The 68,568-nt window shown below is 54.9% G+C and overlaps 7 pseudogenes; all 7 read right to left on the bottom strand.

Moving 5' to 3' along the window:
- Positions 1-1,064: 1,064 nt before the first annotated feature.
- Positions 1,065-3,322, bottom strand: LOC133053571 (testis-specific Y-encoded protein 1-like; annotated as a pseudogene).
- A 4,764-nt stretch (positions 3,323-8,086) lies between these two features.
- LOC133053630 (testis-specific Y-encoded protein 1-like) lies at positions 8,087-12,597 on the bottom strand (annotated as a pseudogene).
- Positions 12,598-15,191: 2,594 nt separating this feature from the next.
- On the bottom strand, positions 15,192-17,449 carry LOC133053631 (testis-specific Y-encoded protein 1-like; annotated as a pseudogene).
- Positions 17,450-23,837: 6,388 nt separating this feature from the next.
- LOC133053632 (testis-specific Y-encoded protein 1-like) lies at positions 23,838-24,473 on the bottom strand (annotated as a pseudogene).
- Positions 24,474-28,642: 4,169 nt separating this feature from the next.
- On the bottom strand, positions 28,643-31,501 carry LOC133053634 (testis-specific Y-encoded protein 1-like; annotated as a pseudogene).
- A 929-nt stretch (positions 31,502-32,430) lies between these two features.
- On the bottom strand, positions 32,431-38,361 carry LOC133053635 (testis-specific Y-encoded protein 1-like; annotated as a pseudogene).
- A 1,091-nt stretch (positions 38,362-39,452) lies between these two features.
- LOC133053636 (testis-specific Y-encoded protein 1-like) lies at positions 39,453-51,151 on the bottom strand (annotated as a pseudogene).
- Between the last annotated feature and the right edge of the window lie 17,417 nt (positions 51,152-68,568).

Raw genomic sequence — 68,568 nt, forward strand, 5'->3', positions numbered from 1 at the left:
CACGCCACCTGATTTGCCCTGGGCGAATGCTCTGATCACCAAAACCACCACCTGGTCCAAATACACAAAATAACACGGTAGAAAATGTGAACGTGTATTCCTTTTTTGTCTAGTTGCACACATGGGAGTCATGCTCTGAATTACCACTAGCCATCCTTTCCTCTTTCCCACCCTGGACAGGATTACTGCAGAGACAGGTCGACCAATGACCCTCAGTCTGGTAACGCCTCGTGCCTCCTCTTCCCGTCGCTTGGCAGTTCCTCTCTGACACCTTCATCTGTTCATCTGCCCTGAAGCCAGAAACACACACACACACACACACACACACACACAGACCCACATTAACACAGGTGAAACAAGACCACGAGTGTATATACACACACATGCTCAGCATGGGGATACAAACACAAACAGAGAACACAGCTCTCTTAGTAGACGAAGACGCCTGTGCACAGCAAAGTGGTAAATGGCATCACTAGGCACCATGTCATTCCATTCGGGCCCCCTGTCCACCTGGTCCCACAGCTCTTACGTATTTTCCCAAGCCGGCCTGAGGCGGTCCCAGCGTGGCCTGCGTGTTGGCAGTGAGACGGTGAGTGGTGGATGTGGAAATTCACAGACGACCCCAAAGTCAGCACCTATGTGCACTGGCAGCCCATGGAGCATGCCATTCCAGTCATAGGCTATCCCAGGAGCAGTGGTGGGAGGGTAGGACCCAGACAATCTCAAACTTTCTGAGCAGCAGAAGGCCGGGGTTAGCGCAACTGACCAAGGATGATTCTGAAAAACAGACGTCATTCACCCTGCCTCGAGCAGAATCACTGAGGATTCTGGCATTGCAACCACAGATGCTTGGAGGGAGACTTCCTTCACTCACGGCCACGCCGAGTCGCCAAGCCTCCAATGTCAGCACATCACCTACCACGTGCATCAGCCAAACCCAGGCTCCCCAGCCAGCTTGCATGAGCCGGAAGATTTCATTCTGGGAAAGGACAGTGCCCCAGCCTCTAAATGGATGTCCCCTCAGGGCCCCACTGTGGACCCCCTAACCACCTGTGTTTCTGTCAGCTCACCCTCGTGGCAGAAATTTCCTCCCTGGGGTAGTACTTCAGGGGATCGTCCCCCACGTCCTGGTCAATGATCTGATGGCAATAAGAGCAAGGTCTGCCCAGGGCTGACCAGGCCCCTAACCCTCCCGTGAGAAGCCAAGAGCTCCAACATCAATCGCCAACTGTGCGCAGGCCCAAACCAAACGCACCTCAGCAATCCTGTCCGATGCTGGGCAGTTGTGGCCTGACAGCCAATTGAGAAAGTTCAGGCTACTGGTGTCCAGCCTGTGGCTGGGTGCTCCCCGTTCAAAGTCCCAGGCTGTAAACTGGGGTGGAACGACATGCCCTATACCCTGTAGAAAGAGAGGGGAGACAGGGGCGGATGCGGCAGCTGAAGCATCCACCCACAACCCCACCCCGGCTCCTTTGCGTGCCCATACTCACCACCCTGGTAGCCCCGTTTACCAGTAATGTCAAGGTAATATTCCTTAACAATCATCGTGTTCCAGAAATACAGGTTGTCCGGAAAGGAGAAGATCAGCTTGCAGCGGGACCGTGGTTGGCTCCGCACCTGCATCTGCCAGCACAGGGAGGAGGAGAAAGGTGAAAGCATCGAGGGGTCTCTGCTTGTCTCCCAGGAGGGCCTTAACAGCCTCCATGATGCCTCTGTAAAGTCTCACAGTACAGGCCCATGGATAACACCATCCCTAACCTCCTTGTCAAGTGCCATACCCACCCATCCTCAGCCTCCCTCACTGACCTTGAAGTCAATCATATACCTAAGAAAATCTTCATCCTGGGCGCTGATTATGATTGACACTTGAGGGTGGTTCATAATCTGCTTTGGGTCACGGAGACATTCAGGCCACATGCCGGGCCAAGAAGAGCCAGGGGCAACAGCCCTAGTCTGGCCTGGAGTAGGACACTGGAAGAGGCATCTGCAAGGATGCTGGGCACTCGCGCTTGCCCGGTCATGACTCACATTTTCAGGCCCTGCCATACCATCAGACCTGCTCGTGGCTCTGGGTTCCCTGTGCTGTTCTGCATCTCAGGTGGTCTGCAACCCAAAAGTAGGGGCTATTTCTCACCTCTCCTGCCCGCCTTCTGCCCCGTGTTTGCTGGATAGTAGCTTGTCACTGGTAACATGGTTAGGACTTGTAGTTTTTTTGACTACCGTATCTGAAAGAAACTGCGGTGTGTGGGTGTTTCTATGTGTGTTTGAATATGTGTGTATCTATGGGTGTGTATGTTTGTGTGTGTGTGTGTGTGCGAGTGTGCGAGACTGCCATGTCTCAGCTATTTCCAGGGATCATCCACATTTAGAAAACTAAATGTCTGCAGTTGCTGCTCTAGTGTACTCTCTCTGGTCATCCTGACCTAGGGGCCCTGGGTACTGATCCTCCTCAGATGCAGGCCTGAAGGGGAAACCCCGAGTCATGGCTGTGACACTTCCAGGTGTGGCTCTGACCAGATACTTCTCGGTTGTGCCTTTGAAACCTGCCAATGCCCAGGACCACACTTTTGTCAGCGGCCTGCCACACCCTACCTCTGCAATCGCCACACACCCGCACCCCACCAATCCTGCACATGCTCCTGCTTCTGCTCCACCTCCTCCTCCTCTTCCCGACAGGCAAAGACCTAGGAGCTGCAGGAAGGAAACAACTTTGGCCCAGAAGCCAGGGATGCCCTGGAGGATGGCGCTACTCCGAGCCAAGTGACGCTTCCTTCTCAGATCGTTCATGAGCATGAAGCGAACAGAGGCTTGGCGGTTTTCCTCATGCAGTGAGCTCACTTCCAACTGCAGGGCAGTCAGTGCCTGTAGCGCATTTGGTGCCGGCCGCTCACTCGGGCTTCCAGGTCTTTGCAGGCCCTGCTCCTGCAGCGTCTTCTCCTCCAGCTCCTGGGAGGACCCCTGATCCCACTCCTCAACTGCCACAACCTCCACCTCCTCAATGACATCTTCCGCCAGCAGCTGGCACACCTGCCAGATACCCACCTCGTCTCCGTCCACCAGGGTCCCCCCGCTGTCCTCCACCGCCTCCACCACGTGGAGGGTGACCTCTTCGCCTGCTGTTCCACCTGGTGGGCAAAGTCCCAGCCGTGCACGGCATCACAAAGGCAGACACCCTGGCCACTTCCCCCTGAGCACCCGGACTCCCACCTAAGAATGTCCGGAGTCGCAGGACACTCCTGCCTTCTTCCGGCTTCCTCTCACGCTCCTCTGGAACATGGCTGTGACCCCTAACTGGGGTAGATGCGAAGGGACCGGACATAATAGCACAGAAAGTGGTGCGCAATGGCGGCCCGGCTGAGGTAAACGGGTGTGGCTCGCTAGCTCTTTGGGGCGGGGTGAGAGCAGAATGGTCAGGAAGTGGAGCCTGGTGTGTGGCTGGTGGCCTGACCATGAAAAAAGGGGTTCTGGAGAGGCCACGACAGGGTGCACAGGGATGAGCCCAACACGCGGGATCCCTGGGCTGTGAGCTAGGCTCAGGCTGCTGAGTCAAATCGAGACCAATCGCAGAGACGGTAGTGGGCGGCACCCTGAGGGAAACTCCCCTGGACCAGAGGGTGGCTTCCCTGCTTTCTGGGCTCCAGCGCCTCCACGGGGTGCCATTCGGCTTCAGGGAGGGCATGGCTATTGCATCTGGCCTTACTGCAGGTGCTGGCATTGAATTGGCCTCAGGAATTTCAAGCCCTGTGTTCTCGCACTGCAATCCAAAGAGCACACTGCTGTGTCCCTTGGGACCACCCATCCTTGGGAGCTCTCCTTGAGAATCTAAAGGATAGGCAGGTGCACAAAGTGGCTGGATATTTCCTTCCTGGGACAGGATTCTGCTACTCTCTGAATGGTAGGGGAGTGTGTTCAAACCCCAACCCTTACAACACTTGACCTCCACTCTTCAGGGGAACCAGATCCATAGAGCAGAGATCTCTCTCTTTGTCTCTGCTTCTCGCCTATCACTAATTCTGGTGATCCTGCAGTTTGTGCACCAGGGAATGCTGCCTGTGTGTCTCCGACTCTCTAAGTGGTGCTGTGGTCCTCTACCATTCTCCGGACACCAGCGCTCAGAAGAGACGCTTCACCTTGGAGTGAAGGCAAGCCCTTCTCCTGCTCAGTGAGCCACACCCATGGCAGATGAGACTGTTCTGTGCCACAGGGTCGGAGAGTGCTCTCAAACTGGAAAGCCCATGGTGGGTGGTCACTGCTGAAGCACAGAAGGGGACGGGCGACCCTCCGTCCCTCGCTGGGCTGACAAGAACGCTGCACAGGATTCTGGCCGCATGGACACACCTTGCGCTGAGGGAGAAACTGGTCACGGTCTGCTGGCATGATGGTACTCCCTGAACCTTGCTGGAATGCCTACCAGTGAGAGGCTAAGGACGCCAGTGCATTGAGTTCCACGACACACCAGTGCCGGAGGCCTGCACGATGGCCCGTTTACCCTATCGAGGCCCTTTCAAAGAGGTTCTGTTCTCCAGGTGAGAACATATCCCAGCCTACCCAGTGGTCAAACCTGTGGGTCTGGTACCAGCAAGACGATCAACCTAAGCCATCCTTCCTATAGTCCTCATAGGCGGTATCTGTGTTCTGCAAAGTGTACAAAGAGAGTTGTCTCACACTTGATGATTCCGCAGGTAGGAGGTGCTTATGCTCCAGTGCCACTGTATCTCTGAAACCTTACACAAAAGGCAAGGGGTGCTCATGCTCTTGGACAGGACATGGGAAGAATGCCCAGCACTTAAGAAGGATGCCAAGGCCCTCATAGCTGTTTGTCCAAAGGGCTGTTGGCTCACCCACCGCAGCTTCTGTGCCTGGGACTACAGCCCAATCTGTGTCTCGGCTCCTCTGCACTCAACGATCATGCCCAGGTGATTTCCTCCTGCCTCTCCTTTCTGCCAGAGGTCGGGGCTGCAGGCCTCTGTTTCCATGTAGAACTTGCTAACTCAGTGAGATCATAGGGCATGATTCCCTGGCTTCACTGCTTCTGCTGGCAAGAGTCTATGTTCCCTTCATATTTCCGCTGTCCTTTCTTGCGTCACCTAGCTAGGTGTCTTCGGTCTGTTCACCCACACAGGTGCCCTGCTAGGCACTTCTCCGCACGAATATGAACACATGTCCACATATCCACACTCACATCCCTGAGAGGACACTTACACATGTGCGGAAGTACAGGCTTTTATGTCCAGGAACATGGATTTCGGTAAGCACCCGAAATTCTTTGTCCATGTTATTTTCCTTCACTTGCTCGTTGATCCTGTCAGCTTGCACTTCTATCTCTGTGACTTGTGCTCAATGTTAACAAGATCATGGCATTGTTCATGACAGCGACGGACCTGCAGAGCATCTGGCAAGCCTGGAAGTGCTCGATGTGGACAGTTAAGAGACTTGTGCCTGTGTTCCACATTCTCCCATAACCTTGGGCAGGTTCACAGTACCAGTCATGTTGGCATGATTCCTTTACCTGTGCTTTCCTTCAGGGAACCAGAAAACAAGGGCCTTTGGGCTTAGATGACTTGGAGAACTGTTGTCTCGATGTGCACCTCTCTACATCATGCCTTGTCAAGTCTGTGTCCCATTGCATGCTTATATCCCTTAGGGCCCACAGCATTCTGGCTGAGGGCCCCTGTCCTCCCTATCTCTGGAGCTTTCTGTATGCACCTGTCTACCTGTGCCCCCAGTGCTCCCTCCCTGTAGCTGGAAAACGCCAATGAGATGCCCAAGGCTCCAACAGCCCCAAGAGACCGTGGCAGGTCTGGGACAGATACAATGTCGTGAAGAAGGTGCACATGCATATACAGGGTCTCTTCCAGTACAAGGCATGGGATTTGAGACCAGAAACTGAAGGTTGCATCCCTAAAACTAGTCCCTTCAGTTTACTACTACCCAGACCCACGAAGTCCCTGAACGGATGATGCCCTGGGAAACTGGCCTTTTTAGGCCCACGGCTCATGCCCTTCTTGGGCAGAAAGTACCATTTCCATCTCAAGTGCACACAGATGGCTTGATCTCACCCAAGGCCTCAATCATTTGATAAATGCCAGGCCTTTATTTCAGTTGCTCTTACTTGGCCCAGGTAGGATTCTGGAGAGACATACATCTCTGCTTGCCTACCTTGCCCATGCGCCAAGGAAGGCAGTCCCCTGTTGTGCCCAGGGACATGGAAAACGGTCACCTGGAAAGTAGGGTCTCTCTGAGTGTCGCCTGGCACAGATCCCCTAAGACCAAATCGGAGATTCTGCTCCAGTGAGAATGCCAGAATCCACCTTCAAGATCAAACTCTCACCTTTGCCACTCTGGCCTTACAGCCAGGGGAAAGACCCCAGGGGAGGGAAGGGATTCACGTCAGGGGGTCAGCACGAAGCATGATGCACCTTTTGGCAGGACCAAGGAAAACAGGCAGGCTCTGTGCGGACCCCAGGGCCCTCCTTGTCTCCCACTGTCCCAGGGTCCCTTGGGGCAAGCAGCCAGCCCACCATCCTTGCGTCCTCCCACTTCCCTGCCTCAGAGGCACCCGCCGGCAGAAGAACACACATGTACACACCACACATGTGCTCTCTTCGCCTTTCTGCACTGCCAGGGAGGTTGCAAGTGCCTGGTGGCATGCCACGCTCACACCCTGTGCCTTCTAGGATGCCTGGGGTTTCGCACGGACAGCCTACGTCAGCACAGCTGACATGTAGTGTTTGATCGTGCCAGTGTGTGCTCCTTCGGGAGGGACAGTGCTGCCTGACGGGCTGATCCTGAGCAGTACGGGGCCAGGATTTCTCTATTGCATCCTTCTCACGTGTGTGGAAAAAGTCTCCAGGGCAGCAGGCTCTCTGTGCCTCCTCCTCCTTTGGGTCTCTGCCCTTCTCTACAGGTCCTTAGGCTCCTCACCACCCTGGGTCCTGCCATAGCCATGCCCAACATTTCTATCAGCTGGCCCACTCTGCCACAGACTCAGGGGTCCACAGGCAGTGGTTTCAAAGCCCCACGCCACCTGATTTGCCCTGGGCGAATGCTCTGATCACCAAAACCACCACCTGGTCCAAATACACAAAATAACACGGTAGAAAATGTGAACGTGTATTCCTTTTTTGTCTAGTTGCACACATGGGAGTCATGCTCTGAATTACCACTAGCCATCCTTTCCTCTTTCCCACCCTGGACAGGATTACTGCAGAGACAGGTCGACCAATGACCCTCAGTCTGGTAACGCCTCGTGCCTCCTCTTCCCGTCGCTTGGCAGTTCCTCTCTGACACCTTCATCTGTTCATCTGCCCTGAAGCCAGAAACACACACACACACACACACACACACACACAGACCCACATTAACACAGGTGAAACAAGACCACGAGTGTATATACACACACATGCTCAGCATGGGGATACAAACACAAACAGAGAACACAGCTCTCTTAGTAGACGAAGACGCCTGTGCACAGCAAAGTGGTAAATGGCATCACTAGGCACCATGTCATTCCATTCGGGCCCCCTGTCCACCTGGTCCCACAGCTCTTACGTATTTTCCCAAGCCGGCCTGAGGCGGTCCCAGCGTGGCCTGCGTGGTGGCAGTGAGACGGTGAGTGGTGGATGTGGAAATTCACAGACGACCCCAAAGTCAGCACCTATGTGCACTGGCAGCCCATGGAGCATGCCATTCCAGTCATAGGCTATCCCAGGAGCAGTGGTGGGAGGGTAGGACCCAGACAATCTCAAACTTTCTGAGCAGCAGAAGGCCGGGGTTAGCGCAACTGACCAAGGATGATTCTGAAAAACAGACGTCATTCACCCTGCCTCGAGCAGAATCACTGAGGATTCTGGCATTGCAACCACAGATGCTTGGAGGGAGACTTCCTTCACTCACGGCCACGCCGAGTCGCCAAGCCTCTAATGTCAGCACATCACCTACCACGTGCATCAGCCAAACCCAGGCTCCCCAGCCAGCTTGCATGAGCCGGAAGATTTCATTCTGGGAAAGGACAGTGCCCCAGCCTCTAAATGGATGTCCCCTCAGGGCCCCACTGTGGACCCCCTAACCACCTGTGTTTCTGTCAGCTCACCCTCGTGGCAGGAATTTCCTCCCTGGGGTAGTACTTCAGGGGATCGTCCCCCACGTCCTGGTCAATGATCTGATGGCAATAAGAGCAAGGTCTGCCCAGGGCTGACCAGGCCCCTAACCCTCCCGTGAGAAGCCAAGAGCTCCAACATCAATCGCAAACTGTGCGCAGGCCCAAACCAAACGCACCTCAGCAATCCTGTCCGATGCTGGGCAGTTGTGGCCTGACAGCCAATTGAGAAAGTTCAGGCTACTGGTGTCCAGCCTGTGGCTGGGTGCTCCCCGTTCAAAGTCCCAGGCTGTAAACTGGGGTGGAACGACATGCCCTATACCCTGTAGAAAGAGAGGGGAGACAGGGGCGGATGCGGCAGCTGAAGCATCCACCCACAACCCCACCCCGGCTCCTTTGCGTGCCCATACTCACCACCCTGGTAGCCCCGTTTACCAGTAATGTCAAGGTAATATTCCTTAACAACCATCGTGTTCCAGAAATACAGGTTGTCCGGAAAGGAGAAGATCAGCTTGCAGCGGGACCGTGGTTGGCTCCGCACCTGCATCTGCCAGCACAGGGAGGAGGAGAAAGGTGAAAGCATCGAGGGGTCTCTGCTTGTCTCCCAGGAGGGCCTTAACAGCCTCCATGATGCCTCTGTAAAGTCTCACAGTACAGGCCCATGGATAACACCATCCCCAACCTCCTTGTCAAGTGCCATACCCACCCATCCTCAGCCTCCCTCACTGACCTTGAAGTCAATCATATACCTAAGAAAATCTTCATCCTGGGCACTGATTATGATTGACACTTGAGGGTGGTTCATAATCTGCTTTGGGTCACGGAGACATTCAGGCCACATGCCGGGCCAAGAAGAGCCAGGGGCAACAGCCCTAGTCTGGCCTGGAGTAGGACACTGGAAGAGGCATCTGCAAGGATGCTGGGCACTCGCGCTTGCCCGGTCATGACTCACATTTTCAGGCCCTGCCATACCATCAGACCTGCTCGTGGCTCTGGGTTCCCTGTGCTGTTCTGCATCTCAGGTGGTCTGCAACCCAAAAGTAGGGGCTATTTCTCACCTCTCCTGCCCGCCTTCTGCCCCGTGTTTGCTGGATAGTAGCTTGTCACTGGTAACATGGTTAGGACTTGTAGTTTTTTTGACTACCGTATCTGAAAGAAACTGCGGTGTGTGGGTGTTTCTATGTGTGTTTGAATATGTGTGTATCTATGGGTGTGTATGTTTGTGTGTGTGTGTGTGTGCGAGTGTGCGAGACTGCCATGTTTCAGCTATTTCCAGGGATCATCCACATTTAGAAAACTAAATGTCTGCAGTTGCTGCTCTAGTGTACTCTCTCTGGTCATCCTGACCTAGGGGCCCTGGGTACTGATCCTCCTCAGATGCAGGCCTGAAGGGGAAACCCCGAGTCATGGCTGTGACACTTCCAGGTGTGGCTCTGACCAGATACTTCTCGGTTGTGCCTTTGAAACCTGCCAATGCCCAGGACCACACTTTTGTCAGCGGCCTGCCGCACCCTACCTCTGCAATCGCCACACACCCGCACCCCACCAATCCTGCACATGCTCCTGCTTCTGCTCCACCTCCTCCTCCTCTTCCCGACAGGCAAAGACCTAGGAGCTGCAGGAAGGAAACAACTTTGGCCCAGAAGCCAGGGATGCCCTGGAGGATGGCGCTACTCCGAGCCAAGTGACGCTTCCTTCTCAGATCGTTCATGAGCATGAAGCGAACAGAGGCTTGGCGGTTTTCCTCATGCAGTGAGCTCACTTCCAACTGCAGGGCAGTCAGTGCCTGTAGCGCATTTGGTGCCGGCCGCTCACTCGGGCTTCCAGGTCTTTGCAGGCCCTGCTCCTGCAGCGTCTTCTCCTCCAGCTCCTGGGAGGACCCCTGATCCCACTCCTCAACTGCCACAACCTCCACCTCCTCAATGACATCTTCCGCCAGCAGCTGGCACACCTGCCAGATACCCACCTCGTCTCCGTCCACCAGGGTCCCCCCGCTGTCCTCCACCGCCTCCACCACGTGGAGGGTGACCTCTTCGCCTGCTGTTCCACCTGGTGGGCAAAGTCCCAGCCGTGCACGGCATCACAAAGGCAGACACCCTGGCCACTTCCCCCTGAGCACCCGGACTCCCACCTAAGAATGTCCGGAGTCGCAGGACACTCCTGCCTTCTTCCGGCTTCCTCTCACGCTCCTCTGGAACATGGCTGTGACCCCTAACTGGGGTAGATGCGAAGGGACCGGACATAATAGCACAGAAAGTGGTGCGCAATGGCGGCCCGGCTGAGGTAAACGGGTGTGGCTCGCTAGCTCTTTGGGGCGGGGTGAGAGCAGAATGGTCAGGAAGTGGAGCCTGGTGTGTGGCTGGTGGCCTGACCATGAAAAAAGGGGTTCTGGAGAGGCCACGACAGGGTGCACAGGGATGAGCCCAACACGCGGGATCCCTGGGCTGTGAGCTAGGCTCAGGCTGCTGAGTCAAATCGAGACCAATCGCAGAGACGGTAGTGGGCGGCACCCTGAGGGAAACTCCCCTGGACCAGAGGGTGGCTTCCCTGCTTTCTGGGCTCCAGCGCCTCCACGGGGTGCCATTCGGCTTCAGGGAGGGCATGGCTATTGCATCTGGCCTTACTGCAGGTGCTGGCATTGAATTGGCCTCAGGAATTTCAAGCCCTGTGTTCTCGCACTGCAATCCAAAGAGCACACTGCTGTGTCCCTTGGGACCACCCATCCTTGGGAGCTCTCCTTGAGAATCTAAAGGATAGGCAGGTGCACAAAGTGGCTGGATATTTCCTTCCTGGGACAGGATTCTGCTACTCTCTGAATGGTAGGGGAGTGTGTTCAAACCCCAACCCTTACAACACTTGACCACTCTTCAGGGGAACCAGATCCATAGAGCAGAGATCTCTCTCTTTGTCTCTGCTTCTCGCCTATCACTAATTCTGGTGATCCTGCAGTTTGTGCACCAGGGAATACTGCCTGTGTGTCTCCGACTCTCTAAGTGGTGCTGTGGTCCTCTACCATTCTCCGGACACCAGCGCTCAGAAGAGACGCTTCACCTTGGAGTGAAGGCAAGCCCTTCTCCTGCTCAGTGAGCCACACCCATGGCAGATGAGACTGTTCTGTGCCACAGGGTCGGAGAGTGCTCTCAAACTGGAAAGCCCATGGTGGGTGGTCACTGCTGAAGCACAGAAGGGGACGGGCGACCCTCCGTCCCTCGCTGGGCTGACAAGAACGCTGCACAGGATTCTGGCCGCATGGACACACCTTGCGCTGAGGGAGAAATGGGTCACGGTCTGCTGGCATGATGGTACTCCCTGAACCTTGCTGGAATGCCTACCAGTGAGAGGCTAAGGACGCCAGTGCATTGAGTTCCACGACACACCAGTGCCGGAGGCCTGCACGATGGCCCGTTTACCCTATCGAGTCCCTTTCAAAGAGATTCTGTTCTTCAGGTGAGAACATATCCCAGCCTACCCGGTGGCCCAGACCTGTGGCGCTCATACCAGCAAGACAATCAACCTAAGCCATCCTTCCTATAGTCCTCATAGGCAGTATCTGTGTTCTGCAAGGGTACAAAGAGAGATGTCTCACACTCGATGATTCGGAAGGTAGCAGGTGCTTATGCTCCAGTGCTGCTGTATCTCTGAAACATTACACGAAAGGCAAGGGGTGCTCATGCTCCTGTCTAGGACATGGAAAGAATGCCCAGCATTTAAGAAGTATGCCAAGTCCCCAAAACCCACTGGGAAAAAAAAATAATAAAAAAAAAAAAGAAAAAAAAGAAAAAAAAAAAAAAAAAAAAGAAGTATGCCAAGTCCCTCCTTGCTGTTTTTCCAAAGGGCTGTTGGCTCACCCACCACATCTTCTGTGCCTGGGACTACAGACCAATCTGTGTCTCGGCTCCTCTGCACTCAACCATCATGCACAGGTGATTTCCTCCCGCCTCTCCTTTCTGCCAGAGGTCCGGGCTGCAGGCCTCTATTTCCATGTAGAAATTGCTAACTCAGTGAGATCATAGGGCATGATTCCCTGGCTTCACTGCTTCTGCTGGCAAGAGTCTATATTCCGTTCATGTTTCCGCTGTCCATTCTTGCGTCACCTAGCTAGATGTGTTCTGAAGGTTCACCATCACAAATGTACTGGTAGGCGCTTCTGTGCATGAATATGCACACATGTCCACATGTTCACACTCACATCCCTGAGAGGAGACTTACACATGTGCGGAAGTACAGGCTTTTTTGTCCAGAAATATGGATTTTGGTAAGCACCAGACATTATTTTTCCATGTTATTTTCCTTCACTTGCTCGTTGATCCTGTCAGCTTGCACTTCTATCTCGGTGACTTGTACTCAATGTTAACAAGATCATGGTATTGTTCATGACAGGGACAGACCTGCAGAGCGTCTGGCAGGCCTGTAAGTGTTCGGTGTGGACAGCTGAGTGACTTGTGCCTGTGTTCCATATTCTCACATAACCTTTTGAGGTTTACAGTACCAGTCATGTTGGCATGATTCCATTACCTGTGCTTTCCTTCATGGAGCCAGAAAACACGGGCCTTTGATCTCAGCTGACTTGGAGAACTGCTTTCTCCATGTGCACCTCTCTACATCATGCCTTGTCAAGTCTGTGCCCCATTGCATGCCTATATCCCTTAGGGCCCACAGCATCCTGGCTGAGGGTCCCTGTCCTCCCTATCTCTGGACCTATCTGTGTGCACCTGTCTTCCCATGCACCCAGCGCTCCCTCCCTGTAGCTGGAAAAGGCCAATGAGATGCCCAAGGGTCCAACAGCCCCAAGAGACCGTGGCAGGCCTGGGACAGATACAATGTCGTGAAGAAGGTGCACATGCATCTACAGGTTCTCTTCCAGTACAAAGCATGGGATCTGAGACCAGAAACGAAAGGCGGCATCCCTAGAACTAGTCCCTTCAGTTTACTACTACCCAGACCCACGGAGTCCCCGAACAGATGATGCCCTCGGAAACTGGCCCTTTTAGGCATACGGCTTATGCCCCGCTTGGGCAGAAAGCACCATTTCTATCTCAAGTGCACCCAGAGGGCTTGATCCCACCCAAGGCCTCAATCATTTGATAAATGCCAGGCCTTGATTTCAGTTGCTCTCACTAGGCCCAGGTAGGATTCTGGAAAGACAGGTATCCCTGCTTGCCTACGTAGCCCATGCGCCAAGGAAGGCAGTCCCCAGTTGTGCCCAGGGACATGGAAAACAGTCACCTGGAAAGTAGGTTGCCTCTGAGTGTCGCCTGGGGCAGATCCCCTAAGACCAAATCGGAGATTCTGCTCCAGCGAGACTGACAGAATCCACCCTCAAGGTCAGACTGTCACCTTTTCCACTCTGGCCTTACAGCCAGGGGCAAGATCCCAGAGGAGGGAAGGGAATCACATCAGGGCGTTTAGCACGAACCATGAGGTACCTTTTGTCAGGACCACGGAAAACAAGCAGGCTCTGTGCGGGCCCCAGGGCCCTCCTTGTCTCCCACTGCCCCAGGATCCCTTGGAACAAGCAGCCAGCCCACCATCCTTGTGTCCTCCCATTTCCCTGCCTCACAGGCACACGCCGGCAGAGTGACACACACATACACCCCACATGTGCTCTTTTCACCTTTATGCACTGCCAGGGATGTTGCAAGTGCCGGGTGACATGCCACGCTCACACCCTTTGCCTGTTAGATTGCCTGGGGTTTTGCACGGACAGCCTACGTCAGCACAGCTGACATGTAGTGTTCGATCGTGCCAGTGTGTGCTCCTTTGGGAGGGAGCGTGCTGCCTGATGGGCTGATTCTGAGCAGCACGGGGCCAAGATTTCTCCAGTTTATCCTTCTCACGTGTGTGGAAAAAGTCTCCAGGGCATCAGGTTCTCTGTGCCTCCTCCTCCTTTGAGTCTCTGCCCTTCTCTACAGCACCTTAACCTATCACCACCGTAGCTCCTGCCATAGCCACTTCCAACATTTCCATCAGCTGGCCCACTCTGTCTCAGACTCAGGGGTCCACAGGCAGTGGTTTCAAAACCCCACCCTACCTGATTTGCCTGGGGCGAATCCTCTAACCACCCAACCCTTCACCTGGTCCAAATACACAAAATAACACAGTAGAAAATGTGAACGTGTATTCCTTTTTCGTCGAGTTGTGCACATGGGAGCCATGGTCTGAATTACACTGGGCATTCTTTCCTCTTTCCCACCCTGGACAGGATCACTGCAGAGATAGGTCGACTAATGTCCCTCAGTCTGGTGACGCCTCGTGCCACCTCTTCTCGTCGCTTGGCAGTTCCTCTCCTGAAACCTTCATCTGTACATCTGCCTTGAGCAAGAAAGACACACACACACACACAAAAAAAAACACACAGACCCACATTAACACAGGTGACAAAAAACCATGAGTGTATATACACACACATGCTCGGCATGGGGACACAAACATAAACAGGGAACACAGGTCTCTCAGTAGCTGAAGACGGCTCTGCTCAGCAATGTGGGAAATGGTATCAGTAGGCACCCTGTCCTTCCATTGGGGCCCCCTGTCCACCTCGTCCCGCAGCTCTTCCATAATTTCCCAAGCCAACCTGAAGCCCGTACCAGTGTGGCCTGCGTGGTGGCGGTGAGATGGTGAGTGGTGGATGTGGAAATTAACACACGACCCCAGAGCCAGCACCTAAGTGAAATGGCAGCCCATGGAGCATGCCTTTCCAGTCATAGGCTCCCCCAGGAGCAGTGGTGGGAGGGAAGGACCCAGACAATCTCAAACTTTCGGAGCAGCAGAAGGCCTGGGATAGCGTGATTGACTGAAGGATGATTCTGAAAAATAGACGTCATTCACCCTGCCTCGAGCAGAATCACTGAGGATTCTGGCATTGCAACCACAGATGCTTGGAGGGAGACTTCCTTCACTCACGGCCACACCGAGTCCCCAAGACTCCAGTCTCAGCCCGTCACCTGCCACGTGCATGAGACAAACCCAGGCTCCCCAGCCAGCTTGCATGAGCCTGAGGATTTCCATCTGGGAAAGGACAGTGCCCCAGCCTTTACACGGATGTCCCCTCAGGGCCCCGCTGAAGACCCCCTCACCACCTGTGTTTCTGTCACCTCCCCCTAGTGGCACAAATTTCCTCCCTGGGGTAGTACTTCAGGGGATCGTCCCACACGTCCTGGCCAATGATCTGATGGCAATAAGAGCAAGGTCAGCCCAGGGCTGACCAGGTCCATAAACCTCCCGTGAGAAGCCAAGAGCTCCAATATCAATCGCCAACTGTGCACACGCCCAAACCAAACGCACCTCAGCAATCCTGTCCGATGCCGGGCAGTTGTGGCCTGAGAGCCAATTGAGAAAGTTCAGGCACCTGGTGTCCAGTCTGCGGCTGGGTACTCCCAGTTCAAAGTCCGAGGACCAATGCACTGGTGTGGAACAACATGCCCTATACCCTGTAGAAAGAGAGGGGAGACAGGGGCGGATGCGGCAGCTGAAGCATCCACCCACCTCTCCACCTAGGCCCCCTTGCATACCCACACTCACCACCCTGGGAGCCCCGTTTACCAGTGATGTCAAGGTAATATTCCTTAACAATCACCATGTTCCAGAAGTACAGGTTGTCCCAAAACTAGAAGACCAGCTTGCAGAGGGACTGTGGTTGACTACGCACCTGCAACTGCCAGCACAGGGAGGATGGTAAAGGTGCAAGAATTGAGGGGCCACTGCTTTCCTACCAGGCGGGTCTTAACAGCCTCCATGACGCCTCTGCAAAGTCTCACACTACAGGCCCATGGATAACACCATCCCCCACCTCCCTGTCAAGTGCCATACCCACCCATCCTCAGCCTCTCTCACTGACCTTCAAGTCGATCGTGTACCTAAGAGTATCTTCATCCTGGGCGCTGATTATGATTGACACTTGAGGGTGGTTCATAATCTGCCTTGGGTCAAGGAGACATTCAGGTCACATGCCGGGCCAAGAAGAGCCAGGGGCAACAGCCCTAGTCTGGCCTGGACAAGGACACTGGAACAGGCATCTGCAAGGATGCTGGGCACCCGCGCTTGCCCAGTCATGACTCACATCTTCAGGCCCTGCCATACCATCAGAACTGCTCGTGGCTCTGGGTTCCCTGTGCTGTTCTGCAGCTCAGGTGGTCTGCAACCCAAAAGCAGGGGCTATTTCTCACCTCTCCTAGCCACCTTCTGGCCCGTGTTTGCTGGGTAGTAGCATGTCACTGGTAACATGGTTAGGACTTGTAATCCTTCTGACTACCATTCCTGAAAGAAACTGGGGGGTGTGTGTGTTTCTGTGTGTGTCTCAATGTGTGTGTATCTGTGTGTGTGTGTGTGTGTGTGTGTGTGCATGCACTGAAGACTGCCATGTCTCACCAATTTCCAGGGATCATCCACATTTACAACAATAAATGTCTGCAGATGCTGCTCTAGTGTACTCTCTCTGGTCATCCTGACCTAGAGGCCCTGGGTACTGATTCTCCTCAGATGCAGGCCTGAAGGGGAAACCCCGAGTCATGGATGTGAAACTTCCAGGTGTGGCTCTGACCAGATACTCCTCCACTGTGCTTTTGGAACATGCCAATGCCCAGGACCACACTTCTGTCAGCGGCCTGCAGTACCCTACCTCTGCCCTCGCCACACACCTGCACCCCCCTCCACTCCTGCACATGCTCCTGCTTCTGCTCCACCTCCTCCTCCTCTTCCCGACAGGCAAACACCTAGGAACAGCAGGAAGGATACAGCTTTGGCCCAGAAGCCATGGATGCCCTGAAGGATGGCGCTTCTCTGAGCCAAGTGACGCTTCCTCCTCAGATGGTTCACTCGCATGAAGCGAACAGAGGCCCGGCAGTTTTTCTCATGCACTGAGCTCACTTCCAACTGCAGGGCGGTCCGTGCCTGTAGCACATTTGGTGCCAGCCGCTCACTCAGTCCTCCAGGTCCTTCCAGGCCGTGCTCCTCCACCATCTTCTCCTCCAGCTCCTGGGAGGACAGCTGATCCCACTACTGATCTACCACAACCTCCACCTCCTCCAAGACATCTTCCACCAGCAGGTGGCACACCTGCCAGATACCCGCCTCGTCTCCCCCCACCAGGGCCCTCCCGCTGTCCCCCACCGCCGCCAGCACGTGGAGGGTGACCTCTTCACCTGCTGTGCCACCTGGTGGCTGCAAAGACCCAGCTGTGCACGGCATCGCGATGGCAGGCCCCCTGGCTAATGCCCCCTGAGCAACCGGGCCCCCATCTAAGAAGGTCCAGAGTCCCGGGACGCTCCCACCTTCCTCTGGCCGCCTCTAACTATCCTCTGGGTCATGGCTGTGATCCCGAGCTGGGGCAGATGCGAAGGGACCGGACATAATAGCACAGCAAGTGGTGTGCAATGGAGGCCCGGCTGAGGTAGCCGGGTGTGGCTGGCTAGCTCTTTCCGGCGGGGTTAGAGTGGAATGGTCAGGAAGTGGGGCCTGGAGTGTGGAATGTGGCCTGAGGCTGAAGAAAGGGGTTCTGGAGAGGCCAGGAGAGGGTGCACGGAGATCAGCCCAACACGCGGGCCCCCTAGGCTGTGAGACAGGCTCAGGCTGCTGGGTCAAATCGAGACCAATGGCAGAGAGGGTATTGGGCGGCATCCTGAGAGAAACTCCTCTAGACCAGAGGGTGCCTTCCCCGCCTCCTGGGTTCCAGCGACCCCACGTGGTGCCACTCGGCTTCAGGGAGGTCATGGCTATTGCATCTGGCCTTACTGCAGGTGCTGGCATTTAATTGGCCTCTGGAATTTCAAGCCATGTGTTCTCGCTCTGCAATCCAAAAAGCACACTGCTGTGTCCCATGGGACTGCCCATCCATAGGAGCTCTCCCTGAGTATCTAAAGGATAGGCAGGGGCGCAAAGTGGCTGGATACTTTCCTTCGTGGGACAGGATCCTGCTGCTGTCTGGATGGTAGGGGAGTGTGTACAAACCCCAACCCTTGCAACACTTGACTTCCACTCTTCAGGGGCACCAGATGCATAGGGCAGAAATCTCTCTCTTTTTCTCTGCTTTTCTCCTGTCACTGATTCTGGTGATCCTGCTGTTTGTGCACAAGGGAATGCTGCCTGTGTGTCTCAGACCCTCTAAGCGGTGCTGTGGTCCTCTGCCATTCTCCGAACACCAGCGCTCAGAAGAGACGATTCACCTTGGAGTGAAGGTAAGCCCTTCTCCTCCTCAGTGAGTCACACCCATGGCAGATGAGACTGTTCTGGGCAACAGGGTCGGAGAGTGCTCTCTCAAACTGGAAAGCTAACGGTGGGTGGTCACTGCTGAAGTGCAGAAAAGGACAGGCGACCCTCCTTCCCTCTCTGGGCAGACATGAACGCTGCACAGGACTCTGGCGACACGGCCACACCTTGCACTGGGGGAGAAACGGGTCACGGTCTGCTGGCATGACGGAACTACCTGAACCTTGCTGGAATGCCTATCAGTGAGAAGCTAAGGACACCAGCGTGTGGAGTTCCAAGACACACAAGTACCGGAGGCCTGGACAATGGCCTGTTTACCCTATTCAGGCCCTTTCAAAGAGGTTCTGTTCTCCAGGTGAGAACACATACCAGCCTACCCGGTGGCTCAAACCTGTGGGGCTGGTACCAGCAAGACGACCAACCTAAGCCATCCTTCCTATAGTCCTCATAGGCGGTATCTGTGTTCTGCAAAGGGTACAAAGAGAGGTCTCACACTCGATGATTCTGCAGGTAGCAGGTTCTTATGCTCCAGTGCCACTGTATCTCTAAAACCTTACACAAAAGGCAAGGGGTGCTCATGCTCCTGGCCATGACATGGGAAGAATGCCCAGCACTTAAGAAGGATACCAAGGTCATCATAGCTCTTTGTCCAAAGGGCTGTTGGCTCACCCACCGCATCTTCTGTGACTCGGACTACAGCCCAATCTGTGTCTTGGCTCCTCTGCACTCAACGATCATTCCCAGGTGATTTCCTCCTGCCTCTCCTTTCTGCCAGAGGTCCTGGCTGCAGGCCTCTGTTTCCATGTAGAGCTTGCTAACTCAGTGAGATCATAGGGCATGATTCCCTGGCTTCACTCCTTCTACTGGCAAGAGTCTATGTTCCGTTCATGTTTCTTCTGTCCTTTCTTGCGTTACCTAGCTAGGTGTCTTCCGACTGTTCACCCTCACAAGTGTACTGGAAGGCGTTTCTCCGCAGGAATATGCACACATGTCCACATGTCCACACTCACATCCCTGAGAGGAGACTTACACATGTGCGGAAGTACAGGCTTTCTTGTTCAGGAACATGGATTTTGGTAAGCGCCCAACCTTTTTTGTCCATGTTATTTTCCATCAGTTGCTCGTTGATCCTGTCAGCTTGCACTTCTATCTCTGTGACTTGTGTTCAATTTTACGAAGATCCTGGCATTGTTTATGACAGGGACGGACCTGCAGAGCGTCTGTCAGGCCTGGAAGTGCTTGGTGTGGACAGCTGAGTGACTTGTGCCTGTGTTCCATATTCTCCCATAACGTTGGGCAGGTTCACATTCCCAGTCATGTTAGCATGATTCCAATACCTGTGCTTTCCTTCAGGGAACGAGAAAACAAGGGCCTTTGGGCTCAGCTGATTTGGAGAACTGCTTTCTCTCTGTGCACCTCTCTACATCATGCCTTGTGAAGTCTGTGCCCCATTGCATGCCTATATAGCTTAGCGTCCACAGCATTCTGGCTGAGGGCCCCTGTCCTCCTTATCTCCTGAGCTTTCTGTGTGCACCTGTCTACCTGTGCCCCCAGCGCTCCCTCCCTGTAGCTGGAAAAGGCCAATGAGATGCCCAAGGCTCCAACAGCCCCATGAAACAGTGGCAGGCCTGGGACAGACACAATGTCATGAAGAAGGTGCACATGCGTCTACAGGTTCTCTTCCAGTACAAGGCCTGGGTTCTGAGACCAGAAAGGAAGGTGGTATCCCTAGAACTAGCCCCTTCCGTTTACTACTACCCAGACCCACGGAGTCCCCAAACAGATGATGCCCTGGGAAACTGGCCCTTTTATGCCCATGGCCCATGCCCTTCTTAGGTAGGAAGCACCATTTCTATCTCAAGTGCACCCAGAGGGCTTGATTACACCCAAGGCTTCAATTATTTGATAAGTGCCAGGCCGTGATTTCAGTTGCTCTCACTAGGCACAGGTAGGATTCTGGAAAGACTGGCATCCCTGCTTGCCTACCAAGCCCATGGGCCAAGGAAGGCAGTCCCCAGTTGTGCCCAGGGACATCGAAAATGGTCACCTGGAAAGTAGGGTCCTTCTGAGTTTTGCCTGGTGCAGATCCCCTAAGACCAAATTGGAGATTCTGCTCCAGCGAGACTGCTAGAATCCACCCTTAAGATCAGACTGTCACCTTTGCCACTCTGACCTTTCAGCCAGGGGCAAGACCCCAGAGGAGGGAAGGGATTCAGGTCAGGGGATACAGCATGAACCATGAGGTACCTTTTGGCAGGACCACGGAAAACCAGCAGGCTCTGAGCGGACCCCAGGGCCCTCCTTGTCTCCCACTGTCCCAGGGTCCCTTGGGACAAGCAGCCAGCCTACCATCCTTGCGTCGTACGACTTCTCTGTCTCATAGACACACGCTGGCAGAGGGACACACACGTACACCGCATACATGTGCCCTCCTCGCCTTTCTGCACTGCCAGGGAGGTTACAAGTGCCTAGTGGCATTCCACGCTCACACCCTGTGCCTGCTAGCATGCCTGGGGCTTTACACGGACAGCCTACCTCAGCACAGCTGACATTTACTGTTTGATCGTGCCTGTGTGTGCTTCTTCAGGAGGGAGCGTACTGCCTAACGGGCTGATCCTCGGTAGCACGGGCCCAGGACTTCTCCTGTGTATCCTTCTCACATGTGTGGAACAGGGCTCCAAAGCAGCAGGCTCTCTGTGCCTCCTCCTCCTTCGGGTCTCTGCCCTTCTCTACAGGACCTTAACCTCCTCACCACCCCGGGTCCTGCCATAGCCACGTCCAACACTTCCATCGGCTGGCCCACTCTGCCACAGGCTCAGGGGTCCACAGGCAGTGGTTTCAAAGCCCCACCCCACCTGATTTGCCCTGGGTGAATCCTTTGACCACCCAACCCTCGATCTGGTCCAAATACACCAAATAACACGGCAGAAAATGTGACGTGTTTTCTTTTTTGGTCTAGTTGCACACATGGGAACCATGCTCTGAATAATCCCTGGCCATCCTTTCCTCCTTCCCACCCTGGACACGATCAGTGCACTGAAACTTCGACCAGTGTTCCTCAGTCTGGTGACGCCTCGTGCCTCCTCTTCTCATCGCTTGGCAGTTTCTCCCCTGACACCTTCATCTTTGTGTCTGCCCTGAGCCAGAAATACACACACACACACAGTCCCATATTAACAGAGGTGACACAAGATCACGTGTGTATATACACACATATGCTCAGCATGGGGACACAAACAAAAACAGGGAACACAGCTCTCTCAATAGCTGAAGACGCCCGTGCCCAGCAATCTGGGAAATGGCATCAGTAGGCACCATGTCCTTGCCTTGGGTCCCCCTGTCCACCTTGTCCCGCAGCTCTTCCGTATTTTCCCAAGCTGGCCTGAAGCCAGTCCCAGCCTGGTCTGCGTGGTGAGGGTGAGACGGCGAGTGGTGGATGTGGAAATTCACAGATGACCCCAAAGTCAGCACCTAAGTGCACTGGAATCCCAGAGAGGACGCCCTTCCAGTCATAGGCTACCCCAGGAGCAGTGACGGGAGGCAAGGACCCAGAAAATCTCAAACTTTCTGAACAACAGAAGGCTGGAGATAGCGCGAATGACAGAAGAATGATTCTGACAAACAGACATCATTCACCCTGCCTCGAGCAGAATCACCGAGGATTCTGGCATTGCAACCACAGCTGCTTGGAGGGAGACTTCCTTCACTCACGGCCACACAGAGTTCCCAAGCCTCCAGTCTCAGCACGTCACCCGTTACGTGCATGACCCAATCCCAGGCTCCGCAGCCAGCTTGCATGAGCCTGAGGATCCCCATCTGGGAAAGGACAGTGCCCCAGCCTCTACATGGATGTCCCCTCAGGGCCCCCCTGTACATCCCCTCACCACCTGTGTTTCTATCAACTACCTCTCATGGCACAAATGCCTCCCTGCGGTAGTACTTCAGGGGATCGTCCCACACGTCCTGGCCAAAAATCTGATGGCAATAAGAGCAAGGCCAGCACGGGGCTGACCAGGCCCCTAACCCTCCAGTGAGAAGCCAAGAGCTCCAACATCAATCACCAACTGTGCGCAGGCCCAAACCAAACTCACCTCAGCAATCCTGTTTGAATCTGGGCAGTGGTGGCCTGGCAGCCAATTGAGAAATTTCAGGCTCTTGGTGTCCAGCCTGCGGCTGGGTGCTACCCTTTCAAAGTCCCAGAACCAGTAGACTGGTGTGGAACGACGTTCCATATACCCTGTAGAAAGACAGGGGAGACAGGTGCGGATGCGGCAGCTGAAGCATCCACCCACACCCCCACCTCGGCCCCCTTGCGTACCCACACTCAACACCCTGGGAGCCACGTTTACCAGTGATGTCAAGGTAATATTCCTGAACAATCACCATGCTCCAAAAGTATGGATTGTCCCGAAGGGGAAGATCAGCTTGCAGCCGGACTGTGGAGGGGTCCTAACCTGCACCTGCCAGCACAGGTTGAAGGGAAAAGGTGCAAGCATCGAGGGGCCTCTGCTTGCCTCCCAGGCGGGCCTTAACAGCCTCCATGACGCCTCTGCAAAATCGCACAGTACAAGCCCATGGATAACACCATCCCCCACCTCCCTGTCAAGTGTAATACCCACCCATCCTCAGCCTCCCTCACTGACCTTGAATTCGATCATGTACCTAAGAAAATCTTCCTGAGCGCTGATTATGATTGACACTTGAGGGTGGTTCATAGTCTGCTTTGGGTCAAGGAGACATTAAGGCCACAGGCCGAGCCAAGAAGAGGCAGGGGCAACAGCCCTAGTCTGGCCAGGAGAAGGACACTGGAAGAATCATTTGCAAGGATGCTGGGCACTCGTGCTTGCCCGGTCACGACTCACATCTTCAGGCCCTGACATACCATCAGACCTGCTCATGTCTCTGGGTTCCCTTTGCTGTTTTGCACCACAGGTTGTCTGCAACCCAACAGGAGGGGCGATTTCTCACTTCTTTTGCCCGCCTCCTGGCCCGTGTTTGCTGGGTAGTGGCATGTCCCTGGTAACATGGTTAGGACTTACAGTCCTTGTGATTACCGAATTTGAAGGAAACTGGGGTGTGTGTGTGTTTCTATGTGTGTCTGAATGTGTGTGTATCTCTGGATGTGTATGGTGTGTGTGTATGTTTGTGTGTGTGTGTGTGTGTGTGTGTGCGAACGAGATTCCCATGTCTCAGCTATTTCTGGGGATCATCCACATTTACAACAATAAATGTCTGCAGTTGCTGCTCTAGTGTACTCTCTCTGGTCATCCTGACCTAGAGACCTGGGTACTGATCCTCCTCAGATGCAGGCCTGAACGGGAAACCCCGAGTCATGGATGTGAAACTTCCAGGTGTGGCTCTGACCAGATACTCCTCGGCTGTGCTGTTGGAACCTGCCAATGCCCAGGAGCACACTTCCTTCAGCGGCCTGCAGCACCCTTCCTGTGCCCTCGCCACACACCTGCACCCCCGACTCCTGCACATGCTCCTGCTTCTGCTTCACTTCCTCCTCTTCTTCCTGACAGGCAAACAGCTAGTTGCAGCAGGAAGGATACACCTTGGCCAAGAAGCCAGAGATGCTCTGGAGGATGGCGCTTCTCCAAGGCAAGTGACGCTTCCTCCTCAGATTGTTCATGCGCATGACGTGAACAGAGGCCCGGCGGTTTTCCTCATGCAGGGAGCTCACTTCCAACTGCAGGGCGGTCAGTGCCTGTAGTGCATTTGGCGCCGGCCACTCACTCGGGCCTCCAAGTCTTTCCAAGCCCTGCTCCTCCACCGTTTTCTCCTTCAGCTCCTGGGAGGACCCCTGATTCCGCTCCTCATCTGCCACAAACTCCACCTCCTCCATAACTCCTTCCACCAGCAGCTGGCACACTCACCTGATCCCCGCCTCGTCTCCGTCCACCAGGGTCCCCCCCCCCGTGCCCCACCGCCTCCACCATGTAGAGGGTGACCTCTTCGCCTGCTGTGCCACCTGGTGGCTGCAAAGCCCCAGCCGTGCACGGCATCGCGATGGCAGGCCCCTGGCCACTGCCCCCTGAGCACCCGGGCTTCCAGCTAAGAAGGTCCGGAGTCCCGGGACGCTCCCAGCTTCTTCTGGCCGCCTCTCACGCTCCTCTGGGACATGGCTGTGACCCCGAGCTGGGGCAGATGCGAAGGGACCGGACATAATAGCACAGCAAGTGGTGCGCCATGGCAGCACGGCTGAGGTGACCAGGTGTGGCTGGCTAGCTCTTTAGGGCGGGGTGAGAGCGGAATGGTCAGGTGGTGGGACCTGGTGTTTGCGGGTGGCCTGAGGCTGAAGAAACGGGTTCCGGAGAGGCCAGGAGAGGGTGCTCGGAGATCAGCCCAACACGCGGGACCCCTAGGCTGTGAGACAGGCTCAGGCTGCTTGGTCAAATCGAGACCAATGGCAGAGAGGGTAGTGGGCGGCACCCTGAGGGAAAAGCCCCTAGACCAGAGGGCTGCTTCCTCGCTTCCTGGGCTCGAGCGCCCCCACGTGGCCACACTCGGATTCAGGGAGGGCAGGGCTATTGCATCTGGCGTTCCTGCAGGCGCTGGCATTGAACTGGCCTCTGGAATTTCAAGCCATGTTTTCTCGCTCTGCAATCCAAACAGCACACTGCTGTATCCCATGGGACCACCCATCCCTGGGAGCTCTCCCTGAGTATCTAAAGGTTAGGCAGGGGCGCAAAGTGGCTGGATACTTTCCTCCCTGGGATAGGACCCTGCTGTTGTCTGGATGGTAGGGGAGTGTACACAAACCCCAACGTTTGAAACACTTGACCTCCATTCTTCAGGGGCACCAGAGCCATAGGTCAGAGACCTCTCTCTTTGTCTGTGCTTCTCGCCTATCACTGATTCTGGCGATCCTGCTGTGTGTGCACCAGGGAATGCTGCCTGTGTGTCTCCGACTCTCTAAGTGGTGCTGTGGTCCTCTGCATTTCTCCGGACACCAGCGTTCAGAAGAGACGCTTAACATTGGAGTGAAGGCAAGCCCTTCTCTTCCTCAGTGAGTCGCACCCATGGCAGATGAGACTGTTCTGGGCCACAGGGTGGGAGAGTGCTCCCTCAAACTGGAAAGCCCACAGTGGGTGGTCACTGCTGAATCGCAGAAGGGGACGGGCGACCCTCCCTCCCTCGCTGGGCAGACATGAACGCTGCACAGGACTCTGGTGACACGGCCACACCTTGCGCTGAGGGAGAAACGGGTCACGGTCTGCTGGCATGACGGAACTCCCTGAACCTTGCTGGAATACCTGCCAGTGAGAGGCTAAGGACACCAGAGATTTGAGTTCCATGACACACCAGTGCCGGAGGCCTACAGGATGGCCTGTTTACCCTATGCAGTCCCTTTCAAAGAGTTTCTGTTCTCCAGGTGAGAAGACATCCCAGCCTACCAAGTGGCCCAAACCTGTCTGACTGGTACCAGCAAGACGACCAACCTAAGCCATCCTTCCTATAGTCCTCATAGGCGGTATCTGTGTTCTGCACAGTGTACAAAGAGAGATGTCTCACACTCGATGATTCTGCAGGTAGCAGGTGCTTATGCCCCAGTGCTGCTGTATCTCTGAAACCTTACACAAAAGGCAAGGGGTGCTCGTGCTCCTGGCCAGGACATGGAAAGAATGCCCAGCACTTAAGAAGGATGCCAAAGCCCTCCTAGCTGTTTGTCCAAAGGGCTGTTGGCTCACCCACCACAGCTTGTGTACCTGGGATTACAGCCCAATCTGTGTCTCGGCTCCTCTGCATTCACTGATGACGCCCAGGTGATGTCCTCCTGCCTCTCCTTTCTGCCAGAGGTCCGGGCTGCACGCGTCTATTTCCATGTAGAACTTGCTAACTCAGTGAGATCATAGGGCATGATTCCCTGGCTTCACTGCTTCTGCTGGCAAGAGTCTATGTTCCCTTCATGTTTCCGCTGTCCTTTCTTGCTTTACCTAGCTAGGTGTCTTCTGAATGTTCACCCTCACAAATGTACTGGTAGGCGATTCTGTGCACGAATATGCACACATGTCCACATGGCCACACTCACATCCCTGAGAGCAGACTTACACATGTGCGGAAGTACAGGCTTTTTTGTCCAGGAACATGGATTTTGGTAAGCACCCGACATTCTTTGTCCATGTTATTTTCCTTCACTTGCTCGTTGATCCTGTCAGCTCGCACTTCTAGCTCTGTCACTTGTGCTCAATGTTAACAAGATCATGGCATTGCTCATGACAGGGACGGAACTGCAGAGCATCTGGCAGGCCTGGAAGTGCTTGGTGTGGACAGCTGAGTGACTTGTGCCTGTGTTCCACAGTCTCCCATAACCTTGGCAGGTTCACAGTACCAGTCATGTTGGCATGATTCCATTACCTGTGCTTTCCTTCAGGGAACCAGAAAACAAGGGCCTTTGGGCTCAGCCGACTTGGAGAACTGCTGTCTCGATGTGCACCTCTCTACATCATGCCTTGTCAAGTCTGTGCTCCATTGCATGCCTATATCCCTTAGGGCCCACAGCATTCTGGTTGAGGTCCCCTGTTCTCCCTATCTCTGGAGCTTTTTGTGTGCACCTGTCTATCTGTGCCCCCAGTGTTCCTTTCCCTGTAGCTGGCAAAGGCCAATGGGATGCCCAAGGCTCCAACAGCCCCAAGAGACCGTGGCAAGACTGGGACAGATACAATGTCGTGAAGAATGTGCACATGCATCTACAGGGTCTCTTCCAGGGCAAGGCATGGGATCTGAGACCAGAAAGGGAAGGTGGCATCCCTAGAACTAGTCCCTTCAGTTTACTACTACCCAGACCCACGGAGTCCCTGAACAGATGATGTCCTGGGAAACTGGCCCTTTAGGCACACGGCTCATGCCCTGTTTGGGCAGAAAGCACCATTTCTATCTCAAGTACACCCAGAGGGCTTGATCCCACCGAAGGCCTCAATCATTTGATAAATGCCAGGCCTTGATTTCAGTTGCTCTCACTAGGCCCAGGTAGGATTCTAGAAAGACAGGTATCCCTGCTTGCCTACCTAGCCCATGCGCCAAGGAAGGCAGTCCCCAGTTGTGCCCAGGGACATGGAAAACGATCATCTGGAATGTAAGGTCCCTCTGAGTGTCGCCTGGTGCAGATCCCCAAGATCAAATCAGAGATTCTGCTCCAGCGAGACTGCCAGAATCCACCCTCAAGGTCAGACTGTCACCTTTGCCACTTTGGCCTTACAGCCAGGGGCAAGATCCTAGAGCAGGGAAGGGATTCACGTCAGGAGGTTCACACGAACCATGAGGTACTTTTTGGCAGGAGCAAGGAAAACAAGCCGGCTCTGTGCGGACTCCAGGGCCCTCCTTGTCTCCCACTGTCCCAGGTTCCCTTGGGACAAGCAGCCAGCCCACCATCCTTGCTTCCTCCCACTTCCCTGCCTCACAGGCAAACGCCGGCAGAGGGACATACACATACAGCCCACACATGTGCTATCCTCGCCTTTCTATACTGCCATGGAGGTTGCAAATGCCTGGTGGCATGCCACTCTCACACCCTCTGTCTGCTACGATGCCTGGGGTTTCGCACGGACAGCCTACGTCAGCACAGATGACAGGTAGTGTTCGATCGTGACAGTGTGTGCTCCTTTGGGAGGCAGCGTGCTGCCTGTCAGGCTGCTCTTCAGTAGCACGGGCCCAGGACCTCTCCTGTGTATCCTTCTCACGTGTGGAGAAAAAGGCTCCAGGCCAGCAGGCTCTCTGTGTCTCGTCCTCCTTTGAGTCCCTGCCCTTCTCTACAGGACCTTAACCTCCTCACCACCCCGGGTCCTATCATAGCCATGTCCAACATTTCCATCAGCTGGCCCACTCTGCATCAGACTCAGGGGTCCACAGGCAGTGGTTTCAAATCCCCACGCCACCTGATTTGCCCTGGGCAAATCCTCTGACCACCCAACCCTCCACCTGCTCTAAATACACAAAATAACACGGTAGAAAATGTGAATGTGTATTCCTTTATGTTCTAATTGCGCACATGGGAGCCATGGTCTGAATTATCACTGGCCATCCTTTCCTCTTTCCCACCCTGGACAGGATCACTGCAGAGATAGGTGGACCAATGACCCTCAGTCTGGTGAGGCCTCGTGCCTCCTCTTCTCGTCAGTTGGCAGCACCTCTCCTGACACCTTCATATGTGCGTCTGCCCTGAGCCAGAAACACTCACACTCACACATGCACACACAGATCCACATAAACACAGGTGACACAAAACCCCGAGTGTATATACACACACATTCTCAGCATGGGGACACAAACACAAACAGAGAACACAGCTCTCTCAGTAGCCGAAGATGCCTGTGCCCAGCAATATGGGAAATGGCCTCAGTAGGCACCATGTCCTTCCATTGGGGCCCCCTGTCCACCTTGTCCCCCAGCTCTTCCGTATTTTCCCAAGCCGGCCTGAAGCCGGTCCCAGCGTGGCCTGCATGGTGGCGGTGAGACGGTGAGTGGTGGATATGGAAATTAACAGACGACCCCAAAGTCAGCACCTAAGTGCACCGGCAGCCCATGGAGCATGCCGTTCCAGTCATAGGCTATCCCAGGTACAGTGGTGGGAGGGAAGGACCCAGGCAATCTCAAACTCTCTGAGCAGCAGAAGGCCGGGGTTAGCGCGATTGACCGAAGGTTGATTCTGAAAAACAGACGTCATTCACCCTGCCTCGAGCAGAATCACTGAGGATTCTGGCATTGCAACCACAGATGCTTGGAGGGAGACTTCCTTCACTCACGGCCACACCGAGTCCCCAAGACTCCAGTCTCAGCCCATCACCTGCCACGTGCATGAGCCAAACCCAGGCTCCCCAGCCAGCTTGGATGAGCCTGAAGATTTCATTCTGGGAAAGGACAGTGCCCCTGCCTCTACACGGATGTCCCCTCAGGGCCCCGCAGCAGACCATCTCACCACCTGTGTTTCTGTCTCCTCCCCCTCGTGCCACAAATTTCCTTCCTCGGTTAGTACTTCAGGGGATCGTCCCAAACGTCCTGGCCCATGATATGAAGGCAATAAGAGCAAGGTGAGCCCAGGGCTGACCAGGCCCCTAACCCTCCCGTGAGAAGCCAAGAGCTCCAACATCAATCGCAAACTGTGCGCTGGCCCAAACCGAACGCACCTCAGCAATCCTGTCCGATGCTGGGCAGTTGTGGCCTGACAGCCAATTGAGAAAGTTCAGGCTCCTGGTGTCCAGCCTGTGGCTGGGTGCTCCCCGTTCAAAACCCCAGGACCAGTGGACTGGTGTGGAACGACATGCCGTATACCCTGTAGAAAGACAGTGGAGACAGGGGTGGATGCGGCAGCTGAAGCATCCACCCACACCCCCACCCAGGCCCCTTTACGTACCCACACTCACCACTCTGGGAGCCCCGTTTACCAGTGATATCAAAGTAATATTCCTTACCAATCACCGTGCTCCAGAAGTACGGGTTGTTCCGAATTTTGAAGATCAGCTTTCAGGGGACCGTGCTTGCCTCCGTACCTGCATCTGCCAGCACAGGGAGGAGGGGAAAGGTGCAAGCATCGAGGGGCCTCTGCTTGCCTCCTAGGCGGGCCTTAACAGCCTCTATGACGCCTCTGCAAAGTCTCACAGTACAGGCCCATGGATAACACCATCCCCCACCTCCCTGTCAAGTGCCATACCCACCCATCCTCAGCCTCCCTCACTGACCTTGAAGTCGATCATGTACCTAAGAAAATCTTCATCCTGGGCGCTGATTATGATTGACACTTGAGGGTGGTTCATAGTCGGCTTTGTGTCAAGGAGACATTCAGGCCACATGCCGGGCCACGAAGTGCCAAGGTCAACAGCCCTAGTCTGGCCAGGAGAAGGACACTGGAAGAGGCATCTGCAAGGATGCTGGGCACTTGCGCTTGCCCGGTCAAGACTTACATCTTCAGGCCCTGCCATACAATCAGACCTGCTCGTGGTTCTGGGTTCCCTGTGCTGTTCTGCATCTCAGGTGGTCTGCAAACCAAAAGCAGGGGCTATTTCTCACCTCTCCTGCCCGCCTCCTGGCCCGTGTTTGCTTGGTAGTAGCATGTCACTGGTAACATGGTTAGGACTTGCAGTCCTTGTGACTACCATATCTGAAAGAAACTGGGGTGTGTGTGTGTTTCTATGTGGTTCTAAATTTGTTGGTATCTCTGGGTGTGTGTGTGTTTGTGTGGGTGTGTGTGTGCACGCATGTGCGACTCTCATGTCTCAGCTATTTCCAGGGATCATCCACATTTACAACAATAAATGTCTGCAGATGCTGCTCTAGTGTACTCTCTCTGGTCATCCTGACCTAGAGGCCCTGGGTACTGATCCTCCTCAGATGCAGGCCTGAAGGGGAAACCCCGAGTCATGGCTGTGAAACTTCCAGGTGTGGCTCTGACCAGATACTCCTCGGCTGTGCCTTTGGAACCTGCCAATGCCCAGGACCACACTTCCGTCAGCAGCCTGCAGCACCCTACCTCTATCCTGGCCACTCACCCGCACCACCACCCCACTTCTGCACATGCTCCTGTTTCTGCTCCACCTCCTCCTCCTCTTCCCAATAGGCAAACACCTAGGAGCAGCAGGAAGGATACAGCTTTGGCCCAGAAGCCATGGATGCCCTGAAGGATGGCGCTTCTCTGAGCCAAGTGACGCTTCCTCCTCAGATGGTTCATGTGTATGAAGCGAACAGAGGCCTGGCGGTTTTCCTCATGCAGGGAGCTCACTTCCAAATTCAGGGCAGTCAGTGCCTGTAGCGCATTTTACGCCGGCCGCTCACTTGGTCCTCCAGGTCTTTCCAGGCCCTGCTCCTCCACCGTCTTCTGCTCCAGCTCCTGGGAGGACTCCTGATCCGCTGTTCATCTGCCACTACCTCCACCTCCTCCATGACGTCTTCCGCCAGCAGCTGGCACACCTGCCCGATCCCTGCCTCATCTCGGTCCACCAGGACCCCCCTGCTGTCCTCCACCGCCTCCACCACATAGACGGTCACCTCTTCGCCTGCTGTGCCACCTGGTGGCTGCAAAGTCCCAGCCGTGCACGACATCGCGAAGGCAGACCCCTTGGCCACTGGCCCCTGAGCACCCGGGCTCCCAGCTAAGAAGGTCCGGAGTCCCGGGACGCTCCTCCCTTGCTCCGTCCGCCTCTCATGCCCCTCTGGGACATGGTTGTGACCCTGAACTGGGGTAGACGTGAAGGGACCGGACATAATAGCAAAGCAAGTGGTGTGCAATGGCAGCCCAGCTGATGTAACCGGGTGTGTCTCGCTAGCTCTTTGGGGCGGGATGAGAGCGGAATGGTCAGGAAGTGGGGCCTGGTGTGTGGTTGGTGGCCTGACCCTGAAGAAATAGGTTCTCGAGAGTTCACGACAGGGTTCATGGAGATCAGCCCAACACGCAGGACCCCTAGACTGTGAGACAGCCTCAGGCTGCTGGGTCAAATCGAGACCAATGGCAGAGAGGGTAGTGGGCGGAACCCTGAGGGAAACTCCCTTAGCCCAGAGGGTGGCTTCCTGGCTTCCTGGGCTCCCGCGCCTCCACTTGGCACCACTCGGCTTCAGGGAGGGCATGGCTATTGCATCTGGCCTGACTGCAGGTGCTGGCATTGAATTGGCCTCTGAAATTTCAAGCCATGTGCTCTCGCTCTGCAATCCAAACAGCACACTGCTGTGTCCCATGGGACTGCCCATCCCTGGAAGCTCTCCTTGAGTAACTAAAGGAAAGGCAGGGGTGCAAATTGGTTGGATATTTTCCTTCCTGGGACAGGATCCTGCTGCTGTCTGGATGGTAGAGGAGTGTGTACAAACCCTAACCTTTGCAACACTTGACCTCCACTCTTTAGGGCACCAGATCCATAGGGCAGAGATCTCCCTCTTTGTCTCTGCTTCTCGCCTATCACTGATTCTGGTGATCCTGCTGTTTGTGCACCAGGGAATGCTGTCTTTGTGTCTCCGACTCTCTAAGTGTTGCTGTGGTCCTCTGCCATTCTCCGGACACCAGCGCTCAGAAGAGACGCTTCACCTTGGAGTGAAGTCAAGCCCTTCTCCTCCTCAATGAGTCGCACCCATGGCAGATGAGACTGTTCTGGGCCACAGGGTCGGAGAGTGCTCTCTCAAACTGGAAAGCACACGGTGGGTGGTTACTGCTGGAGCACAGAAGGGGACGGGCGACCCTCCCTCCGTCGCTGGGCAGACCTGAATGCTGCACAGGGCTCTGGCGGCATGGCCACACCGTGCACTGCGGGAGAAACGGGTCATGGTCTGCTGGCATGACGGAAGTCCCGGAACCTTGCTGGAATGCCTACCAGTGAGAGACTAAGGACACCAGCATGTTGAGTTCCACGACACATCAGTACCGGAGGCCTACAGGATGGCCCGTTTACCCTATGCAGGCCCTTTCAAAGAGGTTTGTTCTCCAGGTGAGAACACATCCCAGCCTACCAAGTGGCCCAAACCTGTGTGGCTGGTACCAGGAAGACGACCAATCTAAGCCTTCCTTCCTATAGTTCTCATAGGCGGTATCTGTGTTCTGCAAAGGGTACAAAGAGAGATGTCTCACTCTCAATGATTCTGCAGGTAGCAGGTGCTTATCCTCCAGTGCTGCTGTATCTCTGAAACTTTACACAAAAGGCAAGGCGTGCTCATGCTCCTGGCAAGGAGATAGGAAGAATGCCCAACATTAAGAAGGATGCCAAGGCCCTCATAGCTGTTTGTCCAAAGGGCTGTTGGCTCACCCACCGCAGCTTCTGTGCCTGGGACTACAGCCCAATCTGTGTCTTGGCTCCTCCGCACTCAACGATCATGCCCAGGTGATTTCCTCCTGCCTCTCCTTTCTGCCAGAGTTCCGGGCTGCAGGCGTCTATTTCCATGCAGAACTTGCTAACTCAGTGAGATCATAGGGCATGATTCCCTGGCTTCACTGCTTCTGCTGGCCAGAGCCTATGTTCCGTTCATGTTTCTGCTGTCCTTTCTTGTGTCACCTAGCTAAGTGTGTTCCGATTGTTCACCATCACAAGTGAACTGGTAGGCGCTTCTGCCCACGAATATGCACACATGTCCTCATGTCCAACCTGACATGCCTGAGAGGAGACTTACACATGTGCGGAAGTACAGGCTTTTATGTCCAGGAACATGGATTTTGGTAAGCACCCGACATTGTTTGTCCATGTTATTTTCCTTCACTTGCTCGTTGTTCCTGTCAGCTCGCACTTGTATCTCTGTGACTTGTGCTCAATGTTAACAAGATCATGGCATTGCTCATGACAGGGACGGACCTGCAGAGCGTCTGGCAGGCCTGGAAGTGCTCAGTGTGGACAGCTGAGTGACTTGTGCCTGTGTTCCACAGTCTCCCATAACTTGGGCAGGTTCACAGTACCAGTCATGTTGGCATGATTCCATTACCTGTGCTTTCCTTCAGGGAACCAGAAAACAAGAGCCTTTGGGCTCAGCCGACTTGGAGAACTGCTGTCTCGATGTGCACCTCTCTACATCATGCCTTGTCAAGTCTGTGTCCCATTGCAGGCCTATATCCCTTAGGGCCCACTGCATCCTGGCTGAGGGCCCCTGTCCTCCCTATCTCTGGAGCTTTCTGTGTGCACCTGTCTACCTGTGCCCCCAGCGCTCCCTCCCTGTAGCTGGAAAAGGCCAATGAGATGCCCTAGGCTCCAACAGCCCCAAGAGACCGTGGCAGGCCTGGGACAGATACAATGTCGTGAAGAAGGTGCACATGCATCTACAGGTTCTCTTCCAGTACAAAGCATGGGATCTGAGACCAGAAAGGAAAGGTGGCATCCCGAGAACTAGTCCCTTCCGTTTACTACTACCCAGACTCATGGAGTCCCCGAACAGATGATACCCTGGGAAACTGGACCTTTTAGGCCAACGGTTCATGCCCCGTTTGGGCAGAAATTACCATTTCTATCTCAAGTGCACACAGAGGGCTTGATACCACCCAACACCTCAATCATTTGATAAATCTAAGGCCTTGATTTCAGTTGCTCTCACTAGGCCCAGGTAGGATTCTGGAAAGACAGGCATCCCTGCTTGACTACGTAGCCCATGCGCCAAGGAAGGCAGTCCCCAGTTGTGCCCAGGTATATGGAAAACGGTCACCTGGAAAGTAGGTTCCCTCTGAGTGTCGCCTGGTGCAGATCCCCTAAGACAAAATCGGAGATTCTGATCCAGCGAGACTGCCAGAATCCACCCTCAAGGTCAGACTGTCACCTTTGCCACTCTGGCCTTAGAGCCAGGGGCAAGACCCTAGAGGTGGGAAGGGATTCACATCAGGGGGTTCACACGAACCATGAGGTACCTTTTGGCAGGACCACGGAAACTACGCAGGTTCTGTGCGACCCCAGGGCCCTCCTTGTCTCCCACTGTCCCAGGGTCCCTTGGGACAAGCAGCCAGCCCACCATCCTTGCGTCCTCCCACTTCCCTGCCTCACAGGCACACGCTGGCAGACTAACACACATGTAAACACCACATGTGCTCTCCTCGCTTTTCTGCACTGCCATGGAGGTTGCAAGTGCCTGGTGGCATGCCACGCTCACACCCTGTGCCTGCTACATTGCCTGGGGTTTCACACAGACAGCCTACGTCAGCACATGTGACATGTAGTGTTCGATCGTGCCAGTGTGTGCTCCTTCGGGAGGGAGCGTGCTGACTGATGGGCTGATTCTCAGCAGTAGGGGCAAGGATTTCTCCAGTTTATCCTTCTCACGTGTGTGGAACAAGGCTCCAGGGCAGCAGGCTCTCTGTGTCTCGTCCTCCTTCGGGTCTCTGCCCTTCTCTACAGGACCTTAACCTCCTCACCACCCCGGGTCCTATCATAGCCACGTCCAACATTTCCATCAGCTGGCCCACTCTGCCACAGACTCAGGGGTCCACAGGCAGTGGCTTCAAATCCCCACGCCACCTGATTTGCCCTGGGCAAATCCTCTGACCACCAAACCCTCCACCTGGTCCAAATACACAAAATAACACGGTAGAAAATGTGAATGTGTATTCCTTTATGTCGTAATTGCGCACATGGGAGCCATGGTCTGAATTATCACTGGCCATCCTTTCCTCTTTCCCACCCTGGACAGGATCACTGCAGAGATAGGTCGACCAATCACCTTCAGTCTGGTGACGCCTCGTGCCTCCTCTTCCCGTCGCTTGGCAGTTCCTCTCCTGACAACTTCATATGTGCGTCTGCCCTGAGCCAGAAACACACACACTCACACACACACACACAGATCCACATAAACACAAGTGACACAAATCCCCGAGTGTATACACACACACATTCTCAGCATGGGGACACAAACACAAACAGAGAACACAGCTCTCTCAGTAGCTGAAGATGCCTGTGCCCAGCAATGGGGAAATGGCCTCAGTAGGCACCATGTCCTTCCACTGGGGCCCCCTGTCCACCTTGTCCCCCAGCTCTTCCGTATTTTCCCAAGCCGGCCTGAAACCGGTCCCAGCGTGGCCTGCGTGGTGGCGGTGAGACGGAGAGTGGTGGATGTGGAAATTCACAGACGACCCCAAAGTCAGCACCTAAGTGCACCGGCAGCCCATGGAGCATGCCGTTCCAGTCATAGGCCATCCCAGGAGCAGTGGTGTGAGGGAAGGACCCAGACAATCTCAAACTCTCTGAGCAGCAGAAGGCCGGGTTAGCGCGAATGACCGAAGGTTGATTCTGAAAAACAGACGTCATTCACCCTGCCTCGAGCAGAATCACTGAGAATTCTGGCATTGCAACCACAGATGCTTGGAGGGAGACTTCCTTCACTCACGGCCACACCGAATCCCCAAGCCTCCAGTCTCAGCCCATCACCTGCCACATGCATGAGCAAAACCCAGGCTCCCCAGCCAGCTTGCATGAGCCTGAAGATTTCATTCTGGGAAAGGACAGTGCCCCTGCCTCTACACGGATATCCCCTCAGTGCCCCGCTGCAGACCATCTCACCACCTGTGTTTCTGTCACCTCCCCCTCGTGGCACAAATTTCCTCCCTCCGTTAGTACTTCAGGGGATCGTCCCAAACGTCCTGGCCCATGATATGAAGGCAATAAGAGCAAGGTCAGCCCAGGGCTGACCAGGCCCCTAACCCTCCTGTGAGAAGCCAAGAGCTCCAACATCAATCGCAAAATGTGCGCTGGCCTAAACCAAACGCACCTCAGCAATCCTGTCCGATGGTGGGCAGTTGTGGCCTGACAGCCAATTGAGAAAGTTCAGGCTCCTGGTGTCCAGCCTGCAGCTGGGTGCTCCCCGTTCAAAACCCCAGGACCAGTGGACTGGTGTGGAACAACATGCCCTATACCCTGTAGAAAGACAGTGGAGACAGGGGTGGATGCGGCAGCTGAAGCATCCACCCACACCCCCACCCAGGCCCCCTTACGTACCCACACTCACCACCCTGGGAGCTACGTTTACCAGTGATATCAAGGTAATATTCCTTAACAATCACTGAGCTCCAGAAGTACGGGTTGTTCCGAAATTAGAAGATCAGCTTGCAGCGGGACCGTGCTTGCCTCCGCACCTGCATCTGCCAGCACAGGGAGGAGGGGAAAGGTGCAAGCATCGAGGGACCTCTGCTTGCCTCCCAGGCGGGCCTTAACAGCCTCCATGACGCCTCTGCAAAGTGTCACAGTACAGGCCCATGGATAACACCATCCCCCACCTCCCTGTCAAGTGCCATACCCACCCATCCTCAGCCTCCCTCACTGACCTTGAAGTCGATCATGTACCTAAGAAAATCTTCATCCTGGGCGCTGATTATGATTGACACTTGAGGGTGGTTCATAGTCTGCTTTGTGTCAAGGAGACATTCAGGCCACATGCTGGGCCACGAAGTGCCAAGGCCAACAGCCCTAGTCTGGCCAGGAGAAGGACACTGGAAGAGGCATCTGCAAGGATGCTGGGCATCGCGCTTGCCCGGTCACGACTTACATCTTCAGGCCCTGCCATACAATCAGACCTGCTCGTGGTTCTGGGTTCCCTGTCCTGTTCTGCATCTCAGGTGGTCTGCAAACCAAAAGCAGGGGCTATTTCTCACCTCTCCTGCCCGCCTCCTGGCCCGTGTTTGCTTGGTAGTAGCATGTCACTGGTAACATGGTTAGGACTTGCAGTCCTTGTGACTACCATATCTGAAAGAAACTGGGGTGTGTGTGTGTTTCTATGTGGTTCTAAATTTGTTGGTATCTCTGGGTGTGTGTGTGTTTGTGTGGGTGTGTGTGTGCACGCATGTGCGACTCTCATGTCTCAGCTATTTCCAGGGATCATCCACATTTACAACAATAAATGTCTGCAGATGCTGCTCTAGTGTACTCTCTCTGGTCATCCTGACCTAGAGGCCCTGGGTACTGATCCTCCTCAGATGCAGGCCTGAAGGGGAAACCCCGAGTCATGGCTGTGAAACTTCCAGGTGTGGCTCTGACCAGATACTCCTCGGCTGTGCCTTTGGAACCTGCCAATGCCCAGGACCACACTTCCGTCAGCGGCCTGCAGCACCCTACCTCTATCCTGGACACACACCCGCACCACCACCCCACTTCTGCACATGCTCCTGTTTCTGCTCCACCTCCTCCTCCTCTTCCCAATAGGCAAACACCTAGGAGCAGCAGGAAGGATACAGCTTTGGCCCAGAAGCCATGGATGCCCTGAAGGATGGCGCTTCTCTGAGCCAAGTGACGCTACCTCCTCAGATGGTTCATGTGCATGAAGCGAACAGAGGCCCGGCGGTTTTCCTCATGCAGGGAGCTCACTTCCAAATTCAGGGCAGTCAGTGCCTGTAGCGCATTTTACGCCGGCCCCTCACTCGGGCCTCCAGGTCTTTCCAGGCCCTGCTCCTCCACCGTCTTCTGCTCCAGCTCCTGGGAGGACTCCTGATCCCGCTGTTCATCTGCCACTACCTCCACCTCCTCCATGACGTCTTCCGCCAGCAGCTGGCACACCTGCCCGATCCCTGCCTCATCTCGGCCCACCAGGGCCCCCCTGCTGTCCTCCACCTCCTCCACCACGTAGACAGTCACCTCTTCGCCTGCTGTGCCACCTGGTGGCTGCAAAGTCCCAGCCGTGCACGACATCGCGAAGGCAGGCCCCCTGGCCACTGCCCCATGAGCACCCGAGCTCCCAGCTAAGAAGGTCCTGAGGCCCGGGACACTCCTGCCTTCCTCCGTCCACCTCTCATGCCCCTCTGGGACATGGTTGTGACCCTGAACTGGGGTAGACGTGAAGGGACCGGACATAAAAGCAAAGCAAGTGGTGTGCAATGGCAGCCCAGCTGATGTAACCGGGTGTGTCTCGCTAGCTCTTTGGGGCGGGATGAGAGTGGAATGGTCAGGAAGTGGGGCCTGGTGTGTGGTTGGTGGCCTGACCCTGAAGAAAGAGGTTCTCGAGAGTTCACGACAGGGTTCATGGAGATCAGCCCAACACGCAGGACCCCTAGACTGTGAGACAGCCTCAGGCTGCTGGGTCAAATCGAGACCAATGGCAGAGAGGGTAGTGGGCGGAACCCTGAGGGAAACTCCCTTAGCCCAGAGGGTGGCTTCCTGGCTTCCTGGGCTCCAGCGCCTCCACTTGGCACCACTCGGCTTCAGGGAGGGCATGGCTGTTGCATCTGGCCTGACTGCAGGTGCTGGCATTGAATTGGCCTCTGAAATTTCAAGCCATGTGCTCTCGCTCTGCAATCCAAACAGCACACTGCTGTGTCCCATGGGACTGCCCATCCCTGGAAGCTCTCCTTGAGTAACTAAAGGAAAGGCAGGAGTGCAAATTGGCTGGATATTTTCCTTCCTGGGACAGGATCCTGCTGCTGTCTGGATGATAGGGGAGTGTGTACAAACCCCAACCCTTGCAACACTTGACCTCCACTCTTTAGGGCACCAGATCCATAGGGCAGAGATCTCCCTCTTTGTCTCTGCTTCTCGCCTATCACTGATTCTGGTGATCCTGCTGTTTGTGCACCAGGGAATGCTGTCTGTGTGTCTCCGACTCTCTAAGTGTTGCTGTGGTCCTCTGCCATTCTCCGGACACCAGCACTCAGAAGAGACGTTTCACCTTGGAGTGAAGTCAAGCCCTTCTCCTCCTCAATGAGTCGCACCCATGGCAGATGAGACTGTTCTGGGCCACAGGGTCGGAGAGTGCTCTCTCAAACTGGAAAGCACACGGTGGGTGGTTACTGCTGGAGCACAGAAGGGGACGGGTGACCCTCCCTACATCGCTGGGCAGACATGAACGCTGCACAGAACTCTGGCGGCATGGCCACACCGTGCGCTGCGGGAGAAACGGGTCATTGTCTGCTGGCATGACGGAAGTCCCGGAACCTTGCTGGAATTCCTACCAGTGCGAGGCCAAGGACACCAGCGCGTTGAGTTCCACGACACATCAGTACCGGAGGCCTACAGGATGGCCCGTTTACCCTATTCAGGCCCTTTCAAAGAGGTTCTGTTCTCCAGGTGAGAAGACATCCCAGCCTACCATGTGGCCCAAACCTGTGTGGCTGGTACCAGGAAGATGACCAACCTAAGCCTTCCTGCCTATAGTCCTCAAAGGCGGTATCAGTGTTCTGCAAATCGTACAAAGAGAGATGTCTCACTCTCAATGATTCTTCAGGTAGCAGGTGCTTATGTTCCAGTGCTGCTGTATCTCTGAAACTTTACACAAAAGGCAAGGCATGCTCATGCTCCTGGCCAGGATATAGGAAGAATGCCCAACACGTAAGAAGGATGCCAAGGCCCTCATAGATGTTTGTCCAAAGGGCTGTTGGCTCACCCACTGCAGCTTCTGTGCCTGGGACTACAGCCCAATCTGTGTCTTGGCTCCTCCGCACTCAACGATCATGCCCAGGTGATTTCCTCCTGCCTCTCCTTTCTGCCAGAGGTCCGGGCTGCAGGCGTCTATTTCCATGCAGAACTTGCTAACTCAGTGAGATCATAGGGCATGATTCCCTGGCTTCACTGCTTCTGCTGGCCAGAGCCTATGTTCCGTTCATGTCTCCACTGTCCTTTCTTGCGTCACCTGGCTAAGTGTGTTCCGAATGTTGACCATCACAAGTGTACTGGTAGGCGCTTCTGCCCACGAATATGCACACATGTCCTCATGTCCAACCTGACATGCCTGAGAGGAGACTTACACATGTGCGGAAGTACAGGCTTTTATGTCCAGGAACATGGATTTTGGTAAGCACCTGACATTCTTCGTCCATGTTATTTTCCTTCACTTGCTCGTTGATCCTGTCAGCTCGCACTTGTATCTCTGTGACTTGTGCTCAATGTTAACAAGATCATGGCATTGCTCATGACAGGGACGGACCTGCAGAGCGTCTTTCAGGCCTGGAAATGCTCGGTGTGCACAGCTGAGTGACTTGTGCCTGTGTTCCACAGTCTCCCATAACCTTGGGCAGGTTCACAGTACCAGTCATGTTGGCATGATTCCATTACCTGTGCTTTCCTTCAGGGAACCATAAAACAAGAGCCTTTGGGCTCAGCCAACTTGGAGAACTGCTGTCTCGATGTGCACCTCTCTACATCATGCCTTGTCAAGTCTGTGTCCATTGCATGCCTATATCCCTTAGCGCCCACTGCATCCTGGCTGAGGGTCCCTGTCCTCCCTATCTCTGGAGCTTTCTGTGTGCACCTGTCTACCTGTGCCCCCAGTGCTCCCTCCCTGTAGATGGAAAAGGCCAATGAAATGCCCAAGGCTCCAACAGCCCCAAGAGACCGTGGCAGGCCTGGGACAGATACAATGTCGTGAAGAAGGTGCACATGCATCTACAGGTTCTCTTCCAGTACAAAGCATGGGATCTGAGACCAGAAAGGAAAGGTGGCATCCCTAGAACTAGTCCCTTCCGTTTACTACTACCCAGACTCATGGAGTCCCCGAACAGATGATACCCTGGGAAACTGGCCCTTTTAGGCCAACGGTTCATGCCCCGTTTGGGCAGAAATCACCATTGCTATTTCAAGTGCACCCAGAGGGCTTGATCCCACGCAAGGCCTCAATCATTTGATAAATGCCAGGCCTTTATTTCAGTTGCTCTCACTAGGCCCAGGTAGGATTCTGGAAAGACAGGCATCCCTGCTTGCCTACGTAGCCCATGCGCCAAGGAAGGCAGTCCCCAGTTGTGCCCAGGGACATGGAAAACGGTCACCTGGAAACTGGTTCCCTCTGAGTGTCGCCTGGTGCAGATCCCCTAAGACAAAATCGGAGATTCTGATCCAGCGAGACTGCCAGAATCCACCCTCAAGGTCAGACTGTCACCTTTGCCACTCTGGCCTTAGATCCAGGGGCAAGACCCTAGAGGAGGGAAGGGATTCACGTCAGGGTGTTCACACAAACGATGAGGTACCTTTTGGAAGGACCGTGGCAAACACGCAGGCTCTGTGTGGACCCCAGGGCCCTCCTTGTCTCCCACTGTCCCAGGGTCCCTTGGGACAAGCAGCCAGCCCACCATCCTTGCGTCCTCCCACTTCCCTGCCTCACAGGCACACGCCGGCAGAGTGACACACATGTACACACCACATGTGCTCTCCTCGCTTTTCTGCACTGCCATGGAGGTTGCAAGTGCCTGGTGGCATGCCACGCTCACACCCTGTGCCTGCTAGATTCCCTGGGTTTCGCACAGACAGCCTACGTCAGCACATGTGACATGTAGTGTTCGATCGTGCCAGTGTGTGCTCCTTCGGGAGGGAGCGTGCTGACTGATGGGCTGATTCTGAGCAGAGGGGGCCAGGATTTCTCCAGTTTATCCTTCTCACGTTTGTGGAACAAGGCTCGAGGGCAGCAGGCTCTCTGTGTCTCATCCTCCTTCGGGTCTCTGCCCTTCTCTACAGGACCTTAACCTCCTCACCACCCCGGGTCCTATCATAGCCACGTCCAACATTTCCATCAGCTGGCCCACTCTGCCACAGACTCAGGGGTCCACAGGCAGTGGCTTCAAATCCCCACGCCACCTGATTTGCCCTCGGCAAATCCTCTGACCACCCAACCCTCCACCTGGTCCAAATACACAAAATAACACGGTAGAAAATGTGAATGTGTATTCCTTTATGTCGTAATTGCGCACATGGGAGCCATGGTCTGAATTATCACTAGCCATCCTTTCTTCTTTCCCACCCTGCACAGGATCACTGCAGAGATAGGTCGACCAATCACCTTCAGTCTGGTGACGCCTCGTTCCTCCTCTTCCCGTCGCTTTCAGTTCCTCTCCTGACACCTTCATATGTGCGTCTGCCCTGAGCCAGAAACACACACACTCACACACACACACACAGATCCACATAAACACAAGTGACACAAATCCCCGAGTGTATACACACACATTCTCAGCATGGGGACACAAACACAAACAGAGAACACAGCTCTCTCAGTAGCTGAAGATGCCTGTGCCCAGCAATGTGGGAAATGGCCTCAGTAGGCACCATGTCCTTCCACTGGGGCCCCCTGTCCACCTTGTCCCGCATCTCTTCCGTATTTTCCCAAGCCGGCCTGAAACCGGTCCCTGCGTGGCCTGCGTGGTGGCGGTTAGACGTAGAGTGGTGGATGTGGAAATTCACAGACGACCCCAAAGTCAGCACCTAAGTGCACTGGCAGCCCATGGAGCATGCCGTTCCAGTCATAGGCCATCCCAGGAGTAGTGGTGGGAGGGAAGGACCCAGACAATCTCAAACTCTCTGAGCAGCAGAAGGCCGGGGTTAGCGCGACTGACCGAAGGTTGATTCTGAAAAACACGTCATTCACCCTGCCTCGAGCAAGATCACTGAGGATTCTGGCATTGAAACCACAGATGCTTGGAGGGAGACTTCCTTCACTCACGGCCACAACGAGTCCCCAAGCCTCCAGTCTCAGCCCATCACCTGCCACGTGCATGAGCCAAACCCAGGCTCCCCAGCCAGCTTGCATGAGCCTGAAGATTTCATTCTGGGAAAGGACAGTGCCCCAGCCTCTACACGGATATCCCCTAGGGCCCCGCCGCAGATCCCCTCACCACCTGTGTTTCTGTCACCTCCCCTTCGTGGCACAAATTTCCTCCCTCCGTTAGTACTTCATGGGATCGTCCAAACATCATGGCCCATGATATGAAGGCAATAAGAGCAAGGTCAGCCCAGGGCTGACCAGGCCCCTAACCCTCCCGTGAGAAGCCATGAGCTCCAACATCAATCACAAACTGTGCGCAGGCCCAAACCAAACGCACCTCAGCAATCCTGTCAGATGCTGGGCAGTTGTGGCCTAACAGCCAATTGAGAAAGTTCAGGCTGCTGGTGTCCAGCCTGCGGCTGGGTACTCCCCGTTCAAAACCCCAGGACCAGTGGACTGGTGTGGAACGACATGCCCTATACCCTGTAGAAAGACAGTGGAGACAGGGGCGGATGCGGTAACAGAAGCATCCACCCACACCCCCACCCAGGCCCCCTTGCGTACCCACACTCACCACCCTGGGAGCCCCGTTTACCAGTAAGGTCAAGGTAATATTCCTTAACAATCACCGTGCTCCAGAAGTACGGGTTGTTCCGAATTTAGAAGATCAGCTTGCAGCGGGACCGTGCTTTCCTCCGCACGTGCATCTGCCAGCACAGGGAGGAGGGGAAAGTTGTAAGCATCGAGGGGCCTCTGCTTGCCTCCCAGGCGGGCCTTAACAGCCTCCATGACGCCTCTGCAAAGTCTCACAGTACAAGCCCATGGATAACACCATCCCCCACCTCCCTGTCAAGTGCCATACCCACACATCCTCAGCCTCCCTCACTGACCTTGAAGTCGATCATGTACCTAAGAAAATCTTCATCCTGGGCGCTGATTATGATTGACACTTGAGGGTGGTTCATAGTCTGCTTTGTGTCAAGGAGACATTCAGGCCACATGCCGGGCCACGAAGTGCCAAGGCCAACAGCCCTAGTCTGGCCAGGAGAAGGACACTTGAAGAGGCATCTGCAAGAATGCTGGGCACTCACGCTTGCCCGGTCACGTCTTACATCTTCAGGCCCTGCCATACCATCAGACCTGCTCGTGGTTCTGGGTTCCCTGTCCTGTTCTGCATCTCAGGTGGTCTGCAAACCTAAAGCAGGGGCTATTTCTCACCTCTCCTACCCGCCTTCTGGCCCGTGTTCCCTGGGTAGTAGCGTGTCACTGGTAACATGGTTAGGACTTGCAGTCCTTGTGACTACCATATCTGAAAGAAACTGGGGTGTGTGTGTGTTTCTATGTGGTTCTAAATTTGTTGGTATCTCTGGGTGTGTGTGTTTGTATGGGTGTGTGTGTGCGCGTGCATGCGACTCTCATGTCTCAGCTATTTCCAGGGATCATCCACTTTTACAACAATTAATGTCTGCAGATGATGCAATAGTGTACTCTCTCTGGTCATCCTGACCTAGAGCCCCTGGGTAGTGGTCTTCCTCAGATGCAGGCCTGAAGGGGAATCCCCGAGTCATTGCTGTGAAACTTTCAGGTGTGGATCTGACCAGATACTCCTCGCCTGAGCCTTTGGAACCTGCCAATGCCCCGGACCACACTTCAGTCAGCAGCCTGCAGCACCCTACCTCTATCCTGGACACACACCCGCACCACCCCCCCACTTCTGCACATGCTCCTATTTCTGCTCCACCTCCTCCTCCTCTTCCCAATAGGCAAACACCTAGGAGCAGCAGGAACGATAGAGCTTTGGCCCAGAAGCCATGGATGCCCTGAAGGATGGCGCTTCTCTGAGCCAAGTGACGCTTCCTCCTCAGATGGTTCATGAGCATGAAGCGAACAGAGGCCCGGCGGTTTTCCTCATGCAGGGAGCTCACTGCCAAATTCAGAGCAGTCAGTGCATGTAGCGCATTTTATGCCGGCCGCTCACTCGGGCCTTCAGGTCTTTCCAGGCGCTCCTCCTCCACCAGCTTCTGCTCCAGCTCCTGGGAGGACTCCTGATCCCGCTGTTCATCTGCCACTACCTCCACCTCCTCCATAACGTCTTCCGCCAGCAGCTGGCACACTCACCTGATCCCCGCCTCGTCTCCGTCCACCAGGGCCCCCCCACGCTGTCCCCCACCGCCTCCACCACGTAGACGGTCACCTCTTCGCCTGCTGTGCCACCTGGTGGCTGCAAAGCCCCAGCCGTGCACGGCATCGCGATGGCAGGCCCCTGGCCACTGCCCCCTGAGCACCCGGGCTCCCAGCTAAGAAGGTCCGGAGTCCCGGGACGCTCCCGCCTTCCTTTGGCCGCCTCTCACGCTCCTCTGGGACATGGCTGTGACCCCGAGCTGGGGCAGATGCGAAGGGACCGGACATAATAGCACAGCAAGTGGTGCGCAATGGCGGCCCGGCTGAGGTAACCGGGTGTGGCTGGCTAGCTCTTTGTGGCGGGTGAGAGCGGAATGGTCAGGAGGTGGGGCCTGCTGTGTGGCGGGTGGCCTGAGGCTGAAGAAAGGCGTTCCGGAGAGGCCAGGAGAGGGTGCTCGGAGATCAGCCCAACACGCGGGACCCCTAGGCTGTGAGACAGGCTCAGGCTGCTGGGTCAAATCGAGACCAATGGCAGAGAGGGTAGTGGGCGGCACCCTGAGGGAAACGCCCCTAGAGCAGAGGGCGGCTTCCCCGCTTCCTGGGCTCCAGCGCCCCCACGTGGCCACACTCGGCTTCAGGGAGGGCAGGGCTATTGCATCTGGCGTTCCTGCAGGCGCTGGCATTGAATTTGCCTCTGGAATTTCAAGCCATGTGTTCTCGCTCTGCAATCCAAAGAGCACACTGCTGTATCCCATGGGACTGCCCATCCCTGGGAGCTCTCCCTGAGTATCTAAAGGTTAGGCAGGGGTGCAAAGTGGCTGGATACTTTCCTTCCTGGGATAGGACCCTGCTGCTGTCTGGATGGTAGGGGAGTGTGCACAAACCACAATGTTTGAAACACTTGACCTCCACTCTTCAGGGGCACCAGAGCCATAGGGCAGAGATCTCTCTCTTTGTCTCTGCTACTCGCCTATCACTGATTCTGGTGATCCTGCTGTGTGTGCACCAGGGAATCCTGCCTGTGTGTCTCTGAATCTCTACGTGGTGCTGTGGTCCTCTGCATTTCTCCAGACACCAGCCTTCAGAAGAGACGCTTAACCTTGGAGTGAAGGCAAGCTCTTCCCTTCCTCAGTGAGTCGCACCCATGGCAGATGAGACTGTTCTGGGCCACAGGGTGGGAGAGTGCTCTCTCAAACTGGAAAGCCCACGGTGGGTGGTCACTGCTGAATCGCAGAAGGGGACAGGAGACCCTCCTTCCCTGGCTGCGCAGACATGAACACTGCACAGTACTCTGGTGACACGGCCACACCTTGCGCTGAGGGAGAAACGGGTCACGGTTTGCTGGCATGACGGAACTACCTGAACCTTGCTGGAATGCCTGCCAGTGAGAGGCTAAGGACACCAGCGTGTTGAGTTCCACGACACACCAGTGCTGGAGGCCTGCCTGATGGCCTGTTTACCCAATGCAGGCACTTTCAAAGAGTTTCTGTTCTCCATGTGATAAAACATCCCAGCCTACCCGGTGGCCCAAAATTGTGGGGCTGATACCAGCAAGACGACCAACCTAAGCCATCCTTCCTTTAGTCCTCATAGGCGGTATCTGTGTTCTGCAAATTGTACAAAGAGAGATTTCTCACACTCGATTATTCTGCAGGTAGCAGGTGCTTATGCCCCAGTGCTGCTGTATCTGAAACCTTACACAAAAGGCAAGGGGTGCTCATGCTCCTGGCCAGGACATGGAAAGAACGCCCAATACTTAAGAAGGATGCCAAGGCCCTCGTAGCTGTTTGTCCAAAAGGCTGTTGGGTCACCCACCGCAGCTTCTGTGCCTGGGACTACAGCCGAATCTCTGTCTCGGCTCCTCTGCATTCACCAATCACGCCCAGGTGATGTCATCCTGCTTCTCCTTTCTGCCAGAGGTCCCGGCTGCAGACGTCTCTTTCCATGTAGAACTTGCTAACTCAGTGAGATCCTAGGGCATGATTCCCTGGCTTCACTGCTTCTGCTGGCAAGAGTTTATGTTCCCTTCATGTTTCCGCTGTCCTTTCTTGCATCAATTAGCTAGGTGTCTTCTGATTGTTCACCCTCACAAATATACTGGTAGGCGCTTCTGTGCACGAATATGCACACATGTCCCCATGTTCACACTCACATCCCTGAGAGGAGACTTACACATGTGCGGAAGTACAGGCTTTTTTGTCCAGGAACATGGATTTTGGTAAGCACCCGACATTCTTTGTCCATGTTATTTTCCTTCACTTGCTCGTTGATCCTGTCAGCTCGCACTTCTAACTCTGTGACTTGTGCTCAATGTTAACAAGATCATGGCATTGTTCATGACAGGGACGGACCTGCAGAGCATCTGGCAGGCCTGGAAGTGCTTGGTGTGGACAGCTGAGTGACTTGTGCCTGTGTTCCACATTCTCCCATAACCTTGGGGAGGTTCACAGTACCAGTCATGTTGGCATGATTCCATTACCTGTGCTTTTTTCAGGGAACAAGAAAACAAGAGCCTTTGGGCCAGCTGACTTGGAGAACTGCTGTCTCGATGTGCACCTCTCTACATCATGCCTTGTCAAGTCTGTGCTCCATTGTATGCCTATATCCCTTAGGGCCCACAGCATTCTGGCTGAGGTCCCCTGCTCTCCCTATCTCTGGAGCTTTCTGTGTGCACCTGTCTACCTGTGCCCCCAGTGCTCCTTTCCCTGTAGTTGGCAAAGGCCAATGGGATGCCCAAGGCTCCAACAGCCCCAAGAGACCGTGGCAAGACTGGGACAGATACAATGTCGTGAAGAAGGTGCACATGCATCTATAGGTTCTCTTCCAGTACAAAGCATGGGATCTGAGACCAGAAAGGAAACGTGGCATCCCTAGAACTAGTCCCTTCCGTTTACTACTACCGAGACTCATGGAGTCCCCGGACAGATGATACCTTGGGAAACTGGCCCTTTTAGGCCCACGGCTCATGCCCCGGTTGGGCAGAAAGCACCACTGCTATTTCAAGTGCACCCAGAGGGCTTGATCCCACCCAAGGCCTCAATCATTTGATAAATGACAGGCCTTTATTTCAGTTGTTCTCACTAGGCCCAGGTAGGATTCTGGAAAGACAGTCATCCCTGCTTGCCTACCAAGCCCATGCGCCAAGGAAGACAGTCCCCAGTTGTGCCCAGGGACATGGAAAACGGTCACCTGGAAAGTAGGGTCCCTCTGAGTGTCGCCTGGTGCAGATGCCCTAAGAAAAAATCAGAGATTCTGCTCCAGCGAGACTGCCAGAATCCACCCTCAAGGTCAGACTGTCACCTTTGCCACTCTGGCCTTAAGCCAGGGGCAAGACCCTAGAGTAGGGAAGGGATTCACATCAGGGGGGTCATACGAACCATGAGGTAACTTTTGGCACGACCACGGAAAACACGCAGGCTCTATGCAGACCCCAGGGCCCTCCTTGTCTCCCACTGTCCCAGGGTCCCTTGGGACAAGCAGCCAGCCCACCATCCTTGCGTCCCCCCACTTCCCTGCCTCACAGGCACACTTCGGCAGAGTGACACACACGTACACCCCGCATGTCCTCTCCTCGCCTTTCTGCACTGCCATGGAGGTTGCAAGTGCCTGGTGGCATGCCACGCTCACACCCTGTGGCTGCCTGATTGCCTGGGGTTTCGCACAGACAGCCTACGTCAGCACATCTGACATGTAGTTTTCGATCGTGCCAGTGTGTGCTCCTTTGGGAGGGAGCGTGCTGACTGATGGGCTGATTCTCAGCAGACGGGGCCAGGATTTCTCCAGTTTATCCTTCTCACGTGTGTGGAACAAGGCTCCAGGGCAGCAGGCTCTCTGTGCCTCTTTCTCCTTCGGGTCTCTGCCCTTCTCTACAGGACCTTAACCTCCTCACCACCCCGGGTCCTGCCATAGTCACGTCCAACAATTCCATCAGCTGGCCCACTCTGTCACAGACTCAGGGGCCCACAGGCAGTGGTTTCAAATCCCCACCCCACCTGATTTGCCCAGGGCGAATCCTCTAACCACCCAACCCTCCACCTGGTCCAAATGCACAAAATAACACGGTAGAAAATGTGAACGTGTATTTCTTTTTGGTCTAGTTGCACACATGGGAGCCAAGCTCTGATTTATCACTGGCCATCGTTTCCTCTTTCCCACCCTGGACAGGATCACTGCAGAGATAGGTCGACCAATGTCCCTCATTCTGGTGACGCCTCTTGCCTCCTCTTCTCGTCGCTTGGCAGTTCCTCTCCTGACACCTTCATCTGTACAACTGCACTGAGCAAGAAACACACACACACAAACACACAGACCCACCTTAACACAGGTGACACAAAACCACGAGTGTATATACACACACATGCTCAGCATGGGGACTCAAACAAAAACAGGTACCACAGGTCTCTCAGTAGCTGAAGACGGCTGTGTCCAGCAATGTGGGAAATGGCATCAGTAGGCACCATGTCCTTCCATTGGGGCCCTCTGTCCACCTCGTCCCGCAGCTCTTCCATATTTTCCCAAGCCGGCCTGAAATCGGTACCAGCATGGCCTGCGTGCTGGCGGTGAGATGATGAGTGCTGGATGTGGAAATTAACACACGACCCCAAAGTCAGTACCTAAATGCACTGGCAGCCCATGGAGCATGCCTTTCTAGTCATAGGCCATCCCAGGAGCAGTGGTGGGAGGGAAGGACCCAGACAGTCTCAAACTTTCGGAGCAGCAGAAGGCCTGGGATAGCGTGATTGACTGAAGGATGATTCTGAAAAACAGACGTCATTCACCCTGCCTCGAGCAGAATCACTGAGGATTCTGGTATTGCAACCACAGCTGCTTGGAGGGAGACTTCCTTCACTCACGGCCACAACGAGTCCCCAAGACTCCAGTCTCAGCCCGTCACCTGCCACGTGCATGAGCCAAACCCAGTCTCCCCAGCCAGCTTGCATGGGCCTGAGGATTTCCATCGGGGAAAGGAGAGTTCCCTAGCCTCTACACGGATATCCCCTCAGAGCCCCCCTGCAGACCCCCTCACCACATGTGTTTCTGTCACCTCCCCCTCGTGGCACAAATTTCCTCCCTGGGGTAGTATTTCAGGGGATTGTCCCACACGTCCTGGCCAATGGTTTGATGGCAATAAGAGCAAGGTCAGCCCAGGGCTGACCAGGCCCCTAACCCTCCCGTGAGAAGCCAAGGGCTCCAATATCAATCACCAACTGTGCACATGCCCAAACCAAACCCACCTCAGCAATCCTGTCCGATGCTGGGCAGTTGTGGCCTGACAGCCAATTGAGAAAGTTCAGGCTGCTGGTGTCCTGCCTGCGGCTGGGTGCTCCCCGTTCAAAGTCCCAGGACCAGTGCACTGGTGTGGAACGACATGCCCTATACCCTGTAGAAAGACAGGGGAGACAGGGGCAGTTGCGGCAGCTGAAGCATCCACCCACACCCCCACCCAGGCTCCCTTGCGTACCCACACTCAACACCCTATGAGCCCCGTTTACCAGTGATGTCAAGTTAATATTCCTTAACAGTCACCATTTTCCAGAATTAGAGATTGTCCCAAAATGAGAAGACCAGCTTGCAGAGGCACTGTGGTTGTCTCTGCACCTGCATCTGCTAGCAAAGGGAGGAGGGAAAATGTGCAAGCATCGAGGGGTCTCTGCTTGCCTCTCAGGCGGGTCTTCACAGCCTCCGTGACGCCTCTGCAAAGTCTCACAGTACAAGCCCATGGATAACACCATCCCCCACCTCCCTATCAAGTGCCACACCCACCCATCCTCAGCCTCCCTCACTGACCTTCAAGTCGATCATGTACCTACGAAAATCTTCATCCTGGGCGCTGATTATGATTGACACTTGAGGGTAGATCATAATCTGCGCTGGGTCAAGGAGACATTCAGGCCACATTCCGGGCCAAGAGGAGCCAGGGGCAACAGCCCTAGTCTGGCCTGGAGAAGGACACTGGAACAGGCATCTGCAAGGATGCTTGGCACTCGCGCTTGCCTCGTCACGACTCACATCTTCAGGCCCTGCCATACCATCAGACCTGCTCGTGGCTCTCGGTTCCCTGTGCTGTTCTGCAGCTCAGGTGGTCTGCAACCCAAAAGCAGGGGCTATTTCTCACCTCTCCTAACCACTTTCTGGCCCGTGTTTGCTGGGTAGTAGCATGTCACTGGTAACATTGTTAGGACTTGCAGTCCTTGTGACTACCCGTATCTGAAAGAAAGTGGGGTGTGTGTGTGTTTCGGTGTGTGTCTCAATGTGTGTGTATCTCTGGGTGTGTGTGTGTGTGTGTGTGTGTGTGTGCAGGAGACTGCCATGTCTCTGCAATTTCCAGGGATCATCCACATTTACAAGAATAAATGTCTTCATTTGCTGCACTAGTGTACTCTCTCTGGTCATCCTGATCTAGAGGCCCTGGGTACTGATTCTCCTCAGATGCAGGCCTCAAGGGGAAACCCTGAGTCATGGCTGTGAAACTTCTAGGTGTGGCTCTGACCAGATACTCCTCGCTTGTGCCTTTGGAACCTGCCAATACCCAGGACCACACTTCTGTCAGCGGTCTGCAGCACCCTACTTCTACCCTCGCCTCACACCCGCACCCCTCTGCACTCCTGCACATGCTCCTGCTTCTGCTCCACCTCCTCCTCCTCTTCCCGACAGGCAAACACGTAGGAGCAGCAGGAAGGATACAGCTTTGGCTCAGAAGCCAGGGATGCCCGGGAGGATGGCGCTTCTCCGAGCCAAGTGACGCTTCCTCCTCAGATGGTTCACGCATATGAAGTGAACAGAGGCCCGGCGGATTTCGTCATTCACGGCGCTCACTTCCAATTGCAGGGCGGTCAGTGCCTGTAGTGCATTTGGCGCCGGCTGCTCTTTCAGTCCTCCAGGTCCTTCCAGGCCCTGCTCCTCCACCGTCTTTTCCTCCAGCTCCTGGAAGGAACCCTGTTCCCACTCCTCATCTGCCCCAACCTCCACCTCCTCCATGACCTCTTCCGCCAGCAGCTGGCACACCTGCCAGATACCCACCTCGTCTCCCCCCACCAGGGCCCTCCTGCTGTCCTCACCGCCTCCACCACATAGAGGGTGACATCTTCGCCTGCTGTGCCAGCTGGTTTCTGCAAAGACCCAGCCATGCATGGCATGGTGAAGGCAGGCCCCCTGGCCACTGCCCCCTGAGCACCCGGGCTCCCATCTAAGAAGGTCCGGAGTCCCGGGATGCCCCTGCCTTCCTCCAGCCGCCTCTCATGCTCCTCTGGGGCATGGCTGTGATCCCGAGCTGGGGCAGATGTGAATGGCCTGGACATAATAGCACAGAAAGTGGTGCACAATGGCGGGCCACCTGATGTAACCGGGTGTGGCTCGCTAGCTCTTTCCGGCAGGGTTAGAGCGGAATGGTCAGGAAGTGGGGCCTGGAGTGTGGCAGGTGGCCAGAGGCTGAAGAAAGGGGTTCTGGAGAGGTAATGACAGGGTGCACGGAGATCAGCCCAACACGCGGCCCCCCTAGGTTGTGAGACAGGCTCAGGCTGCTGGGTCAAATCGAGACCAATGGCAGAGAGGGTATTGGGCGGCATCCTGAGAGAAACTCCTCTAGACCAGAAGTTGGATTCCCCGCTTCCTGGGTTCCAGCACTCCGACGTGGCACCACTCGGCTTCAGGGAGGGCATGGCTATTTCATCTGGCCTTACTGCAGGTGCTGGCATTTAATTGGCCTCTGGAATTTCAAGCCATGTGTTCTCACTCTGCAATCCAAAGAGCACACTGCTGTGTCCCATGGGACTGCCCATCCCTAGGAGCTCACCCAGAGTATCTAAAGATTAGGCAGGGGTGCAAACTGGCTGGATACTTTCCTTCCTGGGACAGGACCCTACTGCTGTCTGGATGGTAGGGGTGTGTGTACAAACCCCAACCCTTGCAACACTTGACCTCAACTCTTCAGTGGCACCAGATCCAGAGGGCAGAGAACTCTCTCTTTGTCTCTGCTTCTCGCCTGTCACTGATTCTGGTGATCCTGCTGTTTGTGCACAAGGGAATGCTGCCTGTGTATCTCTGACCCTCTAAGCGGTGCTGTGGTCCTCGGCCATTCTCCGGACACCGGCGCTCAGAAGAGACGTTTCACCTTGGAGTGAAGGCAAGCCCTTCTCCTCCTCAGTGAGTTGCACCCATGGCAGATGAGATTGTTCTGGGCCACAGGGTCGGAGAGTGCTCTCTCAAACTGGAAAGCCCACGTGGGTGGTTACTGCTGAAGCACAGAAGGGGACGGGCGACCCTCCCTCCCTCACTGGGCAGACATGAACGCTGCACAGGTCTCTGGCGACACGGCCACACCTTGAGCTGAGGGAGAAATGGGTCACGGTCTGCTGGTATGACGGAACTCCCTGAAGCTTGCTGTAATGCCTACCAGTGAGAGGCTAAGGACACCAGCGTGTTGAGTTCCAGGACACACAAGTGCGGGAGGCCTACAGGATGGCCCGTTTACCCTATCCAGGCCCTTTCAGAGAGGTTCTGTTCTCCAGGTGAGAAGACATACCAGCCTACCCGGTGGCCCAAAATTGTGGGGCTGATACAAGCAAGACTACCAACCTAAGCCATCCTTCCTATAGTCCTCATAGGCGGTATCTGTGTTCTGCAAAGGGTACAAAGAGATATATCTCACACTCAATGATTCTGCAGGTAGCAGGTCCTTATCCTCCAGTGCCGCTGTATCTCTAAAACCTTACACAAAAGGCAAGGGGTGCTCATGCTCCTGGCCAGGACTTGGGAAGAATGCCCAGCACTTAAGAAGGATGCCAAGACCCTGACAGCTGTTTGTCCAAATGGCTTTTGGCTCACCCACCGCAGCTTCTGTGCCTGGGACTACAGCCCAATCTGTGTCTCGGCTACTCTGCACTCAACGATCATGCCCAGTTGATTTCCTCCTGCCTCTCCTTTCTGGCAGAGGTCCAGACTGCAGGCGTCTATTTCCATGGAGAACTTGCTAACTCAGTGAGATCATAGGGCATGATTCCCTGGGTTTACTGCTTCTGCTGGCAATAGTCTATGTTCCGTTAATGTTTCTGCTGTCCTCTCTTGCGTCACCTAGCTAGGTGTCTTCTGACTGTTCACCCTCACAAGTGTACTGGTAGGCGTTTCTCCGCACGAATATGCACACATGTCCACATGTCCACACTCACATCCCTGAGAGGAGACTTACACAAGTGCGGAAGTACAGGCTTTCTAGTCCAGGAACATGGATTTTGTAAGCCCCCGACATTCTTTTTTCATGTTATTTTCCTTCACTTGCTTGTTGATCCTGTCAGCTTGCACTTCTATCTCTGTGACTTGTGTTCAATTTTACCAAGATCCTGGCATTGTTCATGACAGGAAGGGACCTGTAGTGTGTCTGGCAGGCCTGGAATTGCTCGGTGTGGACAGCTGAGTGACTTGAGCCTTTGTTCCATATTCTCCCATAACCTTGGGCAGGTTCACATTCCCAGTCATGTTAGCATGATTCCATTACCTGTGCTTTCCTTCAGGGAACCCGAAAACACGGGCCTTTGGGCTCAGCTGACTTGGAGAACGGCTTTCTCGGTGTGCACCTCTCTACGTCATGCCTTGTCATGTCTGTGCCCCGTTGCATGCCTATATCCCTTAGGGCCCAAAGCATTCTGGCTGAGGGTCCCTGTCCTCCTTATCTCCTGAGATTTCTGTGTGCACCTGTCTACCTGTGCACCCAGCGCTCCCTCCCTGTAGCTGGAAAAGGCCAACGAGATGCCCATGGCTCCAACAGCACCAAGAGACCGTGGCAGGCCTGGGACAGATACAGTGTCATGAAGAAGGTGCACATGCATCTACAGGTTCTCTTCCAGTACAAGGCATGAGATTTGAGACCAGAAAGGGAAGGTGGCATCCCTTGAACTACTCCCTTCAGTTTACCACTACCCAGACCCACGGAGTCAATGAACGGATAATGCCCTGGGAATCTGGCCCTTTTAGCCCCACGGCTCGTGCTCCTCTTAGGCAGAAAGCACGATTTCTATCTCAATGCACCCAGAGGGCTTGATCCCACCCAAGACCTCAATCATTAAATAAATGCCAGGCCTTTATTTCAGTTGCTCTCACTAAGCCCAGGTACGACTCTGGAAAGACAGGCATTCCTGCTTGCCTACCTAGCCCACGTGCCAAGGAAGGCAGTCCACAGCTGTGCCCAGCTACATCGAAAACGATCACCTGGAAAGTAGGGTCCCTTCGAGTGCCACCTGGTGCAGATCCCCTAAGACCAAATTGGAGATTCTGCTCCAGCGAGACTGCCAGAATGCACCCTCAAAATCAGACTGTCACCTTTGCCACTCTGGCCTTACAGCCTGGGGCAAGACCACAGAGGTGGGAAGGGATTCACATCAGGGCGTTCATCACAAACCATGAGATATCTTTTGGCAGACCACGGAAAACCAGCAGGCTCTGAGCGAACCCCAGGGCCCTCCTTCTCTCCCACTGTCCCAGGGTCCCTTGGGACAAGCAGCCAGCCCACCATCCTTGCGTCATCCCACTTCCTCACAGGCACACGCCGGCAAGGGACACAAACGTACACCGCACACATGTGCCCTCCTCGCCTTTCTGCACTGCCAGGGAGGTTGCAAGTGCCTGGTGGCATGCCACGCTCATACCCTGTGCCTGTTACGATGCCTGTGGTTTCGCACGGACAGCCTACGTCAGCACAGCTGACATGTAGTGTTCAATCGTGCCAGTGTGTGCTCCTTCGGGAGGGAGTGTGCTGACTCACGCAATGACCCTGGGCATCACGGGGCAAGGACTTCCCCCGTGTATCCTTCTCACATGTGTGGAACAAGGCTCCAAGGCAGCAGGTTGTCTGTGCCTCCTCCTCCTTCGGATCTCTGCCCTTCTCTACAGGACCTTAGCCTCCTCACCACCCCGGGTCCTCCCATAGCCACGTCCAACATTTCAATCGGCTGGCCCAGTCTGCCATAGACTCAGGGGTCCACAGGCAGTAGTTTCAAAGCCCCACCCCACCTGATTTGCCCTGGGCAAATCCTCTGACCACCCAAGCCTCCACATGGTCCAAATACACAAAATAACACGGTTGAAAATATGAACTTGTTTTCCTTTTTGGTCTAGTTGCACACATGGGATCCATGCTCTGAATTATCACTGGCCATCCTTTCCTCTTTCCCACCATGGACAGGATCACTGCAGAGATAGGTCGACCAATGTCCCTCAGTCTGGTGACGCCTCGTGCCACCTCTTCTCGTTGTTTGGCAGTTCCTCTCCTGACACCTTCATCTGTGCGTCTGCCCTGAGCCAGAAACACAAACACAAACACACACACTCACACACACACAGAGACCCACATTAACACAGTTGACACAAGACCACTTGTGTATATTCACACACATGCTCGGCAAGGGGACACAAACACAAACAGGGAACGCAGCTCGCTCAGTAGCTGAAGATGCCCGTGCCCAGCAATGTGGGAAATGACATCAGTAGGCATCATGTCCTTCCCTTGGGGCCCGCTGTCCACCTCGTCCCGCAGCTCTTCCGTATTTTCCCAAGCCGGCCTGAAGCCGGTCCCAGCCTGGCCTGCGTGGTGGCGGTGAGACGGAGAGTGGTGGATGTGGAAATTCACACACGACCCCAAAGTCAGCACCTAAGTGCACCGGGAGCCCAGGGAGGATGCCGTTCCAGTAATAGCGTGTCCCAGGAGCAGTGGCGGGAGGCAAGGACACAGATAATCTCAAACTTTCTGAGCAGCAGAAAGCCGGGGATAGTGCGACTGACCAAAGGATGATTCTGAAAAACAGACGTCATTCACCCTGCCTCGAGCAGAATCACGGAGGATTCTGGCATTGCAACCACAGCTGCGTGGAGGGAGTGTTCCTTCACTCACAGCCACACCGAGTCCCCAAGCCTCCAGTTTCAGCACATCACCTGCTACGTGCATGACCCAAACACAGGCTCCCCAGCCAGCTTGCATGAGCCTGAGGGTTTCCATCATGGAAAGGACAGTGCCCCAGCCTTTACACGGATGTCCCCTTAGGGCCCCGCCGCAACGCGCCCTCACCACCTGTGTTTCTGTCAGCTCCCCCTCGTGGCACAAATTTCCTCCCTGAGGTAGTACTTCAGGGGATCGTCCCACACGTCCTGGCCAATCATCTGATGGCAATAAGAGCAAGGCCAGCCAGGGGCTGACCAGGCCCCTAACCCTCCCGTGAAAAGACAAGTGCTCCAACATCAATCACCATCTGTGCGCAGGCCCAAACCAAACTCACCTCCGCAATACTGTTTGATTCTGGGCAGTGGTGGCCTGATAGCCAATTGAGAAATTTCAGGCTCTTGGTGTCCTGCCTGCGGCTGGGTGCTCGCCTTCAAAGTCCCAGAACCAGTGGACTGGTGTGGAACGACGTGCCCTATGCCCTGTAGAAAGACAGGGGAGACAGGGGCGGATGCGGCAGCTGAAGCATCCACCCACACCCCCACCCCGGCCCCCTTGCGTACCCACACTCAACACCCTGGGAGCCACGTTTACCAGTGATGTCAAGGTAATATTCCTGAATAATCACCGTGCTCCAGAAATACGGCTTGTCCCGAAAGGAGATCAGCTTGCAGCGGGACTGTAGATGGTTCCGATCCTGCACCTGCTAGCACAGGGAGGAGGGAAAAGGTGCAAGCATCGAGGGGCCTCTGCTTGCCTCCCAGGCGGGCCTTAGCAGCCTCCATGATGCCTCTGCAAAATCTCACAGTACAGGCCCATGGATAACACCATTCCCCACCTCCCTGTCAAGTGTAATACCCACCCATCCTCAGCCTCTCTCACTGACCTTAAAGCGGTCATGTACCTAAGAAAATCTTCATCCTGAGTGCTGATTATGATTGACACTTGAGGGTGGTTCATAATCTGCTTTGGGTCAAGGAGACATTAAGGACACAGACCGGGCCAAGAAGAGGCAGGGGCAACAGCCCTAGTCTGGCCTAGAGAAGGACACTGGAACAAGCATTTGCAAGGATGCTGGGCACTTGCCCTTGCCCAGTCACAAATCACATCTTCAGGCCCTGACATACCATCAGACCTGCTCGTGGCTCTAGGTTCCCTATGATGTTTTGCAGCTCAGGTTGTCTGCAACCCAATAGCAGGGGCGATTTCTCACCTCTCTTGCCCGCCTCCTGGCCCGTGTTTACTGGGTAGTGGCATGTCACTGGTAACATGGTTAGGGCTGGCAGTCCTTGTGATTACCGAATCTGAAGGAAACTGGGGTGCGTGTGTGTTTCTATGTGTGTTTGAATGTGTGTGTATCTCTGGATGTGTGTGGTGTGTGTGTGTGTGTGTGTGTGTGTGTGTGTGCGAATGAGATTCCCATGTCTCAGCTATTTCCGGGGATGATCCACATTTACAACAATAAATGTCTGCAGTTGCTGCTCTAGTGTACTCTCTCTGGTCATCCTGACCTACGGGACCTGGGTACTGATCTCCTCAGATGCAGGCCTGAAGGGGAAACCCCGAGTCATGGCTGTGACACTTGCAGGTGTGGCTCTGACCAGATACTCCTTGGTTGTGCTGTTGCAATCTGCCAATTCCCAGGAGCACACTTCCGTCAGTGGCCTGCAGCACCCTTCCTGTGCCCTCGCCACACACCCGACCCCCCACTCCTGCACATGCTCCTGCTTCTGCTTCACTTCCTCCTCCTCTTCCTGACAGGCAAACAGCTAGTTGCAGCAGTAAGGATACAGCTTTGGCCCAGAAGCAAGGGATGCCCTGGGGGATGGCGCTTCTCCAAGCCAAGTGACGCTTCCTCCTCAGATGGTTCATGCGCATGAAGTGAACGGAAGCCCGGCGGTTTTCCTCATGCAGGGAGCTCACTTTCAACTGCAGGGCGGTCAGTGCCTGTAGCACATTTGGCGCCGGCTGCTCACTCGGGCCTCCAGGTCTTTCCAAGCCCTGCTCCTCCACCGTCTTCTCCTTTCAGCTCCTGGGAGGACCCCTGATCCCGCTCCTCATCTGCCACAAACTCCACCTCCTCCATAACGTCTTCCGCCAGCAGCTGTCACACTCGCCTGATCCCCGCCTCGTCTCTGTCCACCAGGTCCCCCCCGCTGTCCTACACCGCCTCCACCATGTAGAGGGTGACCTCTTCGCCTGCTGTGCCACCTGGTGGCTGCAAAGTCCCAGCTGTGCATGGCATCGCGATGGCAGGCCCCTAGCCACTGCCCCCTGAGCACCCGGGCTCCCAGCTAAGAAGGTCTGGAGTCCCGGGACGCTCCCAGCTTCTTCTGGCCGCCTCTCACGCTCCTCTGGGACATGGCTGTGACCCCGAGCTGGGGCAGATGTGAAGGGACTGGACATAATAGCACAGCAAGTGGTGCGCAATGGCGGCACGGCTGAGGTAACCGGGTGTGGCTGGCTAGCTCTTTAGGGCGGGGTGAGAGCGGAATGGTCAGGAGGTGGGGCCTGCTGTGTGGCGGGTGGCCTGAGGCTGAAGAAAGGCGTTCCGGAGAGGCCAGGAGAGGGTGCTCGGAGATCAGCCCAACACGCTTGACCCCTAGGCAGTGAGACAGGCTCAGGGTGCTGGGTCAAATCGAGACCAATGGCAGAGAGGGTAGTGGGCGGCACCCTGAGGGAAACGCCCCTAGACCAGAGGGCGGCTTCCTCGCTTCCTGGGCTCCAGAACCCCACGTGGCCACACTCGGCTTCAGGGAGGGCAGGGCTATTGCATCTGGCATTCCTGCAGGCGCTGGCATTGAATTGGCCTCTGGAATTTCAAGCCATGTGTTCTCGCTCTGCAATCCAAAGAGCACACTGCTGTATCCCATGGGACTGCCCATCCCTGGGAGCTCTCCCTGAGTATCTAAAGGTTAGGCAGGGGTGCAAATTGGCTGGATACTTTCCTTCCTGGGATAGGACCCTGCTGCTGTCTGGATGGTAGGGGAGTGTGCACAAACCACAATGTTTGAAACACTTGACCTCCACTCTTCAGGGGCACCAGAGCCATAGGGCAGAGATCTCTCTCTTTGTCTCTGCTACTCGCCTATCACTGATTCTGGTGATCCTGCTGTGTGTGCACCAGGGAATCCTGCCTGTGTGTCTCCGAATCTCTAAGTGGTGCTGTGGTCCTCTGCATTTCTCCGGACACCAGCCTTCAGAAGAGACGCTTAACCTTGGAGTGAAGGCAAGCTCTTCTCTTCCTCAGTGAGTCGCACCCATGGCAGATGAGACTGTTCTTGGCCACAGGGTGGGAGAGTGCTCTCTCAAACTGGAAAGCCCACGGTGGGTGGTCACTGCTGAATCGCAGAAGGGGACAGGCGACCCTCCTTCCCTGGCTTCGCAGACATGAACACTGCACAGTACTCTGGTGACACGGCCACACCTTGCGCTGAGGGAGAAACGGGTCACGGTTTGCTGGCATGACGGAACTACCTGAACCTTGCTGGAATGCCTGCCAGTGAGAGGCTAAGGACACCAGGGCGTTGAGTTCAACGACACACCATTGCCGGAGGCCTGCCTGATGGCCTGTTTACCCAATGCAGGCCCTTTCAAAGAGTTTCTGTTCTCCACGTGAGAAAACATCCCAGCCTACCCGGTGGCCCAAAATTGTGGGGCTGATACCAGCAAGACGACCAACCTAAGCCATCCTTCCTTTAGTCCTCATAGGCGGTATCTGTGTTCTGCAAATTGTACAAAGAGAGATTTCTCACACTCGATGATTCTACAGGTAGCAGGTGCTTATGCCCCAGTGCTGCTGTATCTCTGAAACCTTACACAAAAGGCAAGGGGTGCTCATGCTCCTGGCCAGGACATGGAAAGAACGCCCAGCATTTAAGAAGGATGCCAAGGCCCTCGTAGCTGTTTGTCCAAAGGGCTGTTGGGTCACCCACCGCAGCTTCTGTGCCTGGGACTACAGCCCAATCTGTGTCTCGGCTCCTCTGCATTCACCAATCACGCCCAGGTGATGTCCTCCTGCTTCTCCTTTCTGCCAGAGGTCCGGGCTGCAGACGTCTATTTCCATTTAGAACTTGCTAACTCAGTGAGATCATAGGGCATGATTCCCTGGCTTCACTGCTTCTGCTGGCAAGAGTTTATGTTCCCTTCATGTTTCCGCTGTCCTTTCTTGCGTCACCTAGCTAGGTGTCTTCTGACTGTTCACCCTCACAAATGTACTGGTAGGCGCTTCTGTGCACGAATATGCACACATGTATACATGTCCACACTCACATCCCTGAGAAGAGACTTACACATGTGTGGAAGTACAGGCTTTTTTGTCCAGGAACATGGATTTTGGTAAGCACCCGACATTCTTTGTCCATGTTATTTTCCTTCACTTGCTCGTTGATCCTGTCAGCTTGCACTTCTAGCTCTGTGACTTGTGCTCAATGTTAACAAGATCATGGCATTGCTCATGACAGGGACGGACCTGCAGAGCATCTGGCAGGCCTGGAAGTGCTTGGTGTGGACAGCTGAGTGACTTGTGCCTGTGTTCCACATTCTCCCATACCCTTGGGCAGGTTCACAGTACCAGTCATGTTGGCATGATTCCATTACCTGTGCTTTCCTTCAGGGAACCAGAAAACAAGAGCCTTTGGGCTCAGCTGACTTGGAGAACTGCTGTCTCAATGTGCACCTCTCTACATCATGCCTTGTCAAGTCTGTGCTCCATTGCATGCCTATATCCCTTAGGGCCCACAGCATTCTGGCTGAGGTCCCCTGTTCTCCCTATTCCTGGAGCTTTTTGTGTGCAGCTGTCTTCCTGTGCCCCCAGCGCTCCTTTCCCTGTAGCTGTCAAAGGCCAATGGGTTACACAAGGCTCCAACAGCCCCAAGAGACCGTGGCAAGACTGGGACAGATACAATGTCGTGAAGAAGGTGCACATGCATCTACAGGGTCTCTTCCAGGACAAGGCATGGAATCTGAGACCAGAAAGGGAAGGTGGCATCCCTAGAACTAGTCCCTTCAGTTTACTACTACCCAGACCCACGGAGTCCCTGATCAGATGTTGACCTGGGAAACTGGCCCTTTTAGGCCCACAGCTCATGCCCCTCTTGGGCAGAAAGCAACATTTCTATCTCAAGTGCACCCAGAGGGCTTGATCCCACCGAAGGCCTCAATCATTTGATAAATGCCAGGCCTTGATTTCAGTTGCTCTCACTAGGCCCAGGTAGGATTCTGGTAAGACAGGAATCCCTGCTTGCCTACCTAGCCCATGCGCCAAGGAAGGCAGTCCCCAGTTATGCCCTGGGACATAGAAAATGAACTCCTGGAATGTAGGGTCCCTCTGAGTGTTGCCTGGTGCAGATCCTCAAAGACCAAATCGGAGATTCTGCTCCAGCGAGACTGCCAGAATCCAACCTCAAGGTCAAACTGTCACCTTTGCCACTCTGGCTTTACAGCCAGGGACTAGATCCTAGAGGATGGAAGGGATTCACGTCAGGGGGTCACACGAACCATGAGGTACCTTTGGCAGGACCAAGGAAAACAAGCCGGCTCTGTGCGGACCCCAGGGCCAACCTTGTCTCCCACTGTCCCAGGGTCCCTTGGGACAAGCAGCCAGCCCACCATCCTTGCGTCATCCCAATTCCCTGTCTCACAGGGACACGCCGGCAGAGGGAAACACATGTACACCCCACACATGTGCTCTCCTCGCCTTTTTGCACTGCCATGGAGGTTGCAAGTGACTGGTGGCATGCCACACTCACACCCTGTGTCTGCTACGATGCCTGGGGTTTTGCACGGATAGCCTACGTCAGCACAGCTGACATGTACTGTTCGATCGTGCCAGTGTGTGCTCCTTCGGGAGGGAGCGTGCTGCCTGTCAGGCTGATCCTCGGTAGCACGGGCCCAGGACTTGTCCTGTGTATCCTTCTCTCGTGTGTGGAAAAAGGCTCCAGGCCAGCAGGCTGTCTGTGCCTCCTCCTCCTTTGGGTCTCTGCACTTCTGTACAGGACCTTAACCTCCTCACCACCCCGGTTCCTATCATAGCCACGTCGAAAATTTCCATCAGCTGGCCCACTCTGCCACAGACTCAGGGGTCCACAGGCAGTTGTTTCAAATCCCCACGCCAACTGATTTGCCCTGGGCAAAACCTCTGACCACCCAACCCTCCACCTGGTCCAAATACACAAAATAACACGGTAGAAAATGTGAATGTGTATTCCTTTCTGTTCTAGTTGCGAACATGGGAGCCATGGTCTGAATTATCACTGGCCATCCTTTCCTCTTTCCCACCCTGGACAGGATCACTGCAGAGATAGGTCGACCAATGACCTTCAGTCTGGTGACGCCTCGTGCCTCCTCTTCTCGTCGCTTGGCAGTTCCTCTCCTGACAACTTCATATGTGCATCTGCCCTGAGCCAGAAACACACACACTCACACACACACACACACAGATCCACATAAACACAGGTGACACAAAACCCCGAGTGTATATACACCCATATTCTCAGTATGGGGACACAAACACAAACAGAGAACACAGCTCTCTCAGTAGCCGAAGATGCCTGTGCCCAGCAATGTGGGAAATGGCCTCAGTAGGCACCATGTCCTTCCACTGGGGCCCCCTGTCCACCTTGTCCGCAGCTCTTCCATATTTTCCCAAGCCGGCCTGATGCCGGTACCAGCGTGGCCTGCGTGGTGGCGGTGAGACGGAGAGTAGTGGATGTGGAAATTCACAGACGACCCCAAAGTCAGCACCTAAGTGCACTGGCAGCCCATGGATCATGCCGTTCCAGTCATAGGCCATCCCAGGAGCAGTGGTGGGAGGGAAGGACCCAGACAATCTCAAACTCTCTGAGCAGCAGAAGGCCGGGGATAGCGCGACTGACCGAATGATGATTCTGAAAAACAGACGTCATTCACCCTGCCTCGAGCAGAATCACTGAGGATTCTGGCATTGCAACCACAGATGCTTGGAGGGAGACTTCCTTCACTCACAGCCACATCGAGTCCCCAAGCCTCCAGTCTCAGCCCATCACCTGCCATATGCATGAGCCAAACCCAGGCTCCCCAGACAGCTTGCATGAGCCTGAATATTTCATTCTGGGAAAGGACAGTGCCCCAGCCTCTACACGGATATCCCCTCAGGGCCCGCTGCAGACCATCTCACCACCTGTGTTTCTGTCACCTCCCCCTCGTGGCACAAATTTCCTCACTGGGTTAGTACTTCAGGGGATCGTCCCAAACGTCCTGGCCAATGATATGAAGGCAATAAGAGCAAGGTCAGCCCAGGGCTGACCATGCCCCTAACCCTCCTGTGAGAAGCCAAGAGCTCCAACATCAATCGCCAAATGTGTGCAGGCCCAAACCAAACACACATCAGCAATCCTGTCTGATGCTGGGCAGTTGTGGCCTAACAGCCAATTGAGAAAGTTCAGGCTCCTGGTGTCCTGCCTGCGGCTGGGTGCTCCTCGTTCAAAATCCCAGGACCAGTGGACTGGTGTGGAATGCCATGCCCTATACCCTGTAGAAAGACAGGGGAGACAGGGGCGGATGCGGCAGCTGAAGCATCCACCCACACCCCCACCCAGGCCCCCTTGCGTACCCACACTCACCACCCTGGGCGCCCCGTTGACCAGTGATGTCAAGGTAATAATCCTTAACAATCACCGTGCTCCAGAAGTATGGGTTGTTTCGAAATTAGAAGATCAGCTTGCAGCAGGACCGTGCTTGCCTCCGTAACTTCATCTGCCAGCACAGGGTGGAGGGGAAAGGTGCAAGCATTGAGGGGCCTCTGCTTGCCTGCCAGGCTGGCCTTCACAGTCTCCATGACACCTCTGCAAAGTCTCACAGGACAGGCCCATGGATAATACCATCCCCCACCTCCCTGTCAAGTGCCACACCCACCCATCCTCAGCCTCCCTCACTGACCTTGAAGTTGATCATGTACCTAAGAAAATCTTCATCCTGGGCGCTGATTATGATTGACAATTGAGGGTGGTTCATAGTCTGCTTTGTGTCAAGGAGACATTCAGGCCATATGCCGGGCCAAGAAGAGCCAGGGGCAACAGCCCTAGTCTGGCCTGGAGAAGGACACTGGAAGAGGCATCTGCAAGGATGCTGGGCACTCACGCTTGCCAGGTAACAACTCACATTTTCAGGCCCTGCCATACCATCAGACCTGCTCGTGGTTCTGGGTTCCCTGTCCTGTTCTGCATCTCAGGTGGTCTGCAAACCAAAAGCAGGGGCTATTTCTCACCTGTCCTCCCCGCCTCCTGGCCCGTGTTTGCTGGGTAGTAGCATGTCAGTGGTAACATGGTTAGGACTTGCAGTCCTTGTGACTACCATATCTGAAAGAAACTGGGATGTGTGTGTGTTTCTATGTGGTTCTAAATTTGTTGGTATCTCTGGGTGTGTGTGTGTTTGTGTGGGTGTGTGTGTGTGCGTGCGTGCGACTCTCATGTCTCAGCTATTTCCAGGGATCCTCCACATTTACAACAATAAATGTCTGCAGATGCTGCTCTAGTGTACTCTCTCTGGTCATCCTGACCTAGAGGCCCTGGGTACTGATCCTCCTCAGATGCAGGCCTGAAGGGGAAACCCCGAGTCATGGCTGTGAAACTTCCAGGTGTGGCTCTGACCAGATACTCCTCGGCTGTGCCTTTGGAACCTGCCAATGCCCAGGACCACACTTCCGTCAGCAGCCTGCAGCACCCTACCTCTATCCTGGCCACACACCCGCACCGCCCCCCCCCGCTCCTGCACATGCTCCTGTTTCTGCTCCATTTCCTCTTCCTCTTCCCAATAGGCAAACACCTAGGAGCAACAGGAAGGATACAGCTTTGTCCCAGAAGCCATGGATGCCCTGAAGGATGGCGCTTCTCCAAGCCTAGTGACGCATCCTCCTCAGATGGTTCATGAGCATGAAGCGAACAGAGGCCCGGCGGTTTTCCTCATGCAGGGAGCTCACTTCCAAATTCAGGGCAGTCAGTGCCTGTAGCGCATTTTACGCCGGCTGCTCACTCGGGCCTCCAGGTCTTTCCAGGCCCTGCTCCTCCACCGTCTTCTGCTCCAGCTCCTGGGAGGACTCCTGATCCCGCTGTTCATCTGCCACTACCTCCACCTCCTCCATGACGTCTTCCGCCAGCAGCTGGCACACCTGCCCAATCCCCGCCTCATCTCGGCCCACCAGGGCCCACCTGCTGTCCTCCACCTCCTCCACCACGTAGACGGTCACCTCTTCGCCTGCTGTGCCACCTGGTGGCTGCAAAGTCCCAGCCGTGCACAGCATCGCGAAGGCAGACCCCTGGCCACTGCCCCCTGAGCACCCGGGCTCCCAGCTAAGAAGGTCCGGAGTCCCGGGACGCTCCTGCCTTCATCCGGCCGCCTCTCATGCCCCTCTGGGACATGGTTGTGACCCTGAACTGGGGTAGACGTGAAGGGACCAGACATAATAGCAAAGCAAGTGGTGTGCAATGGCAGCCCAGCTGATATAACCGGGAGTGTCTTGCTAGCTCTTTGGGGCAGGATGAGAGCGGAATGGTCAGGAAGTGGGGCCTGGTGTGTGGTTGGTGGCCTGACCCTGAAGAAAGAGGTTCTGGAGAGGCCACGACAGGGTTCATGGAGATCAGCACAACACGCAGGACCCCTAGGCTGTGAGACAGGCTCAGGCTGCTGGGTCAAATAGGGTAGTGGGCGGATCCCTGAGGGAAACTCCCTTAGCCCAGAGGGTGGCTTCCTGGCTTCCTGGGCTCCAGCGCCTCCACTTGGCACCACTCGGCTTCAGGGAGGGCATGGCTATTGCATCTGGCCTGACTGCAGGTGCTGGCATTGAATTGGCCTCTGAAATTTCAAGCCATGTGCTCTCGCTCTGCAATCCAAACAGCACACTGCTCTGTCCCATGGGACCACCCATCACTGGGAGCTCTCCTTGAGTAACTAAAGGAAAGGCAGGGGTGCAAATTGGCTGGATATTTTCCTTCCTGGGACAGGATCCTGCTGCTGTCTGGATGGTAGAGGAGTGTGTACAAACCCCAACCCTTGCAACACTTGACCTCCACTCTTTAGGGCACCAGATCCATAGGGCAGAGATCTCCCTCTTTGTCTCTGCTTCTCGCCTATCACTGATTCTGGTGATCCTGCTGTTTGTGCACCAGGGAATGCTGTCTGTGTGTCTCTGACTCTCTAAGTGTTGCTGTGGTCCTCTGCCATTCTCCGGACACCAGCGCTCAGAAGAGACACTTCACCTTGGAGTGAAGGCAATCCCTTCTCCTCCTCAATGAGTCGCACCCATGGCAGATGAGACTGTTCTGGGCCACAGGGTCGGAGAGTGCTCTCTCAAATTGGAAAGCACACGGTGGGTGGTTACTGCTGGAGCACAGAAGGGGACGGGCGACCCTCCCTCCGTCGCTGGGCAGACATGAAGGGCTCTGGCGGCATGGCCACAACGTGTGCTGCGGGAGAAACGGGTCATGGTCTGCTGGCATGACGGAAGTCCCGGAACCTTGCTGGAATGCTTACCAGTGAGAGGCTAAGGACACCAGTGCATTGAGTTCCACGACACACCAGCAACAGAGGCCTACAGGATGGCCCATTTACGGTATCGAGGCCCTTTCAAAGAGCTTCTTTTCTCCAGGTGAGAATACATCCCAGCCTACCAAGTGGCCCAAACCTGTGTGGCTGGTACCAGGAAGACGACCAACCTAAGCCATCATTCCTATAGTCCTCATAGGCGGTATCTGTGTTCTGCAAAGGGTAAAAGAGAGATGTCTCACTCTCAATGATTCTGCAGGTAGCAGGTGCTTATGCTCCAGTGCTGCTGTATCTCTGAAACTTTACACAAAAGGCAAGGCATGCTCATGCTCCTGGCAAGGACATAGGAAGAATGCCCAGCACTTAAGAAGGATGCCAAGGCCCTCATAGCTATTTGTCCAAAGGGCTGTTGGCTCACCCACCGCAGCTTCTGTGCCTGGGACTACAGCCCAATCTGTGTCTCGGCTCCTCCACACTCAACCATCATGCCCAGGTGATTTCCCCCTGCCTCTCCTTTCTGCCAGAGGTCCGGGCTGCAGGCGTCTATTTCCATGTAGAACTTGCTAACTCAGTGAGATCATAGGGCATGATTCCCTGGCTTCACTGCTTCTGCTGCCCAGAGTTTATGTTCCGTTCATGTTTCCGCTGTCCTTTCTTGTGTCACCTAGCTAAGTGTGTTCCGACTGTTCACCATCACAAGTGTAGTGGTAGGCGCTTCTGCCCACGAATATGCACACATGTCCACACTGACATGCCTGAGAGGAGACTTAAACATGTGTGGAAGTACAGGACTTTATGTCCAGGAATATGGATTTTGGTAAGCACCCGACATTGTTTGTCCATGTCATTTTCCTTTTCTTGCTCGTTGATCCTG

Source organism: Dama dama, chromosome Y (assembly GCF_033118175.1).
Source record: "Dama dama isolate Ldn47 chromosome Y, ASM3311817v1, whole genome shotgun sequence".
Classification (NCBI taxonomy): Eukaryota; Metazoa; Chordata; class Mammalia; order Artiodactyla; family Cervidae; genus Dama; species Dama dama.